We start from the raw sequence: 72,089 nt of genomic DNA on the forward strand, positions 1-72,089 counted from the left end.
TTGGGTGAAAGGACCCAATAGTGGTATGACCATCGTCACCAGGGTGTGACACGGCGCCAGATAAAAATAAGATAGTAGCCATTGTAATCGCTCTTATGCTGTAATTCATAACTAAGGTGTCGTTTTATATAACCTGAGTGACTCACCAGTATTTCCCCGCTGATAAAATATTTTTAAACATGTTTCAGGTGACTTACTGTGAATCAAGGAAAGTGCTACGGAGCACTAACAAGCTTGAAGTAGTGGCTCAATAAAACAAATAAACATGTTTTGTAAAACAAGGGATTTCCTCGTGAAATTCCCTTTACTGTAAATTATGGAGTTTGTCCCAAATTGTGAAATAAAATAATTGGGCATTTTCAGTTTAAAAGATCCTGTCAAATATTTCCGCTGCCAAATTAAATAATCAATACCACGGGTTTCTGTCCCGCAGTCTCTGGACCGGGTCACACCGGGCCGGGGGCCGTGACAGAAAAAGGTGGTATCAGAGCCACTGATTAAGCCAATTAAGTATTTAGAAATACTTAATTTTATTCTGATTGTCATTCTGTGATTTTGTGAAAACTTGATTTATAATAAATAAAACTTAAGTTTGTGTGTGTCTTCATGTGTGCTATCAGCATGAATGAACTATCGGAGGCACTCCGAAATTTCTCTATCCATACCACCGATATGGATATCTGATGTGTGCGAGGTGTTATATATATTAGGTATATATTTTAAGCTCTTTTTACACTTTTTAACCAAGTTTTAAATTTATAAAACACGATATTTACTAGCACTAAACACACATATGGACAAGTGCACCCATCGTGGACGTAGTATAGTGTTGGTAAGATACCGAGGTCGTCCAAGGACACAAGAGCTTTTAGTACCAGTTTATCCTCAACGCCTAATCAAATCAAAATGTTAGAAAAAAGGTTTTAAACTAAGAAAATAAAACTAACTAAAATGCTGAAAAATAAAATAAAAGTAAAAACAGATAGACAAGATGAATCACTTGGATCCGACTCGTGTGTAGTGTAACCTTTGATTATTTTCGCACTTTTGCACTTGTTTAAGAGATTATCTTAGTTATTGTGGTAGGCCCCTCTTTTGAAGGTGACGTTACCCTCAACCTAGTAGTTTGAGCCAACAAGGATACAATCCTAAAGGGTCGGATTATTGAAAGATAATTAATTAAGTTATTAATGCATAATGTGGTAGGCCCCTCTTTTGAAGGTGACGTTACCCTCGGCTAAGTAGTCTGAGTCAGCAGGGATATAGTCCTAAGTAGCCAGGTTAAAGTTTTAATAGTAGTTTAACTTATGAGGGGATCAAAGAGTTTGGACCCCCGCCATCCAATACCTTTGGGTATTGAAGGAGGTCCTACTAAATTTGACCCAGGTCCTTTGCAGGATCTATACACTGAACAATGGCAAGACTCTTACCAAACCATTCCCTTAACCCCCGGCCAGGTAGCCAACATACCTCCATATAGATCGTGGAGATATGAATGGTGAAAATCTTCTATTTTATATAGACAGTAAAATAATGCTAAGACACCACGTACAAACGATAAGGAAGAATCACCTTCAACATAAGAAACTAGTAATTAAAGTCATTAATACAAAACCAATTAAAAAGTGCAAAAGATTAAAAATAAAAAGTATTACACTAAACACTTGTCTTCACCAAGTGATGTAAGAGACTTAGGCAAACATGGCCTTTGATTGTCAAGAACTCTTACGATCAATCTTGGATCCCGAGACGACTCACACACTCTATGATGGACAATGGATGATGGTGGTGGATGATGGTGTTGTGATGGTGGTGGGTGGTGGGTGAAGTGTGAGAGAGGTGGTGTGCCAAGGGATGAGTTGCAAGAGCTCCAAACACTCCTATTTATAGGCTGAACAGAAGCTCGGGCACGGCCCCGTGTCCATCTGACTCTCTCTCTTCATTAATTGTAATTCGCAATTACAATAAATGCGCCTGCAGGAAGTTGACCATGCCCCCGTGTCCGCTGGGCACGACCCCGTGGTGGGCAGTAGAAGCTTCTATGGCTTTGTCTTTTCTGCTGGTACTTGGGCACGGCCCCATGCTCACTGAGCACAGCGTGTTCAGTCTTCTGTCTTCTTTGTTTTGCTTGGGAAGATACTGTCGGGGGGTCGGGCATATCACTTTTGTTCCTTTTCTTGTATTTATGTTAGATTTTGCTTCTTTTGTTATTTTGAGCTCATTTAATCCTAAAAATACAAAAGGAAGACAAAAGCACACTTTTTCAAACATTAGTACTAAAAAAGAGTTAGTTTTAAGCCACAATTGATGTAATTTATATGTTGCATTTTGTGCACATCAAATACCCCCACACTTGAATCTTTGCTTGTCCTTAAGCAAAACTCTTTATAATGTGGCTTTATTCACTCCCAAATGGAATGGGTAGAAGAGAAGGTTTTTGGGCTTGTCATAGAGTGTCGGGATTTCCAAGATTATTTAGGTTTTATTTTTATTTATTTACAATCCTATTCGTCATGATTTATTAAAAACGTTTCATAAGATAAATTATTTATTAGGGCATAACATACCTTTTTTAAAATTCCATTTATATACAAGTTCACATACCTCACGGGGGAATCACTCAACACTCGGCCGAAGGTGTATTTTTAGTGAATCACTCGAGAGCGGCATGGAACTTTCTTCTACCATAAGCTTGCCAAGCAATCAATCCTCCTCCTTTTTAACTATATACCTTTGTAAATATCAAGAGGACTTTTTGGGTGAAGGGTTAGGCTTGGGCTAAAGGTGGGTGGTTGGGTTAATGGTTAGTAAAAGGGCGAAAAGCGTACCAAACGTCGGTTTCTGAAGGACTTTTTATTTTTCTCATTTTTATTTTATTTTGATGAATTGTTCAAACAAAGTTATTTTTGATGAACTTGTTTGTTTGTTTGGTTTCATCAAAATAATTTTTTTCCAACATAAGTAATAAGAAAACCGAATGTCGTTACTAAAAGAAAAGGGTTAAAAATAAAAAGGTTTAGGTGGGTAAAAAGGGTGATTATTTTGGGTTAAGAAATGAAAAGGTTTAGGCTCAAAGGGGTTAACTAGGGGGAGTTTGGGTAGGTGGTAAAAAAAATGAAAAATAATGGTGTAGAATGAAAAAGGGGTTAGTCCTAATGCCTCCATCATTTACTTACTCGGGTTTAAGTTGGTAAGGACCGGGAATGTATTGTTGTGGCAAGTTCTAGAGTCGTATGAACCAAGCGGCTATTCACACAAGAAACGAAAAATGAGCATTTAGTGTAAAGATATATATTTGTATGCTCGTTAAAGGCTCAAAACTCACTTTTGTGGGAAAGGGCTTTTTATGTGATCAAGTATATATAATTAAATTTTAACTAAGTTTGTCATGTCTTTTCGTAATTTTCTTATGTTGGTTCTTTTTATCACGACGCTATCGGTTGTAAACTTGTAAATATATAACCTTGTTAGAACTTGAATTTCCAACTTAAACTTAGACAAGTAAAAAAAATGAAAATTTTTTTGAAAACATTTGGGGTGATTAGCGGTTCCAATAGAGTTTTGTGTAAGGCTTGTTATTAGGACTTGCAAAATTCAAGGTTTTAGCATCCCCTCCCCCCCCCCCCCCAAACTTAAATTACACATTATACTCAATGTGTCCCGAAAATAAGTTTTTATGTTGATTGAATGTGTAAAATGGTGTTAAAAGCACAATTTTATGTTACTGGCATCCTGGACACGGCCCCGTGGGGACCGGGCACGGCCCCGTGTTCAGGTGCCAGCGACAAAATTTAAAGAAAAGAAACAGAAGCCTGGACACGGGGGCGTGTTCAGCGAACACGGCCCGTGTCCAGTTACCTGAACTGGGTAATTCTCTGCAGAGTGTGCAGCACGGGGCCGTGTTGGGCGGACACGGCCCGTGCTGAGCTTACTGTAATGAAGAAATTGTTGTCGGATGGCCCTGTTTTCGTGCATGGGGCTATGTTTCTCGTTTCCCTTCTTATCCTTCACCATCATGAGTATTTATTACAACATCATCCAAACCTTAAAATCATCATTTCATTAAAAACCGTCATAGAGAGAATTACGTAGTCCTAAAATACTAGTAAGTTAGATAAGTAAGCACAAGAAGCTTAAACCAAGGAGTTCTAGCCTACAAGTTATTTAGCAAAATTTCCAAGAATATATTAGTCCCGGTTGGGTGCGGCTTCATAGAACTCCTTCCTCCGGGTATGGACTCCTCATATGTCGGCGAGCCACTCCTCTATCTCCCTCGGGAGGAGGAAGGAGGGCTCGTTGGCGTTGGTTTGAGGAGGTGCAACTTCCACCTGGACTTCTTGTAGATTTTCAAGAGGAGGTTCCGCTGGAATGTCACCCCATCCGGTAGGGTTGTTGACTCCAAGTGCTAGGTTCCAATCCTCTTGAGGGAGGATGGGTTCCATGGGAGGTGTTACAAGAATATTTAACCTCTGGTGCAAGAGGTTAATCTCTTGAAAACTATTTTCCAGCCCCACCGTAAGATAGTTTATACGGTCTATTAGGACCTCCTCTACCGAAGTCATTTCATCGAGAGCTTCCCGTAGCGCCATGACGTAGTGTACAAGGGTAGCTTCAATGGAAGGCCTTCTTCCACTTCTACTGTTTCGTGAATGCGCGGACGATGTTCCACTGTTTTCACTTGACATTCTACGAAAATAAACCGAAAACAGCTTATTTTAGTGAAACAGTACCTTGGACACGGCCCCGTGCTCAATAAGCACGGCCCCGTGTTCACCTTTCTGCAGAATTTTGAAACAAGGAATCTTGAAGTTTTAAGTTATTTTTCTAACTTGTGAAGCCTTTTTGAACAATAGCAACTTAAAACAATGTTATACAACTTATTTTAACAAGATTCTTGGAACAAAACTTAATAATCCTTGCCATAAAGCTTGAAATCTCAAGCTTTAATGGAGGTTTTTGGAGAAAGATGAAGAAGAAGGAAATGGATAAAAGAGGAAAGGACAAGATGGTTGTTGGAACCTTCTTTTAGAACATACCTAGGATGGTAGGAGAGAAGATCCCTTTAAATCTCTGTCCCTGGATGGTCCAAATGTGCAGGATTCTTGGCTACATTTTTAGAAAACGACAACATGCTGGACACGGCCCCGTGTGCAGGCAGGATCCTGACACAGTTTGTCCGTATTCTGACGTAAGGTCAGAAAGGAATCTTTTGGTGGACGCGGGGGCGTGTTGGCTGGGCACGGCCCCATGTCGAAAGGCTGATTATGAAGTTTGTCTATTTTCAAGGAACTAATCCGGATCGGGCGGTTACTTTCTGGATGGAACAACCCCAAATTGCCTAAGATACCTTAACTGATCTACATTAAGACGGGAACGCAAGAGGTTGTCGGTGAGGGTGATTCCTATGCTAAATGTAGGTGGACAAGTCCAACCCTTTCCCGGGCTCTCGTTAAAGAAGGTGTATGCCGAATCGCGCAGGTCTATGTATGCATCGAATGAAGTTGATGGGGAGTCCTTCACGGCACAATCGGAACAGGGACGACTATCGTCCAAGTCTTCGCTAGAGTTGAAGGTATTATCGGGAGCAGCGAGGTTGTTTGAATGCGACCCCAACACTTCTTCTTGGTAATTGTCTTGAGATGAATTAAGGAAATCCATCTTAAGTTCTTTTAACCAATTAAGAATTAGATCTTCTAGTTGAAATAGTTCATCAAGAAGCATTTCTCCTAGAATATCTGGTTGGGCGCTTTCGAGGGAGAGATAAGGATTATTTTTACTTTCGCTCCTCTTAAGGATACAGGAAAACGATGGGTCTAAATAGTGGGGCTTATAGTTTAGAAAATAACATTCTAGTTCTTTATGACCGCCTCCACATAATTGACACCACGTACCATAAGAGTGCCGAAAGTAAAAAAGATCATTATCACTCATTTTTGTGTCATAAATTACCAACCGTCGGGATCTTACGGTTCTGTTTTCAGTAACTGAATCTTGGGCACGGGGGCGTGTTGAGTGGGCACGGCCCCGTGTTCAGCTTACAGTCTGACTTAAAACAGGATTGCCAGTTCCAATGATTGGGCACGGGGGCGTGTTCAGCGGGCACGACCCGTGCTGAGTTCTGCAGAAGCTGAAAAATTAAGAAAATCCTTAAAAAACTATAGAAAAAATGATTAGACCGTTGATTCCTAACTTTCTTAAAATCCTTGTGTCCCCGGCAACAGCGCCAAAAACTTGATGTGTGCGAGGTGTTATATATATTAGGTATGTATTTTAAGCCCTTTTTACACTTTTTAACCAAGTTTTAAATTTATAAAACACGATATTTACTAACACTAAACACACATATGGGCAAGTGCACCCATCGTGGACGTAGTATAGTGTTGGTAAGATACCGAGGTCGTCCAAGGACACAAGAGCTTTTAGTACCGGTTTATCCTCAACGTCTAATCAAATCAAAATGTTAGAAAAAAGGTTTTAAACTAAGAAAATAAAACTAACTAAAATGCTGAAAAATAAAATAAAAGTAAAAACAGATAGACAAGATGAATCACTTGGATCCGACTCGTGTGTAGTGTAACCTTTGATTATTTTCGCACTTTTGCACTTGTTTAAGAGATTATCTTAGTTATTGTAGTAGGCCCCTCTTTTGAAGGTGACGTTACCCTCAACCCAGTAGTTTGAGTCAGCAAGGATACAATCCTAAAGGGTCAGATTATTGAAAGATAATTAATTAAGTTATTAATGCATAATGTGGTAGGCCCCTCTTTTGAAGGTGACATTACCCTCGGCTAAGTAGTCTGAGTCAGCAGGGATACAGTCCTAAGTAGTCGGGTTAAAGTTTTAATAGTAGTTTAACTTATGAGGGGATCAAAGAGTTTGGACCCCCGCCATCCAATACCTTTGGGTATTGAAGGAGGTCCTACTAAATTTGACCCAGGTCCTTTGCAGGATCTATACACTGAACAATGGCAAGACTCTTACCAAACCATTCCCTTAACCCCCGACCAGGTAGCCAACATACCTCCATATAGACCGTGGAGATATGAATGGTGAAAATCTTTTATTTTATATAGACAGTAAAATAATGCTAAGACACCACGGACAAACGATAAGGAAGAATCACCTTCAACATAAGAAACTAGTAAGTAAAGTCATTAATACAAAACCAATTAAAAAGTGCAAAAGATTAAAAATAAAAAGTATTACACTAAACACTTGTCTTCACCAAGTGATGTAAGAGACTTAGGCAAACATGGCCTTTGATTGTCAAGAACTCTTACGATCAATCTTGGATCCCGAGACGACTCACACACTCTATGATGGACAATGGATGATGGTGGTGGATGATGGTGTTATGATGGTGGTGGGTGGTGGGTGAAGTGTGAGAGAGGTGGTGTGCCAAGGGATAAGTTGCAAGAGCTCCAAACACTCCTATTTATAGGCTAACAAAAGCTCGGGCACGGCCCCGTGCTCGCTGGGCACGGCCCGTTGTCCATCTGACTCTCTCTTCATTAATTGTAATTCGCAATTACAATAAATGCGCCTGCAGGAAGTTGACTAAGCCCCCGTGTCCGCTGGGCACGGCCCCGTGGTGGGCAGTAGAAGCTTCTATGGGTTTGTCTTTTCTGCTGGTACTTGGGCACGGCCCCGTGCTCAGTTCTTTGTTTTGCTTGGGAAGATGCTGTCGGTGGGTCGGGCATATCACTTTTGTTCCTTTTCTTGTATTTATGTTAGATTTTGCTGTCTTTTTGCTTCTTTTGTTATTTTGAGCTCATTTAATCCTAAAAATACAAAAGGAAGACAAAAGCACACTTTTTCCAACATTAGTACTAAAAAGGGTTAGTTTTAAGCCACAATTGATGTAATTTATATGTTGCATTTTGTGCACATCAATATCACAGGAAACCCATCCGGCTACCAAGAAGATACTGAAGATCCAATGGTGTTCCAGGCCCAACTGCAGGAAAAACCAAAGCCGAAAAAGAGAATCTTGGACTGGAAACGTGGGCGTAGGAAGAAACCAGTTGCACAGAAGATTAAAAAGACTGAGGATCCGAAAGATAAGGGGAAAGGAAAAGAGATCGAGGAAAGTTCAGGGCAAGCTCAGGAAATGCCACCATGGGAGGAGCTGGATCGTAAACTGGCAAATAGCGACCTAATCGGACCTGCCGATGAAAACCTCTTCAATTACCCAGCCGAATCACAACTTCCAGTTAATTTGGAACCTGCTATCCCAGATCCTATTGTCAACCCCCGACCTCTACCAGGAGAGCTGGAAGAATGGTGGACAACTGACTGGCAATTTCAGAATCTCTTGAATAACCCTAACACCTATTTCCCCCAGTTTGACCCTGAGCCTGCACCAAACCCACCTATGAGCACAGAAAACTTGGCTGAACTCCGTCACTATGGCGAAGAACTGGTGGAAGCAGGAAATCGAATCCGGGAACTGGGAGAACAGATCTCATGGAAATACGACGAGAGGGAGCGTCGTTTCTGAAATGCCAGCGGACTGTGGTTACATTGTGTGGTTATGTGTTTAATAACAATAAAATAATAATAAATAATAAAAATATATAATCATGTAAAATAACTTAAAATAAAACTTTTGTAAGATAACGGGTGTGTACGGATGCATACTAAAATATATAAAATATGAAAGTCGCAAAGTCGACAATTTTGGCTATATGTGTTGACGTGATTTTGTGCGATTACTTTATTACGTTTGGTTGTTATTTATTTGTACCAATAACTTGTATATATTGTTAATTATCAGATGGAACACGCTGTTAATGAACCAGTTAATGAAGTTAATCAATCGGAACACAATAATGAGGATCACTTTCTAAATCGGCAAGATATAGAAAACATCGTCGCCCAGGGAATAGCCAATGCTATCCCGGCAATCGTCGTTGCTGTTAAAGGTCCTGTTGAGCCTTCGCAAGCTAACCACAGCAAGCGTACTCGCGACGACAATTTCAGTAATAGTGTTAATGGAGGCGGCATCATTAAGAATAATGTGGCTCAAGCCCCAGTACTCAAGAAAATGAAAGTTGCAACACCTGGTTGCCCTTACAAGGAATTTCTTGCCTCTAAACCAGCCGAATTTGCAGGAAATGAAGGGGCGACAGCCGCACTGCGTTGGTTAGAAAAAACTGAAGCAGTAATTAAAATAGTAAATGCGCAGAGGAAGACAAAGTTATGTATGCTTCTCACCTTTTCAAGGAAGAGGCATTAGAATGGTGGAATACGGTATTGCAAGCCAAGGGAAGTGACATGGCTTATGCCATGAATTGGGAAGAATTTAGACAATTGGTGGAAAGAAAATTCTATCCCGAATATGAAAAGGAACAAATGGCAAACAAGTTCCTGAGCCACCGAATGGTGGATGTTGACTGTCGAGGGTATACTTCGAAATTCTTAGAATATGCCAAAATTGTGCCAACTCTGGCTTCGCCAGAGCCGGTACTTATTTCTCGCTACATTTGGGGTTTGATTAGCGAGATTCGTGATATCGTCAAAGCTGCAAGACCCCGCATGATTGATGATGCGGTGGAGTTAGCCAATACCTTAACCAACGAATTGGTGCGCATGCGAGAAGAAACCAGAAAGAAGGAATTGGCTCAGAAGATTAACCAAGGATTTCGAGAATGTAATGCTAGTAACAACTTCAAGAAGAAAGTAACTGGGCAATCCTCCACTGTTCCATTTTGTAGTACCTGTAAAAGAAAGCACTTTGGAAAATGTAAGGGGTACTGTAACTTCTGCAAAATCCTGGGGCACCAAGAAGAAGATTGCAGAAGAAAGAAATCGACAATTTGCTTCAATTGTGGAGAAGTTGGACATTTTAGGCCAGACTGCCCTAAACTGGTTAAACCAGCTGACAACAAGGCTAAACCTACGGAGGGAACTACCAAAAAGAATGCAAGAGCCTTCCAGTTGACTACACAGGAAGCAGATCTGATTCCGAATGTGATAGCGGGTACGTTCCTAGTTCACAACATTTATGCGAAAGTATTATTTGACTCTGGGCAAACCAAAGTTTTATAAATACTTTGTTCTGCCAAGCTCTTAATCTACCTTTAACCAGGCTTAAGCAAATTTATTCGGTAGAAACAGCAGACGGGAACTCTGTTAACATAGATACGGTTTTGCAAAAAGAAAATATAGAACTTTCAGGTCATAAATTTTCTACAAACCTATTACCTATGAATTTAGCTGGATTCGATGTTGTATTAGAAATGGATTGGTTAGTAGCCAACCATGCTCGAATCCTCTGTGATAAGAATTCCATAGAAATTCATACACCATCAGGGGAAATAATCATGGTTACAGGAGATAAGCCACGTAGGCCAATGAAATTCATTTCAGTAATGAAAGTGGCCAGTTATTCAAGAAAACAAGGGATAGCATATATGGTTTCGATAGTTATTAATACCAAAAGTAAAGAACTTAAGGACATTTCAGTAGTATCAGAATGCCCGGATATATTCCCAGAAGAACTACCTGGATTACCACCCGATAGGGAAGTAGAATTTAGAATTCATCTAATTACTGGAACTACACCGATAGCCAAGGCACCTTATCGATTAGCACCCACCGAAATGTTAAAATTGAAAAAGCAGTTAGATGAATTATTAAGCAAAGGATTTATACAACCTAGTTCATCCCCTTGGGAGCACCGGTGTGGTTTGTGAAAAAGAAAGATGGTTCCATGCGAATGTGTATCGATTATAGAGAGCTAAATAAAGTTACAATTAAGAATCGATACCTATTACCTAGGATTGATGATCTTTTTGATCAACTTCAGGGAGGTAGATATTTTTCTAAGATAGATTTATGCTCCGGATACCATCATTTGAAGGTACAAGAAGAAGACATACCTAAAACCGCTTTCAGGACTAGGTATGGTCACTACGAGTTATAGTTATGCCATTTGGACTAACAAATGCTCCTGCAGCATTTATGGATATGATGAATAGGATCTGTAAACCGTATTTGGATAAATTTGTAATTGTCTTCATCGACGATATACTTATTTATTCCAAAAGCCAGGACGAGCATTGTGAACATTTACATGCAGTCTTAACTTTGTTAAGAAAAGAGAAGCTTTATGCCAAATTCTCAAAGTGTGAATTTTGGCTACAGGAGGTGCAATTTTTAGGACATATGGTGAATCACGAAGGTATTCACGTAGATCCCTCCAAAATAGAAGCAATCACCAAAGGGAAGGTTCTGCAATCAGCTACGGAAGTTAGAAGTTTTCTAGGGTTCGCCGGATACTATAAGCTATTCATTAAGGATTTTTCTAAGATAGTTGTGCCATTAACAACGCTAACCTGTAAAGCAGTGAAGTTTGAATGGGGACCTAGGCAAGAAGAGGCTTTTAAGATTTTAAAACAAAGGTTAACAAACGCCCCAATTCTTGCCTTACCAGAAGGAACAGAAGATTTTGAAGTTTACTGTGACGCTTCTAAGCTAGGATTAGGATGTGTGCTAATGCAACGCAAAAAGGTAATTACGTATGCCTCAAGGCAATTGAAAAAGCACGAGGAAAACTATACGACACATGACTTAGAATTAGGATCGATAATTTTTGCCCTTAAAATTTGGAGACATTATCTGTATGGAAGTAAGTTTACTGTCTATACGGATCATAAGAGTTTAAGATAGATATTTGGGCAAAAAGAATTAAATATGAGACAAAGAAGATGGATGGAAATTCTAAGTGACTACGAATGTGATATTCAATATCACGAAGGAAAGGCAAATGTAGTAGCAGATGCCTTAAGTCGTAAGTATCATGAAAAACAAAGACGAGTTCGTGCTCTTAGAATAAATCTTCAAATAAACTTAATGGAACAACTGAAGAACGTTCAAGAAACAGCAATCAAGGATGATACTGAAGGAATGAAAGGAAGAATAAAGGAATTAGAGCAATGAACTGATGGAATTTGGAGATTCCACAAGAAAAGGATTTGGGTACCTAAGCAAGGGGATTTAAGAAATAAGATTTTAGAAGAAGCCCATAAATCTAGGTATACCATGCACCCTGGTAATAATAAGATGTACCAAAATTTTAGAAATAATTTCTGGTGGATAGAAATGAAAAAGGACATAGCTAGATATGTATCTAAATGTCTAACTTGTTCGCAAGTTAAGGCAGAGCACCAGAAACCTTCAGGGTTACTCCAACAGTTAGAAATGCCGGTGTGGAAATTGGAACTAATAACAATGGACTTTGTTACTAAGCTACCCAAGACCAGAAAAGGTAACGACGCAATTTGGGTAATTGTGGATCGATTAACCAAATCAGCTCATTTTCTTCCCATAAAGGAAACCTTTAGCATGGAAAGATTAGCCAAGTTATACGTAGACGAGGTAGTATCTTTACATGGAGTCCCACTCTTCATTGTATAGGATAGGATAGTCGTTTCACTTCACATTTCTGGACAAGTTTCCAGGAAACAATGGGGACTAGACTAAACTTAAGTACTGCATACCATCCCCAAACAGACGGACAAAGTGAAAGGACGATCCAAACCTTGGAAGACATGCTCGGGGCATGTGTAATAGATTTCGGTGGAAACTGGGATGACCACCTACCCTTAATTGAATTCTCCTATAACAATAGTTATCATTCAAGCATCGAAGCTGCCCCGTTCGAAGCACTGTATGGACGAAAGTGTAGAACTCCAGTTTGCTGGGCAGAAATAGGAGAAAGTCAATTATCAGGACCCGAGATTGTGTAGGAAACCACCGACAAAATAACTCAAATCAAGGAAAGACTGAAAACAGCTCGAGATCGCCAAAGGAGTTATGCAGACAATCGGCGCAAGCCGTTGGAATTTCAAGTTGGAGACAAGGTACTCTTAAAAGTTTCTCCTCGGAAAGGGGTAGTCCGCTTTGGTAAGAAAGGAAAGCTAAGTCCAAGATACATAGGACCATTCCCAGTAACCCAAAGAATAGGACCAGTTGCATATCGCTTACAACTACCAGAAGAACTAGCTGGAGTACATGATGTATTTCATGTATCTAACCTCAAGAAGTGTCTATCTGACGAATCACTGGTAGTACCTCTTTAGGATATAGAGGTGAATGAAAAGCTAAAATTTGTTGAGAAACCACTCCAAATAAAAGACAGAAAGGTCAAGTTTCTCAAGCACAAAAGACTAGTACTGGTCAAGGTCAAGTGGGATTCAAAAAGAGGACCTGAGTACACCTGGGAGCTGGAATCGGAAATGAAGCGAAAGTATCCTCACTTATTTCACTAAATCTCGAGGACGAGATTTTAAATAAGGTGGGGAGGATGTAAGGACCTGCAAAAATGTCCCAAAACAACTCGTAAGTGAAAAACCCGGACCCCCAAAACCCTAATGTGCATGAAAAATCAAGAATTTAAGCACTTTGGGTTCCACGCGGGCCGCGTAAGCCATAAGAGAATGCTACGCGGGCCGCGACAACTTAAAGTTCACTGGATAAGCGAACAGGCCACGTGTCGCACACGTGGCGGGCCTACATGTGACACGGTAGCCCTAGTTGTAGACTAGGTGGCCCTCGCAGGCCGCGTAAGATCTTATTAAGGTTTACGCGGGCCGCCTAAAACCTTAAAATCAGCTATAAATTGCCTGTGCATGGGCCTTGCTTCTGTGTTCGAAAATTTCAATCAAAACGTCCATATTCTACTTAAAAACGAGTATTAGGGTGTCGAGACGCTGCTACGAGTACAGGGTATTAACTCGATCACTGCTACGATATAATGTCCGATCGATTGAAACCGATCCGATGGATGTTTAAGTGATGCCCGTATTTGGGCTATACTTTGTCATTCGTCGTGAGGGTTTTGATTTCGTGAGTTTATCGTAAATATTGTATTAAGCTACTGACCTAGTTTCGTGTGCATTGTTATTTAAACTAGGTTACAAGGCTAAATCAGTAGGCTAAACTCTGCCCAACTAAACCTGCAATGTGAGTCATTCCCTTTTTTATCAATAATATTTTACAATACTCAAATCATTTTCAAAAGTTATAATTACAGGGATTAAGTCTTGGTTATCTTGAATCACTAGCAAGTGGAGTATTGTGCACATTACTAATTTCTCACGGTTAGGTTCACCAACCTAACAGTGATAATCATCACTAGTTGGGTGAAAGGACCCAATAGTGGTATGACCATCGTCACCAGGGTGTGACACGGCGCCAGATAAAAATAAGATAGTAGCCATTGTAATCGCTCTTATGCTGTAATTCATAACTAAGGTGTCGTTTTATATAACCTGAGTGACTCGCCAGTATTTCCCCGCTGATAAAATATTTGTAAACATGTTTCAGGTGACTTACTGTGAATCAAGGAAAGTGCTACTGAGCACTAACAAGCTTGAAGTAGTGGCTCAATAAAACAAATAAACATGTTTTGTAAAACAAGGGATTTCCTCGTGAAATTCCCTTTACTGTAAATTATGGGGTTTGTCCCAAATTGTGAAATAAAATAATTGGGCATTTTCAGTTTAAAAGATCCTGTCAAATATTTCCGCTGCCAAATTAAATAATCAATACCACGGGTTTCTGTCCCGCAGTCTCTGGACCGGGTCACACCGGGCCGGGGGCCGTGACAGGAAGTACTAGCGCCCCCACATGTTTAGGCTGCGGTTCGGCAGACTCAGTTTGAGGCTATGGGTCAGGCTCTGCCTCCGCCGCCACTTTCGCCTCCGGCTGATCACGTCATTGACGACAATATCCCACCACCACCACCGCCGCCCCTGCCACCTCAGCAGCCACCGCAGTACTCACAGCACATCTATGCCGACCTGCCTGCTGCTGCGCAAGCGGTGGCTCGGGACTTCGATCGGCGCCTCCGACATTCTGAGCAATACCATATGTGGATCATTGAGACGCTCATGGAGCTCTGGGCTCACACGGGATTGCCGCCCTATCCACTGCCACCATCCCCACCACTAGAGGATCGGTAGCTTTAGTTTGTATTGTTTTTATTTTGTATTAGACATTTAATTGTACTTTTGTTTTGTATGTACAAACTGATTTTATATGTGTGTGTGTGTGTGTATATATATATATATATATATGCAATTGTCTTTTATTTACACGATGTTTGTTTGGATTGTTTGCGCTTATTTCATACGTCTCTTTCACAACTTATTGTACGATGTTTTAATTAAACATGTTTGTGTAATTTAACCAAATAAAATCGGTTAACATTAATAAAAACAATGGCATAAAGAAACATAACTTATAAACAACTATTATAAATCAACTATAACCTGACCTATATTTATAAAAACAATCGCAATACGCATCAACCATCAATACTGACGAGGTATGGTACTGGACCCGACCCGAGTGGTCGGACTTTCCTGCTACTTATTACTTTTATATTAATATTATTATTGTTATTGCGTACTAACCCGCGAAGCCCAGCGCGTTGTAGTTTATACTACACTAGGCTGTGGGCTCGTAGAGACAACCCCTAACTGGGCCTGGCCCATTGAGGTTAGGGTTTTCCCATATCTCCTATATAAGAAGGTCTCCACCTCCTTATTAGGGTATGAGATATAGGGCAACACACTTTTGTAGCTGGAAATAGGGGATTCTTCCTCTACCGGTCGTCTCTACATTGCCCACGTTTCTCTCTTCTTGTTTGCAGGTCGAAGGATGAAGCGGAGAATACGAGGTGTGGCCGTTTGTCACCGTAGAAGTACCGACCCGCTCGGGACTTGCTTCTTCAAATACCTTATCTCCAACCGTTAGATAAAACCTGCCAACTTCCAGAACTAAATACCATTTTTACCCCTTAGCAGAGGCAGTACACTCACGTTTAACGACACCAATTTCCGACGAATTGATACACAGAGGCAGTACACTCACGTTTATCGACCGTTATAAATCAACTTTAAATTATATATGTTTTATAAAAAATAAAACTCAATTCTACAACTTTTCAACAAAAAAACACAACCAAATAACAAACCAACACCCCGCTTTTTCCAGCTAAAAACAAGTCCAAAAACAAACAAAGGCCGAAGTGCTGCGCTTTGACCAAAGCGCAACGCTTAGGTGTGTCTAAAAAGCCGAGGGGATGTGTAAATAGACATGGCCTATTGGTAATAATACGCCAAGTAATGAGTGTGTGGAGCCACTATCCCATATGAAACCTATATGAATAACACCCACTGTACCAGCAAAATTGCACCTATCTCACAAGAAACCTATATCAATGTTCTTAGAAACAGAATACCGGTCCAGTTAAATACTCTTGAGTTGTCTTTATTTGGGATGACTGGTTTTGGTGCCAAGAATATGAGTCGCAAACCGTTGGTTTGACTAGATTTTTATTTGTTTCTTTTTTAAAAATCTTATTTGTTGATTCATTTACCACTTCAGGCTCGATATATTGTTTACACTAAACTCCATATTTAGTTAACATTGCAACTTCACATCAAAATACAAATAATTTCCTATGTTATTTCAAACTAGTTATATATATATATATATATATATATATATATATATATATATATATATATATATATATATATATATATATATATATATATATATAGGGTAAGGTTCATGCGAGAACCACCTTTATTGCGAGAACCGCGAGAACCAATGTGAACACAAGCTAAAATAGCTAAAAAAACCTAAAAACCCTAAAAAAAACCTAACCCCCACCCCCCCACCCCCCAAAAACCTAAACCCCCCACCCCCCCCCCCCCCAAAAAAAGACCTAACCCCCCCCCCCCCCAAAACCTAACCCCCCCCCCCCAAGCTAAATGCTAAAAACTAAAACCCTCAAAAAACCTAAAAAAAAACCTAACCCCCACCCCCCCCACCCCCCAAAACCTAAACCCCCCACCCCCCCCCCCAAAAAAAAAACCTAACCCCCCCCCCCCCCCAAAAACCTAACCCCCCCCCCCCAAGCTAAATGCTAAAAACTAAAACCCTCAAAAAACCTAAAAAAAACCTAACCCCCCCCCCCCCACCCCCCCCCCCCCCCAAAAACCTAAACCCCCCTCCCCCACCACCCAAAAACCTAAACCCCCCCCCCCCCCACCCCCCCCCCCAAGCTAAAATGCTAAAAACTAAACCCCCAAAAAACCTAAAAAATCTAAAAAAATCAAAAAAAAATAAAAAAAAAATCTAAAAATTTTTTTTTTATTTTTTTACTATTTTTTATGTTCAAATCGCTACTTTTGTAGCCAAAAAAAAAAAAATTTTTTTTTTTTTTTAAAAAAAAAAATTTTTTAAAAAAAAAAATTTTTTTTTTTTTTGGATACTAAAAGTAGCGATTTTTATATAAAAAATAGTAAAAAAATAAAAAAAAATTTTTTGGGTGTTTTTTAGATTTTTTTAGCTATTACTGTTTGTGTTCACACTGGTTCTCGCGGTTCTCGCAATAAAGGGTGGTTCCTAACGGATCTTTGTCCTATATATATATATATATATATATATATATATATATATATATATATATATATATATATATATATATATATATTGGAATTTTAGATTCTTTATGATTTATTCGGTTACTAAATCCTGATACGGTAAATTTAATAAGTTTGATAAATGGTATGATTGGCTATTGGCATCTTCTAGGCACAATGTTCTTTATAACCCACTACCTCCAACATACACTTATTAAGAAAAAATACAACTTTTTTTAGGATGCGAGTCAAAGATCCTAAACATATGCATTCAAGATTACATTCTCTCAAATGGGCCGTATCATGAAATTTAGCTGAATCAAAACGGGATAAACAAAGTGTTACATTTTGTTGAATAACCTTGTAAATCATTTTATTTATTTGGACTTCTTATAAATTGTGTTTTAGTCACAATTGGCTCCTTTTGTAAAAAAAATGACAGCAATAAGGGGCTGTTTGACAACATCTGAATTGTTAAGTGCTGAAATAGTAAGAGATCTGAACCATTAAGTGTTGAACCAGTGACAGGTCTGAACCATTAAGAGCCTGTATAATACTTAACCGTTCAGAGGCAAATGTCTGACCAATTCAGATTAGAGGTCTTAACCATTCAGACTCTGTATAAATCTTAACCATTCAGAGGCAAATGTCTGAACCATTCAGACATCTGCTCGTGAAACAAACAGTCTGAACCATTAAATGCTGAACCAGTAAAAAGTCTGAACCATTAAGAGTCTTATTAAGAGGTAAACAAACAGCCACTAAGTCTTTTGGTCATTGGGTCACATTGATATTACACAACAAGCCCTGTGGTGATTGGGTCACATTCATATTACGAGGCCCAATGCCTTTTTGGTCATTAATTTATACGATATATAGAAAGGAGTTTGTATGTCAACCCAACACAACCCAAATGGTTGTGAAACTGTTTCGAGCACTTACCTAACCCACCCATCTTGCCACATGTATAACCCAAGAAAAAACGACTCGTGTTTCGTTTTTGTGAAGTAGTCAAAGCACAATTTAAGAACAAATTCAGATGGTAATGATATAAAAGAAGAAATTGCTAATAAATTGGGCAGTGCCACCAAATTAAGCAATAATGTAGCATACCCCACATCATAAACTGAAACTCAACAACATTCTTACGGCATATAGTAACAAATTATTAAAAAAATGTCATGGAAACGGGACTAACCTTGAAAAACTAAAGGATTTTTTTTAAGTTATAAATAATTAATATGTTAATTAAAGACTAAAAAATAAAAATTATTACAGCAATAAACCAAAAGAAATTGAAAGTAAATAAACAATCTTTGTGATTTAGATAATTGATCCTGATCTGAAATGACTCAAATACCCTTTGACTTTACAGAAAAAATAACGGATGTTAGCCTTAGTACCCCCCAACATGTTTACAATATAGAACCTGAACCTGTTACTCAAAAACCTTGATACCTAAAAGTGTTATTTTTGATAAATCACAAGAATTATTTGGGTAGGTAACTCTAAATAGTTAGAAACCAAAGTAGATCATGGATTGGAAAAAACATGGTTCATTTGGTTCGATTCTCACTTGAAATTCCCTCTGTATAGATGCTCGTGAACAAAGGATATCAATATTCGCCATGTACATTATAGAATTTAACTAAAGGAAAAAAAAAAACCTGAGATCTGGTATACACCATGACAGAGCCAAAAGATTTAAAACATGTAGAAAAAAACTTGTTTATGTTGCAACTTGTGGCTCGAGCGATTGAAGAAGGAGAGTGGAAAAGTGACACTGAATAAGGTTTCTGAACACGAATTGGTAAGGGCGTTTTGTGAACCAAAGTGTTTAACTAAAGTTACATCAAAACATTCTTAAATGGCACTCGTTTCTGTCACAGCCAATGGCTTTGTTGGCCTAGTGTTATGTGTCAATATTAAGCAGAACATGCACATACGCAATTCGACCCATCCAAGTTTGAACCATATTAGACCATGTTAGTGGAAGACACCCAACCCTTGAGCGTTTTACGCCATGTGGCAGTCCAGTCAACAATATGGCATTATGGGACGTTTTTTTTCTAAAATGAGTGTAGTGGGGATGTGGGCATGGGGCATTATGTTAAAGGGGTGTAAAAAATTAAATTAAAAAAAAAACATCAGAAAAGGGTATTGGCCAACCAAAAAGTAGAATACATGTGATTGGCCAAACAATTCAAGAAGAGGCGTGGATTAAAGGACGCTCCTGGCCTTTCTTTTTGAAAACAATGCCCCGGGGGCGATCATCCGGGCGTTTTGGGGCGTTTTCCAGGGATAAACGCCTAAAACCCTTCACTACGGGTGGTCTTAGTGGGTAGTTTATTTGAGTTAGTCATAAGCTAAGTAATGAGTGGTGGGTAGTTGTTTGCTTAGTAGTTTGCTTTCCATGTAAGGTTATAAATGTATCCATCCTTTATGTTTTGGTAGGAATGAAGAAATGAATTAGTAAATTTGGTTTTCCTCTAAATTTCTATTTAGCCTCCATCTGATTTCATGGATCAATTGGTTAACGATTTGGTTCGTATCACCTAGTGGCACCAACTGTTTGGCTTCATCAAAGTGGTGCGGATTAAGTCCCACAAATGGGCAATAGATGGATTTTAAGAATAGATTTTAATGGATGGGTGGGTGTATTCGCAGTTTATAAATGAATTTGATAAGGTGAACTACAAGTAGAGATAAGAAGAAATGTGTCTAAATTCGCGATAATTTGTATTATTTATTGAGTATGGTTTAACTACATCAATAATTTGTTAGTTAGTTAGTTAGTTAGTTAATATATCTACAATACTTCATCCATGAAAAATCTTGACCACAAGAAACATGTTTGGAAGACTGGAACACAAAGTCGAAGCTCTTCAAAATGCTCCAACGTAGCTTTAGTAATAATAAGGTGCTGTTTGTTTTTTCTGCAGGAAAACCTCTTCTGCTGCAGGCCACATCTGCAGACATCTGCAGGAGAAGAGGTGGACCAAATGTCTGCAGTCTGCAAGGAGAAGAGGGTTTGTTTTTTTTTTTTATATAAAACCTCTTCTAGGTTTAAAACACACACAACATCACATACTACACTGATCTCTCTCTACTCTCTCTCTACAATCTGCACCACCTCCGCCACCACTTCACCACCGCCATCACCACCGTCACCACCGCCACCACTTCACCACCGCCACCACTGTCACCACTACACCACAGCCACCACCGTCACCACTACACCACAGCCACCACAGATCGATGATGATGATGATGATGATGATGCAGATCGATGATGATGATGATGATGTTGCAGATCGATTTGGGGGGTTTTGTTTCAGATCGATGATGATGTGAACGATTTGGGGGTTTGTTTCAGATCGATGATGTTGTGAACGATTTGGGGGTTTTGTTTCAGGGTGTCGAAGCAGGGGTGTCAGAGTGGATGGCGGAGGTGGAGGTGGTGGCGGAGCAGGTGGTTTGTTTCAAGGTGTCGGAGCAGGGGTGTCGGAGTGGATGGCGGAGGTGGAGGTGGTGGCGGAGCAGGTGGTTTGTTTCAGGGTGTCGGAGGTGGAGGTGGTGGCGGAGTGGAGGTGGTGGCGGAGCAGGGGTGTCGGAGGTGGAGGTGGTGTCGGAGGTGAAGGTGGTGGCAGAGGAGGTGGTGCCAAGAAGAGGTAAACGTCTGCTCCAAGAAGCTTATGGTTTATCTCTTCCTCAGAAAGAGGCTGGGGAGAGGTAAAAAGCACTTCTCAAAAAAAAACAAACACTCTTCTGAGGCTAAACCTCTTCCCGCGTCTGCACGGTGCAGACAGAAGAGGCCAGGAAGCTCTTCTTGAAAAAAACAAACACCACCTAAGACTCCGCCATTGAACTAATATAGAGAGGACTCCACCTTCAGGTTTAAGGATCCGCTCTCTCACTCTTTTACTCTTAACACATACTATTTCCTCAGAACAGAACTTATTCTCACGCCGGAGGGTGGTCACAAGGAGAACCCCATATTCCCCTCCTTGTGGCGAGTCACCAGTGTTCTGTTTTGCAGAAGATTCCGCTAACGACGAGTGGAGGAAGAGATTGAACCTTACCTCACGAGACAGTCAGCTGGGATACCTAGTGTTAACCAGTGTTTCATCAGCAACCAATTGCATAAAAAAATGTTGCACGAAAACAAAATACTTATTCACCTTCCATGTCCCAGGGCATTCGGACACGCTCTTGTGGCACACAAGCATGCTTGCAATGACTAGGCATGCCCAACGGCCATTCACAAAAGCTTTACGAAGTCAAGCTACGTGGCATGACATAAGTGCAAAGTCCCATAGATATTCCAACACGTACCAAAGTATGTCCCACATACATCTAACTTACATGTCAGCATATGGTCCACAAACATCAGGCCACGGACCATGACATCAAGATTAGCCCCTAGCATATCATGAGTCACTCATCCATTGAGCACTACATGTCGCTCATCACTTAGAAGGCACTACGGTTCGCTCATTCTTAAAATCTCTGTCGCTAATCCCTAGAAAGCTATACAGGTACCTCATTCATCAAAAGCACCACAGACGGTTCACACGTTAAAAGCATCACACGTCCACTTTTTTCATTACACGTTAGGACTTCGCATACATTACACAAACCAGAGTTAAAACAAAAGCCAACATAGTCAAAAGGGACATAGCTGGATAACACAGAGTGCGTTTACTGCGCCAACTTAACTAGACGAGACTAAGAGACTGAATATCTGAAACAACCATAATCGTGGAACAACACATACATTGAATCATGACACCCCGCCTGCACCAATCAAAGTGTTCTATCCGACCACACGCATTCAACAAAGGGAAAACAAGCAGAAAGAGGTGGGTGGAAGACACATAGCCAACTAGTAGTGTTATTATTCTAGCATAACATAGTCACCACCTCATATAAAGAATCTCCTGCTACAGCGGTTTCGCACACATACTACATACAGTTTATTGTATGTCATTTATATACAGTTTATAGCTTGCACATGACACTAGTTTAGCTATCAAGGGTGGTTGTTTGAAACTCCCTAAACACCCGTTTTCTAGAGGGTTTTTTCAATGTTTGCAGCACGATCCAATGCTCTTGAACTTAAGGGCGACTGAACCTGACAACCTGGACTGACCACTTGATCGTTGTCGCTATAGATCATACATATATAGCACTGTAAGCCCTAGAAATACTTTCTATTTTCCAGATCACTACAAAATTTTGCAAGTGCTACATGGCCTATCAGTAAATGTGGATAACACATCACACATGAACAATAAATTGTTGTTTTATTTTACATATATTTTTTATTTTCTAATTAAGTATTTATTAAATTCATATCAGTCATCATTTACATGTTTACACTTACATTAGTCATCGTGTCCTTATTTTTCATTTAACATTAAAAAAAAGTAAAATAGTCAGGTGAAAAAAAGTAAAATAGTCAGGTGAAAAAAAAAAGTAAAATAGTCAGGTGAAAAATAAAATAAAATAGCCAGGTGAAAAATAAAATAAAATAGCCAGGTGAAAAAAAAAAGTAAAATAGTCGGGTGAAAAAAAAAGTAAAATAGTTGGGTGAAAAAAAAAAGTAAAATAGTCGGGTGAAAAAAAAAAAGTAAAATAGTCAGGTGAAAAGTTTACACAAACAACCTTGCTTACAAGAAGTAAATAAATGTAAGATGTATATATTTTTATAAGCAAACCTCAAAGCCATTTATGTACAGCAACCGTCACAACACAACAAATGAACTATAGTGACATCAGCAAATTCAATTTGTATGCAAAGCTGATGTCAACATTTTGTTTTATCCTTCTAATGGATCAACTACTTTTCATACAGAGATACAGTCAATACACAATTGGGTGCGTGAGTGTTGTGAGGTATCATGGTTGGTTAGCCGCCAACCGCCTGACCCGCTGTCGGAGCAACAACCTATGGCAGATCCCAACCAAACACAGGATTACCACTAGTGCTATAGCACAGAGATCAAACAGCCGCCTCACCCCTAATGTCCCTGCGAAAACGTAAATGGGTCAAAACTTAATAAGATAATCTACCCATTTATATGTAAACGGGTCAAAACTCTTAAGCCTAATCTTCCCATTTTATGTAAATGGATCAAAATTTACAACACCCTGATCTGCCATTTATATGCAAATTGCAATCAGGTCAAATATCATAACCCTAATCCACCCATTTATGTGTAAGTGGGTCAAAATTCCGAACCCTAATCCACCCATTTATATTGTAACGGGTCAAAACTCATAATCTAATCTACATATTTATATGTAAACGTGTCTAAGCTCATAACCTTAATCTACCAATTTATATGTAAACAAGCCAAATTCGTAATCCTAATCTACCATATTACATGTAAACGGGTCAAAAATCATAACCCTGATCTACCCAATTATATGTATGCCGGTCAAAATTCATAACCCTAATCTACCCATGTATACATAAACGGATAAAAATTCATAACCCTATTCTACCATTTTATACGTAAATAAATGGGTGAAAATTCATAACCCTTATCTACCCAAATATATGTAAATGGGTCAAAATCGCCGCCTGTAGATCTGGCTTCAGAATAATTATGTCCTAAGATGTAACAACGCAAATGGAAAGTTGGAAGGTCGCTTCAAAAGTTTGAACATATAAAGTCGTACCAAAATCGAGTAACCATTTAGCACCTTGCTAGAGTTTCATCTCAAGTGATTAAATGATTATCATAGATTATTTTCATAAAGATCACATATAGAAGTAATCATTACAGAAAATGTATCATTCAAGATTGAAGAAGCAAAGAAACAGGATGTTGGGATATTTTTGCTTCTTATGGTTTGATGTTATCAGTGTACGTCATGTAGATGTAGAAGAAACATACCTGTTGGAATAAATTCGAAGGAACCGATGTTATATATGCAACTCATCAACAACTGCAATTAGAAAAGATTAACCTTATTAATGTTAAGCAAAGTCAATATAAACAGGTCACACTAGGATCATCATGTCATGAACTTACGGCGAAGGAACGCATTGCATAGTAGTTTCCCCTAAATCTATCTGGATCCATCAGACCACATAGCATTCTTGTAAACAAATTTGGAACCTCGAAGGCTTTCTGCCAAAGGGAAAAGAAAATATATCGAGTTAGATATACCCAGTAAAGAGTGTATTTTAAGGCAAATAACCAGTAAAAGTATGGGAATTGTAGCACAAATCAGAAATTCTCACTGTAATACTTTGTAAAAGATAGATCATGTATACCTACCCGTATGACACCATTAATACCACCCTGAAAAAGGCGGTTATACCTCTGCACGTTTTTTAGGACCTCAACAACTTCCACTTCATTCATCATGTTTAAAGATGCCTCTGGTGTCAACTTGCTAATGGGACGTGCACAAATAGGACAGTTGCATTTTTGAAGAACTGTTCTATAGGTCCAGAATTGCAATATGCAATTGGCTGTACACAGAAAAATGAAATGCTGTTATCGAAAGAAATTTCGACCCCAATGAATATACCATTATAGCAATCAGAAGTAATAACTTCAAGAATTTTCTAGCAAGAATAGTAACTTAGTAATTTACCGCATAAATCACAATATTACAAACAAAATGACTCACGTCAACGTGAAAAAGATCACTGAATGCATGAACTTTTTCCAAACATTCTCACCAGAAAACACAGATAGAAACAAATTCAATAAAATAACACAAAAGCACTAATCTAAATGGGAAACTCAAACTGGCTTAAAACTGTTCATTACTAGAGTAACTGATTAATAAAAACCATGTAGGAATCAAGAACCTGATGGGGGCCGAACCAGTATCGTTCCGTTCTTAACTTTCAATAGAATTATTAACTGGTACCGAAACAAAGTACTCCTTAGCTAATACTTTATAACCATATCAAACATAATAAGATTAACTCATTAGCACAGCCAACTAGTATTCTTAACTTCTTATGCATGAAATCAAATGAGCTTAAACCACTAATTTAGCAACTTAGTTGCTCCAACTTATTTGTTCAATCAAAATCTTAGCACCTTTAACATGTAATTAGCATATCATTCGAGATAGATGAAGCATGTAATGGGCAACCAAATCAGGCAAAACAGCATATCAGATTAATAAGGTACAATACTACAATCCAATAAACCCTTCAAAAACCACAATGACAAATATATATATAAACAATCAACAGATAAATAGAAAAAAATATTACCACAAAACCAGTGCCCACAGTTTGTTTTACAGGCAATTGAAAAACTATCAAAGCAAATCGGACAGCAATCATCATCAGGAGGCGTATCTCCCCCATCCTTCTTCCTCTCCGAAACAACCATTACCGCAGACTTCGAACTCTCATCCACCACCACCTCTTCCTCCTCCCCCTCTTCTCCTACAACATGATCTAAACCTAGCCTAGAGTTTTCCTTTCCAGAACCTTCAAATCCCCAGCCAACATCATCCTCTCTAGAGTTTTCACCTCTCTCATCAACACCAGAACAATTAGCATCATCATCATCATCAACATTATCTAAATCTAACCTAGGGCTTACCTTTCCCATACCTTCCAATTCACAATCAACATCATCTCTAGGGTTTTCACCTCTCTCATCAACACCAGAACAACAAACACCAACATCAACATCAACAACTTTATCATTATCTAAACCTGACCTAGGGTTTACCTTTCCAAAACCTTCCAATTTCCGATCAACATCATTTCTAGGGTTTACATCTCTCGCATCAACACCAGAACAATAAGCATCAACATTATCTAAACCTAACCTAGGGTTTACCTTTCCAGAACCTTCAAATATCCGATCAACATAATTCCTAGGGTTTACATCTCTCTCATCACCACCAGAACAATAAGCATCGTTACGCCGCCGTGAATCTCCGCCATGAATTCCGTTGAAAATCTCAGCACCGATCGGGTGTTTAAGATGATGATCGATGTTTCTCTTCCTCTTTCTGAGCAGAAACAAGACCGTCTTCCACTTCCTCTTCCTCACCTGAAAATTATTAGGGCTTGTGATCATCGCTTTCGTGAACAAAATCCTGATGGAATCATGAAATGATAACTGAAGCTGGGGGTTGTTGATGATATTTTATTGATGATGGAAGATTCAAAGAGATATCATCGATTCAATGACCCCCTCAGCGTTTGACACGTATTGAATCCGCATGATCCCGCCATGCTCCCCCTCCTACTTTATACCTCCTCAATTTAATATTCACCAAATCTTTTATAGGGCTGTTCACGAGCCGAGCCGAACTGAGCGGACCTTTGCTTGTGCTTGGCTCGTTTACAAACCGAACCGAGCGGAGCGGCTCATTTAAAACCGAGCCTCAAATCAAGCGAGCATTTTTCCAGCAATAAAAATTCCGAGCGAGCGTCGAGCGAAGTTCGAACGATTTGGGTCGCCCGATTTAAATTTGCTGAGAGAGGTAGTGACAATGTTGGGTCTCAAGTTTTTATGTCTTTAAAAACATGCACATTTAATGGCACAATATTTTTCTTATTAATAACAATGTTGTGGCCGACGAGGCGATGATCATATGGCATGAACAATTACGTTGAGAGCAGGAGGCGATCGACTTAGGGTAACAACATGAAACATTGAGGCGATGAACAAACTATCTTTTATCGGTTTAGGGTTTAACTTTGAGTTTTAATATTAATTTTTTTATTGGCGTGGTTGGGCTAGTACGTATAGATATAGTTGTATATCGTTGACCTAAATCTAATAGAGTGGTACATATAAAACTATAAATTTAATTTATATTTAAGTAAATATGTATGTGTAAGTGTGTATATATATAGGTGTGTGTATTATGTATAATTTATATTTGTGTGTATATATTATATATGTGTATAAACATATTAATATACGTATGTGTATAGGTATATGTATATGTATACTAATGAAAACAATAATTCGAGCCGAACCGAACCGAGCGGACCTTTGCTCATGCTTGGCTCGTTCACAAACCGAACCGAGCAGAACGGCTCGTTTACAATCGAGCGTCAAATCGAACGAGCGTTTTCCAAGCAGTTTTCGAACGAGCGTCGAGCGAGCGACGAGCGGCGAGCGATTTGAACGGCCCTAATCTTTTACACAACTTTTTTCAATTTTCTTTAGTTATTTAGGTTTTCAATTTTCTTTAGTTATTTAAGAAAGAGAAAAATGCCCGGATAGTCCCTGTGGTTTCGTCTTTTTTCATCTATAGTCCCCAACTTTCTAAAATTACCTGAATAGTCCCCAAGTTTTCAATTTTTGTTCCCGGATAGTCCCTGGCATGGATGGGGGTTAGTTTTTGGTGTTAAGTGAGTGTGAAAATGACCAACATACCCTTATCATTAAAATATAACAATTAAAACAGTATAATTAATTATTTTTAAAGATAAGTGGGCCCAAACATAACACACCTCTTCTTCTTCGGGTGTGCTGATGGTCCTTGACTGGTTACTTGTGGTGGTTGAACAGCTTCACTATAATGTTAAATAACATCCGATCATCATCCACTCCCTGTTATTCATCTCCAACTTCACTACAATGTTAAATGACAACATCTGATCATCATCCACTTCCTGTTATTCATTAATCAAATTTTAATATGTGGATACTTTCATGGAAGGGAGCTACTGACTTTTCAGCTTCATCTACCGCTGAAGAAGTTACTCGAGGAATCGAAGCCTATGGCCTCACCGCCATTATTACAGGTCAGTTGTGACGGTGGGGTGATTGTGGAGAATGATGGTGGTTGTTAATTTAGGGTTGGGTGGTTGATGGTGGTTGTTGATTTAGGGATGGGTGGTTGATGGTGGAGGCGGGTATGGGTTTGAAATACTCTCTTACCTGTGTAATTATACCAGATGAGTTAATAGTCCAGGCGTGGATCCAGAATGAAGAACAAAGTTGAAATAGTTGGTGTCTTCGTTGTTGTCGGTTCCAGTGAGCAATCGCATCACATCATATATTGATGAGAGGGAGGGCCATGGAACCACCACTCGAGGTCAGGGGCTAGGAGCTTCTGGATGGTGTCAACGTCACGGGAGCTTAGGGCATGGTAGAGCTGGAGTACCACACTCTTGATGTTGCTGGAATTGGGTTTAGGAGAGAGAGTTTTGGGACAATTGGTTGAATGTGTTGGGTGGGTGGTGGTGGTGGTGGTGGTGGTGGTGAGTGAGGAAGATGAAGTGGGTAGGGTGTGGTGGGTCCCACATAAATTGTTAAATATTAATTATATTACTTTTCAATTTTTAGTTATTAAATTGATAGTAAGGGTATTTTTGTCATTTCACACGCATCTAACACAAAAAACTAACCCCCATCCGTGTCAGGGACTATCCGAGAACAAAAATTGAAAACTTGGGGACTATTCAAGTAATTTTAGAAAGTTGGGGACTATAGGTGAAAAAAGGCGAAACCACAGGGACTATCCGGGTATTTTTCTCTTTAAGAAAAATCAAAAATCACAGGGTGGACTCTTTGGTAGGAGTGTTCAAAACTATCCGTATCCAAAAATCCGATTCGAAATATTCGATATCCGAATCCGAAATATCCGAAAAATCGGATATCTGAAATTTCGGATATCCGAAATTCGGATATCCGAATTTTTCGGATTCGGATTCGGATAGTGATTTTCAAAATTTTCGGATATTTCGGATATCCGAAATATCCGAAAATTTAGTTTTCATTTTTTTCGGATATCCGAAAATATCCGAAGTATCTGAAAATATCCGAAAAATATCCGAAATATCCGAAAACTTATATTTGGATATCCGAAACTATCCAAAATATCCGTTTCCGAATATGAAAAAAATAATAAAAAAAATAAAAATTAAATAAAAAGTTGGATTTTCGGATATCCAATTCACTATCCGAATCCGTATCCGAAATTTCGTATATCCGAATTTCGGATACGGATACGGATACGGATTCGGATAGTGAAATCTGGTATCCGAAAATTTTGGATATCCGAATTTTCGGATATCCGGTTTTGAACACCCCTACTGTTTGGGATTCCTTCTCAAAAAAAAAAGATTTATTAACTTATATAAGTCATAAGTGAGAAGTTACAAAATTGTAACTTCTCAAAAACAACTTTTCATCACACAAAGTCATTTTAAATAAGCTAATTCAAACACTATAAAAACAACTTATTAACTTTTATAAGTCAATAAGTTATAAATTGCTCCAAAATATGCTAACCCAAACATCGTTTAACATGAACTCGCATATGAAATTTAATAACGAGTTGTTATAACAGGCGGAAGTAGGATCTAAGAACAATCCAAACCTACGCATGGGTTGTTAGGCTTTAACTTGACATATTTGGTTGTTTTAGTTTTATTGTCGCCTTAACATATTTAAGGTGTAAGATTGCAAATTTAATCATATTTGGAATAAATATAAATGTGACCCCAAGCATACACTTGATAAAAATATAGAGTAAACTACGGTTTTAGTCTATGTGGTTTGACCAAAATAACCATTTTAGTCCAATAGTTCTAGTTTTGCTTTTTCAGTCAATATGGTTTATTTTCACTTCATTAAGCCCAATCCTCTTATCATTTTGTTATATATTCTATCAAATTACAAGACGTTTGAGCTTGGAGGCGATTCAAACCCATTCAATCAACTGAGATCCCTCCCCTTAGTTCTGATATGTGATTTTCCGATGAAGACGATTCAAAACCGATGGTTAACTAGAAAGTGAGTAGGAAACTAGTTTTAAATACTAGGTCTTTTTTTTAATGGTAAATTTGGATCACTGACGGACCACTTGATTATCATCGTGTCACCAGCGGAACCACCCGATCATATCCATCTCCACTAGGCATACTACCTATACATCAATTTAGGAGAAACCCCAATAAATATAGGAAAAAACCCTCTTTGAGAAATATACAAGGTCTATTGTTTAATATATATTTAACTTCAGCAGCGTTAATGTCAATTAAAGAAAATAACAAAAAAAAAATCGGTGTCAGAAGTGTAGGCTTACAAAAAAAAAAAAAAAATCGATGATAGAAGTCTAGGCTTTATTGAAACGAAAGAGTTATTTTAACTTAAAAATGTTATTTTAACACCCAAGTACTAAAAAACCAAATTAGAACTATTAGGATTAGGATCAAATACAAAGGATCCTAATTGTAAGAAGGATTTATAGAGTGACAAGTGTCCAATAACCTAAAAGAACCCACTACACAAAAAAAACACACTTAAAAAAAAAAAAAAAAAAAAAAAAAAAAAAAAAAAAAAACCTTAAACATCCACCACCACCAATAAATCCTTTCACTTGTCACTCTATAAATCCTTCTTACACTTCTTACAATTAGAAGCCTTTGTATAATAACTTGACCCAGAACTATTAAACTAAATGGGTGATGTTGTTCACCTAAGGAAAATAACTATAATTTACTCGAAACCAATACCTATGTAATGTGATGTAAATAACAAGTGTAGTAACACACATAAAAAGATATAATTATGCTTCAAATTTCGAACTGAATAGTCATTGTCATATGGAGGGCTACATAAACAAGACAAACTACCGTAAATATACACAAGTTTTTAAGTTCTTGAATCTTCGTCAAATTAAGTATCGATCGTCCAAAAGCTCATCTAACCAATGTTTTAAAATTCGGATTTTATACTGTACCGGATTTGGCTCATAAACGGTTCAACTGGGTGTACCGAGCGGTTTAACCGGTTCTACCGGACAGTTCAACCGGTACAACCGGCCGGTTTGGACTGGTTTGACATTGCATCTAACTATATATGACCATGTTTACTCCCGTTGACTTAGTCAACATATGCTCAACTACAACAGTTGACAGAACCACTAGACCGTTTAGTTGTTACCCCTTTGTATTACTTGGTTCCGTTTCCATCATAAAATGTCATTCAAAGAAGGAAACTGATTACCACTGAATTTACAACATAAATATGACCCCACCAAACCCGACCCACGACCCATTACAAGTAGAACACATTTCTTAAATAGAATGGCATGATCAACTGTACAAAATTCCTACACGAACTGATAAAACTTTTTTCTGAGGCCTTGAATGCAGGTTCACATAGTCTTCTATCATGGTTCGGGTCAACATTTGCGCAGAAACCACATGAACATTTCACCAAGAAGGTAGTACTCGTCCCCCGGTATTCTGTTCCGCCTTTTGACTTGAAACATTTGTCCCCACATTATCAAAAGAATCACAGAAGTCAAGAACTTCATCGGGTATTTCATCAAAATAGTCAACAGGGTCAGCGATCGGATTCGGATTCGGTTTCTCCACTACCCTCTTCTTTGAACGTGCAGTGCTTGCAACGAAATCATCAACAAAATCATCGTCGTCTCTTGATGCATCATATGTATTTATAACTGTGTTTCTTCTTCTCTTTGCAGAATCAGAACTATTGGCACTGCTGCCATTGCCACCTGTCAAAGAATGCCGCCCCTCGAAAGCATATGAATCGATGTTCATATACGTGTTACGTTTATTTTCTATATCATCGGGCCGGGTTACACCATAGTGTTCTTTTATGGTAGCTTCAATGACCTCCAAAACTTTATCCCCATACTTGCTTACTTTCGCCCTGTGCCATCAGAATTTGCATTTTTTTTTGTCAATTTTCTAGTTACAAGGTTTCAATTATGATTGCAAGTACAACAATAATCAAGATCTTTAAAAATCGATTTAGAAAACCGTATGTACTTTTGAGCGATTTTCATTAAGCAAGTCGACTGGTTTGGAAGATTCATGTGGTTCGGTTGGCGGTTTGATGGTTTTACAATTCAGCCAACAGTTTAAAATTTTGAACCAACTGGTTAGCCCTTTTTTGGGAATATACAAATTTGTTTATGTATTATAAACCTGAACCATCTATATTATTGTGGAATATATAAGACAAACTTTAGATTTTAAAGAAAAGTCGATTCAAATCATCAAATCGCTAAAACCGGATGATCCACCAAACCCTGCTAGTTTGGTTTGTTGTTTTCAAAACCAAGCTAGCAGTTCGACCCACAAATTACATCAAAACTAGAGATGCACAAAATGCCCTACCCGACCCGCGGGTACACTTCCAGACACGGGTTAGAAAAAGGAACCAAACCGGAACCACCAGACCCAGTTCCACCTCTACCTGGTCAAAACCCGAACCCAAACCGGCCAAAACCCGGAAAAAAAATCCGGCCAAAAACACAAATGTACCCGGAACCGGTTCCTACCCTACCCAGTTCTTGACTTTGTTGACCAAACCCGCACTCGGTTCCTACCCGGTTCCAGGGTATTATAAAAACCGGATTTGCGCATCTCTAATTAAAACTGGTCAAACCAGACTGTGAACAACCCTAAACCAAATCAAACAGCCCATATGCAAATAGGACAAAATCACCCCTTCTAATTAGAATTACAAAAAAACTTACTTGCCAATGCCGTTGACTTCAAGAAGTTCTTCTTTATTTCTGGGCATCCTTTTGCAGATATCGTGCAGTGTTGTGTCCCTAAATCAAGAACAGTTGACTATGAAGATAGTTCCTTAGTTATTAAAACTACTTTATAGTACAAAATCATGATCGAATTACGATAAAATCTAAAATCTATGCTTAGGTTGACTATGAAGATAGTTCCTTAGTTATTAAAACTACTTTATAGTACAAAATCATGATCGAATTACGATAAAATCTAAAATCTATGCTTAGGGCCACTTCTGTTAGCACATAAAGGGGATTAATAAGTATGAAATGTAAACTTACGCAAATATGTGGTGTGCGCAGACACCAGTATCTGATGCCTTAACAAGATTTCTTCGAAGAATTCGCAAAGCCGGAAATAACTTGGCTGAAAGACCCTGTAAAAACATAAACATAAAATAGTTAAAAGAGTTTTTTTTTTTAGGAAATTTACAGATAGATATAATGTTTTATAAGGAAAACTTTGGCACCAAAATCAACTTACCGAGTCTACTGTTGATTGAGGTTGAGCAGAAGCAGGAGTATATACTTGTACCGGAGTTTTCTTTGATGATGTTAGAGGGCCTTTTGCTGGGGTTGCATCGCTTGTATAAGTTTTGGATGCTTTAGCAGTAGAAGGGAATCTACATGTTAACCGAACCACAACCATGAGAAATGGTTGCATTGTTGACTGATTTTCATTGTATAACAATAGTAGAGATCGCAGTTTCGTAACATGTATCACTTAACGGGTTTAAGCTGCCTTAGAAAAATGAAATGGGTCGAAAGTCACTTAAAAAAGGTCTTAATGCATAAAACATCCTAAATTGTTTTTATTAGAAAAAAAACTAGAATATTGTTAAAATAAGAAAAGGTCTTAATGCATAAAACATCCTAAATTGTTTTTATTAGAAAAAAACTAGAATATTGTTAAAATAATATAACTTTTAGATATTTTGACACTATAAAAAAATTGATAAAAAGTGTTTTGCCAAGTACTCAAAGCCTAATCGACACAACGCATGACGTACTCAAAAATTATTACCCAATCCGCAACCCGTCTTGCCACCTGTCCAGATAAATCGTAAAGTTTTGCTTGACAGTTGCTAAAAACAGACAGAAAAGTCCACAATTTCGACGACATTGTTTTTGACTTTTGTAATTTTCACAGATGGTTAAATAAATTTAAAAACGTCGGGAGTGTGAATGAAAGAGACGGACCTTAAGGTTATGGTCTGCCGACCAGCAAGTAGAGTAAAAGCCTTTTGTTCATTTACCTATAAACAACACATAACAAAAAGCAAAAAACACAACATCATAGGCACATGAGAACCTAATGATATAGAAGCAGCTATACATATTAAATAAACATAATAGAAAACAAAACAGTGAACAGAGATGTATTGCACAGAATACAACCCATTAAAAGCTAAGCAAATATTTAATGTTACTTTTATATAAAAAAAGAACTTACTTTTAAAACTGATGATGTGGATCCATAGAGATCACTTTTCTTTACATCCTCCACAAGAATCTCTTCAACAACAAGATGACGTAGAACACGTGAGGCTTCTCCCTTAGCAATATGTTTTCCAGCACCATGTAAACTTAACAAATTGTGCTTGTTCCTTTTAACCTGCATTTTCCAAAGTATATAGTTAACAAGATGGTTATAAACACGTGAAAATAAAGTACAATACCAGTAGTGAGTATTACAATTTGGCTCATGGAACCTCTGAAGACATCCAAGATGTGAGATGATGAGAATTGTTGTTTGCATGATTTCACTAACTCAACCTGCAAATGAATAGGTTGATTCAGGTTACTTAAACTCTTACGACATCAAACAAAAAAAATAGTACAATAAAACATGTTGTAGGAAGATAAAACTACATATGATCCTGACCAGTTGTTTTGCTATCATAGTGACATCTTTGTCCACAAGGGTTCGAGTGTTCGAACAATTGTCACATGTTTTTTTGCAATTAGAACAATCGAACTTTTCGCCAAAATGAACAAGTTGTAAAAATCGTCTGCAGTCAATGTCATTTTCGCAGTAACTAACCTGTGAAAGACAGTGTTTATTTTCCATAAGTTGATGTACAAATACGATTGTAATATAATAGAAGTTAGAAGAGGAATGGCTATAACCATTCGTAAAAGGTTTTCAGAATTTGTTTCTAGCCTTCCCGAATTTGTGGAACTGGTACGAGGTTGTCCATATGTGAAGGGGGTTTGCTCTGCAGCCCCATAGCTAAGCATATACTTGACCCGTATCTTCAAAACAAAAAATTTGCCCGTTGTTAATAGAACATACAGAAATTTAAATATCCTAACCAAATAACTGAAAGCTGAATTTAGACTCTAAAACTAAATATAAAATCAACAAGCAAATGTTGTGTTCAGATATAACTTACATAATCGCTATAACTGTAATACAACACACAAGAAGCAATCTGACCATCTCTACCTGCCCGTCCACACTCCTACAATACAGTTACAGAGTATTTAGCTCATGATCAACTTAAAAAGCAACTGAAATAAAAAAAAAAAAACAGAATACCTGGTGGTAGCCCTCGATTGATTTAGGAAGAGAATGATGAATGACGAATCGAACATCCGGTTTGTTGATCCCTGAAATTTAGAGATGACATAATGACATATTTGATCCATTAAATATGAATGTGTCCGCTAAGGGTAGTTGACAAGCTAATTATTTGTAATTAACTTCAAAATGAAGCAAAAAAGATTTCTGAACAATCTGACCCTACCCGTTTACATGTACCAATGAACAGTACATATTGATCGTTTACCTAGCCCATCCATTTTTCCACCTCAATTATTCATTTGACGAGTAAGTAGTAACTAGAAGTTGAATCATACCCATTCCAAACGCCACGGTTGCACATATTACATTAATTTCATCTTTACTCCACTGCTTTTGAACTGATGCACGCAGCTCAGGGTCCATTGAAGCATGGTAAAATGCTGCTTTGTGCCCATACTCCTGCAAAAGAAAGCATCTCTCCACATGAGAAGCTACAATTGACATCCTAAAATTTCCATCAGTAAAAAAGAAATCATATAGAACACAAAACCTTCAACTTCTCAGCCACTTTTTCACAGTCCATCCTTGATAGACAATAGATGATTCCACATTGATCAAAATGAGTGCCCCTGATAAACTTGTCAATATCCTCCAGACATTTTTTCGTTTTAGGGATAACCGAAAATCTGCAATATTAGCATAATTAGAAAGTTAACACATTGTACAATAAGGGCAGAAATGGTGGGTTAACGGGCCAAAATTGCAAGGTCAGGTTGGGCCGACCCACAAGTCTTTTGTATTCTATAAATTACTATAACATTAAATAATAAATCTGACTCCAAAATCTATATTACTACAAAACAAATATATACAGTTCTTTTAGGAATTACTTTCATATATACGCTTACAAACTTGAAAATTCTCATATATACCCAACCAAAGCTAGAAATATCATATATGCCCTTACAAAATAGGTAAAATATCAAATATACCCAATTTATTAAAAACATTCTAATAAATAATCATTTTACCCTTACTTTTTAACTTCCAAGTGTTCATATATGCTCATCTTTTAACTTCATATTTTTAGATTAACACATTTTAAGCTTAAATTTTGTTTTTACTCGTTTTTATTTTTTTTTTTCGATAAACAACAGTATTCTCCATATATATAATATTTAAGCTAAATAAATTAACCTAGAAATGAGTAAATATAATATTTGAAGTTAAAGGTCATATACGAGATTCCAAAGTTTTAGAAAATAAGGGTAAAACTGTCTTTTGTTAAATTCTTTTTAATGAATTGGGTATATATGATATTTCAACTATTTTGTAAGGGTAGATATGATATTTATAATTTTGCAGGGGAATATATGATATTTTTGCAAGTTTGTAGGGGTATATATGAAATTGCCTCTTCTTTTAATAAACAGTAAAAACGACTTAGGAGGTTCTGTGCACTTTAATACCTTGTGAATGACCTGTTTGACTCGCTCAACCAATTTTCCCCATCCCTTTTTTAGTTAAATCTTTTCATTTAACTGCTTTCACCCTTTGGAAATATAACATAACAAAAATGGCCCTATAAATGGGTTAAGGTACCACCATAGTACTGGCTTCATGAGAATACAATATCTAGACTTGAATCATACCTTAGGTTTGGACGGTTAAAACTCTGCCTAAAAATAATACAATCAACGAGACCAAGAGCCTGCACAACATCTTCCTTAACGCTGGCTGTAGCAGTTGCAGTTAACGCCAAAACTGGTATTTTTGGAAATTTTTGCTTCAAGATACCAAGACCCTGTACATAGTACCCTTGTTTAAAAACCTAAAACATTCCAAAACTTGGTACAAATGTACAATGTGAGTAAAATAAAGCAGATGAAGGTGTCACCTGATAATCTGGTCTGAAATCATGCCCCCATTGGCTCACACAATGTGCTTCATCAATGACAATTCTATCTAGCAATTCTCGTGCATGTAGGTTTTCCAATTGGCGCAGCAAAAAATCACTTCTGCACTCACGTACGAGTTGATTTATTAGTTAGAAATGTAGCAGTAGGATGGTAGATATATCATAAGGAACTTTAGACTATATCTATTTTTATGCTTTTCTTTTATGTTAGACTTGCTTACAGTTGTAAGATTGTTCAGTTTATTTTGCTCTGTATAATCAATCTAAAGTAAACACCATAGAACATAATAAGAGCTCACTTTGCCACTTTCTCTGGGGTGACATATAGCAGCTTATAAATACAGTGCTCTGAGCAAAGATCTCTTAGAATCCCTTGTTGCTCGGGCCATTCCATATTTGCACTTAAGTAAGCAGCAGGAATGTTTGCCTAAATTGTAACCAAAAAGATAATAAAGTTACCCAATCCAGATGATTAGTAAATGTTTACAGAAAAAAAAAATTCAAATGCATACCTGCAAGAGATGCATTATTTGATCTTGGATCAGTGAAACAAGTGGTGAGATTACCAATGTTATACCAGGACTGATAAAAGCAGGCAACTACAATAAAGCCAGCATCGTTCAAAACAAATAAATCTAAATTCCAGAAGTAAAAAGATGAAACGATTATAGAAAATCAATTAGCAAAAATCACCTGATATGTCAAGCTTTTTCCACCTCCAGTTGGCATTAAAACAAAAACATCATGTCCACTCATTGTTGCGTTAATCACCTCTCTTTGATTAGGTCGGAATGAGTGATTACCAAACACCTTCTTGTTGTTATCCTGAGGTGAACCAAGAAACAGTTATCACCCAAAAACATAGCTATATGTCCGTAAAGAAGTAAGTGAAACTCTGGACAAAATACTAGTATGCAGTTCATATCGGTGATATATCGGTTATCAGCCCCCATGTAAAATATCGGTCAGAATATCGATATTATGATATTATCGGCGATATTGACCGATATATCACTGCTATTTATCTATACCTTTCTTCTTAGTTCTACCATTCGTCTTTCTTCTTATTGCTACTATTAGTGTTTTAAGTTTTAATTGTTAATTGTTAATGTTAAATGTTGGTGTTTTAAGTCTTAATCAGTTTTCACTTGCTAGAATTGTTAGTGTTTTGTAAGTTGCAAGAGGTTAATTTGTGAATGGTAGGAGAGTATACTGAATTGTTAGTGTTAAATTGCTTTACATATCAATTCTACATGATATTAAGATAACCGATATCCCACCACGTAACCTATATCTCAAATATCGATCCTTGACCGATATCCGATATTTTACCGCACTAATTGCTTACTTAGGACTACCAAACCCGAACCACAATGCACCAAACCAGAACGGGTAGTCTCGGTCTGGTTTGAGGTCCAATTTGGGCCCAACCGGCTGTGAGCCAATGCTATGGTCCGGTTCAGCGGTTATTAATTCAAATAATATCAAATTACGGTTCCAGATCAGGACCACATACCTCCAACTCTTTGGTCCATGGGAAATCGCGTTTACTCCACTTTTTGTCATTTGAACCTTCAATATAATTGACTTCCACATACTTTGGGATGTACGGTTCTCTCTCCACAGGAGCTGAAGATATACTAATATTATTATTACCAGCTGAGGAATATGAATATGATACTGATGGTGAATTCCATCTATTAGACCCGTCTATCTCGTTATTCGTGTAAAACTGATTATCAAGTCTGATGGGATCAACCCTAGAAGCAAGTGTTGGAGGACTTTCGTATTGAAAAGCTCTGGTGACGGTAGTTTGCGTAGAAGCAAAGTTTGATTTGGATCCTGTGTCGTTAACTGAACGAGACTGGAGATATTTCTCAAGCTGTTGAATTTGTTTATTCAACATTAACCTATGATTAAAGCATCCAAACAAATATCAGATAACAGGTCTGGTAATCTTGTAAATTCAGATGCAACTAAATATCAGGGTACCTATCTTGACGCAGCTTTTCTATTTGACCGGAATTCAGGTCAACGTTGTCAAGCAGATCATTTGATATGGAAATGAGCATGTCCTTCATTATTTGCAAATGGTCTGAAGCTTCAGGACAAAGTCCTAACTGAAACAGTTTCAGAAGTTATTCATAACGTATGCCACAAAACTAACATGATATTAAATATTCCATGGTTAGAGTAAGTAACTTGCCTTAAAACCATGAGTGCAGTCGACACACAGTTCTGGAGGCAAACTTGTGCCGTCATGTCTTGCAGTGTTATTGATTATAGCTGGAGTGACTGATGACTGCGGTGTGCCAGCTGATTGATAGTGTTGGGATACTATTTGATCCACATCAAGATTCTGAAATTTGAAGTTACGTGATGATAAAAGAAAGCTACTATAAGATAGATCAAATGTGAACAATCACTCAAAAATTCAATTTTATTTTCTGTTATTTAAGAGTGATCTGGATAGACAAGTAGACTTACAGGGGCCAATTTGAGTTAGCTATATAGTAGGTGATATAGAAGGCAATTTCGCCTCATTTACTTACATATGGGCCAATTTGAGTTGTATTTTAACTTTTACGGTTTTATCTCAAACAGATAAAACCAGAGAATTAGCCAAAACAGAACCAAACAAATGGCCTAAGAGTGTCTCAACGTTTGTTTTTAATGCATACAACCTCATAAATATGATAGCAAACAATTTTAGAGAGAGAAAACAGAGAGAGAAACTCGTCAAGTCTTAGCTATCTCATTCATTCTTTCAACTGATTACATATAGCCCTAACTAACAAAGTTTACGACTAACGGACTATTTTACAACTTGATACCACAAGAATGAGCTAATTACAGAACTAGCCCATATTACAAAAGAATCGACACTTTTACCTTTCCAGTCCCTGAACTTCTAAACTCAGCTAAAATCTATTTCGATCGTAACAAAATAGTTCTATATATCTATTCAAAGTTAAGATTATTATTGTAATAATATTTTGGATAGTCGAGGCACAAGGCGCACTCAAGGCACAAATGGTGAACCTCGAACCTAAGCACAAAACGGTTAAATGTGAGGGCTTTTTTAAACAAGACTCACAGTATAACTATACCATATTTAGAAGTTTTAAACATGTTTAGGCTGTTTTATGGCTGGTTTCATAATTAACACTTACAATATTTACAACTAAGATAGAATTGAACCAAAAAAACTGTCCAATTCTGAAATTATTAAAATAGTAGCACGCCTTACCAGGAGAATATCATCATCATCGTCATCAATACCACGAGCATCAGTCTCCTCAAATCCTTTGAAGTGACTTGCATTTGTGGTGTAACAGTGGCCTGAATTTGTGGCATTGCTGTATGAGCTGTTCATGTTTCTATAACCAGCACCACTAGAACTCGATGCATAAGTGGAAGCTGCTGCAAACCGATTGGCCATAGGCCTGGGCTCACTGTGCTGAATATTATTGATCTCATTGGAATGATCTGCTTGATTTTGCCCCATTTTTTTGTTATTTACATCAGAGAAGTATTGTTGGGTAGGTCTTCTAACATCTTGAAAAAAGGCAGTACCGCCATTATTATTAGCTACTGGCCGGCTTTTACCAGGTTTAATATAGTTTCTAGAAGACAATTTAAGGTTGGAAAATGCTTGCCACGCCTGACAAAAAAGCGTAAAGGAATTAGTATTGAAAACATGTTAATTTTGAAAATATGTGTTACCTTTTCAGCTAGTGGACTCTGTGAGTTCGTAGCATTTTGAAACTGGCAAGACAACGATCTGCAATAAAGGTATAAAAAGTAAAGTTCCGGACTCTGATAAAAACTTCGCTAGCCTGGACACATGCTAACTACTAGGAGATACCAAAGAAGTAGTTGAAATGAAAAAAGAAAAACATCCTAGAATAGATTAAATGCTCGGCTTTCTAAAGGGGTGATGAGTATATGCATTTAAATACCTCATGAAACAAACAAATATGTGAAACAGATGGATTACAGCACCAAGACGATGTGCAGATTATCAAAATAGTAAACAAAAGTTGGGTATGAAAAGACCAAAGTATTAACCGATAAGGCAATAACAAAAACCATTTGAAGCGAAATGAAGTGGGGATAAAGTGTACAAATCTACATGAAAGTGCTCAGGATAAAGCTGAGCTAGAGACATGTTTCTGTGAATATATGTAGAGCATCAAATTAAGATAGCGCAGAAGTCCCAACAAAACCTAACATATGCAACAAATATAATGCGTTAACAGCAGAAAACATACCTTAAAGATGCTGCCATTGCTCCTTCAACACACGGTTTTTGTGTTGGCAGAGAGTAAAGAAAATTGGATTTCAAAAATTTATCTTGGTTCGAAAAATTATTATGGGTTTCGGCATGTTGAGACCAATTATTTTTCGTCACCTTGTCCACATGTTTAGAACCACCACCAAAATTGCTTCCACTAAAATTCAATAAACAGGAAACAATAAAAAACGGAAAAAAGACAGATATTAAAGAAAGTATAGTTCTTACCTCATGTGCTTTGCCTGTCAGTTGCTAGCATGATCAGCTACTAACAAAAAAGTTCCACCATCTTGTCAATCAACACAAGAAGCATAAAAACAACCTTTGACGCCAATTGCGAAAGATCTCTACAAAAACACAGCATAGATGACATACATAACATTAAAGTATTAAACACAACACACATAAGCAAAAAAACAACGCAAGCATGTGTATAAATGGTGTGATTTTCCTCAAAGTCTACTTAGAGGTTAAAACTTTACACATCCAACTAGCATCAATGTAAATAGAAGTAGCCAGTTGATAGACAATCTAGATACTCAAACTGCATATAACAAGATTTAACTTCAAGAAACTAGCAATTTGAAAGCAAAAGCAGCCACAGAGATTTAACTAACTTAACATATGCGAGCATTGCCATATGGTTGCGCTCTCCATAAACTGACTGATGTTGAAAACAAATTAAGCCAGAGCCAAATACAGTTTATGATAATACATTAGTGATTTCGGCCTCCGAATTTTGATAAAACTTATTCAAATAAAACAATAAGGGGCTGTTTGTTTACCTCTTAATGAGGCTCTTAATGGTTTAGACCTCTTACTGGTTCAGCACTTAATGGTTCAGACTGTTAGTTTCACGAGCAGATGTCTGAATGGTTTAGACATTTGCCTCTGAATGGTTCAGATTTATACAGAGTCTGAATGGTTAAGACCACTAATCTGAATTGGTCAGACATTTGCCTCTGAATGATTAAGCATTATATAGGCTCTTAATGGTTCAGACCTCTTACTGGTTCAGCACTTAATGGTTCAGTCCTTTTACTGGTTCAGCACTTAACCATTCAGATGTTGTCAAACAACCCCTAACCTCAAGTACATTCATATTAAATCACCAAAACTTTAGCCCTATCAACTCCATCAATCCTAATTTCTTCATTGATAACTTACACCAATTAAAGTACCCGATTTAACATCTAAATCGATACATAACAAGTATCTATGACCTAAAACAAAGAACATTTACTGGTCAGGGATATTTTTTTAAGTTTTACACACACATTTACATATGAAGCCACAAAACCAGCATGGAAGCCCTAATTAAACATAAATTTGGGGAAATTGAAGCAACCGTACCAACCTAACATATTATATATAGGATTAGAGAGACAAACTAACCGATGTAATATCAAATTGGCCGATGAAAGGTTCAGTAAGATGACGGTAGTCCAGCGGCGGCGACGGTGGTGGTGGTGGTGGCGGTGGCTGGTGGAGATGTGTGTGTGTGTGTTTGAAATCGAAGGGGTCTGTGAAATGGCGGGATATTTGTGCGCGATATTCGCTAAATTGTGTAATTTGGAAGCTTTACCGTGGAATTTAATGAAGGTATTGTAAATTGTAGAGGTTAATTTTAATTTTAATTGGGATTTATGAATGTTTTTATTTTTACAACAATGTTCCAGTTGGAGAGGTTTGATGTCACGTTTTAATTATGATACCTCCTTTCCCCAATTCGGTTAAAAATTAAAATAGAAACATGACAATTTCATTTCAACTTATGTCATGTGAAAGGAAATCTCATAGGAATAAAATACGTTTAATTTAACTTATTACGAATATGATCCGATATATAATCGGGCTAGATGTGTAGCTATTAAAACTTTCATATAACTGATATTTATAGTTGTAACGGTAGCCTAAGAATATTTGTTGTTGCTTTGTTAGGGGCTAAGGTGGAAGAATGGTGTCGTCGGGAACACTACGTCACGGTATACAGCCCCCTTAGTGTGTCCTAATGCATGGTTGAAGCATCACTTGGTGATGCATGCAGTGAAGAACAAAGGTAGTTGCAGGTTGAAACCTTGGTATGGCACTTGCAAGGCCACGGGAACACCATCCCACACCCATAGGACGAGTGTTAGGGCACGAATGCAGACTCTATGTCCTAATCAATTTTGGTAACACATATACTTTTTTATTGCGATAAATCATTATCACAAAAACACTTTACTTTGAGGCCCGAAGTCACAGAGAAGCATCAGAGGAACCTAGTGAAATTAACCATATCGGAATAACACCACTCGCTTATAAACATAACATTGTCCACATATGATCAAACCATGATCAGGACGATGCACTCTTTTGAATAAGTTGTAAAAAGACAAATAAGCAGAGTAAAATGCCAAAATTGTTCATGAGGTTTGGGCACTTTTACCTGTTACATCCAAAATAAGAATTATTTGTAAGTGGTCCCTTGAGGTTTGACCTTTATTGTTACTTCCATTAAAATAGCTAACCCTAAAATATATCGTTAAATCAGGTACGATTTTGACAATTCACATTCTCAAGAACTATTTTGACAATTTACCCCTTTATTCTATTGTTTTTTATTTTAATTATATTTTCTTCTTTATCTTAAATTAACAAAAAACAATAAAAATAACTATAAATATAATATATACGCATATAAACAATAAAAGTAAATATAAACTACAAATATATTATATTTTATTTTTTTATTTTTATTTACATATAAAACATAAAATAAAAAAACAAAAGAAAAAATTGGTAAATTCCCAAAATCATCCCTAAGGTGGAAATTACCAAAATTGTCCTTGGTTTAACGATATATTTTAGCTGGTCTAGTCATTTGGATGGAAATGACAATAAAGTTCAAACCTTAGGGGTCAAGTTATAAAAAAATATATCTTGAATATAACAGATAAAAATGTTCAAACCTCGGGAACAATTTTGTCACTTTATTGTTAAGTTTTATATCAATATTAAAGGCATATTATTCTTCAACAGTTATTGATGGTTACTTCCAGATAATTTCATAAAAGTACATGTTTTCTTGGTATAATGCCTAAAATAATAATACTTTTATATATAATAAAGAGAATACATATGCCTTGGTAAAATTATATATTCTTTGAATGATCATATAGAAAGCATCCATATAAACTTTCATGATTCTCTAAACCTTTGGGCGAATGAAATACAAATTTCTACTTCAAAAAGCTTTACCAATTGATCCAAAACATTTCATAACGTCAAGACGAAATGATAACATCATCTTAAATTAAATTGTGCATGTATATTATGTTGAAAATACGAGTGTACACTTATCAACAAACAAAATGTGTGGATACAGTATTTTGCTATAATTGTCATTTTGCTTAATATTCAAAATCATAGTTATTTTTTATAAATTGTTGCATAAGTGATTTAGTATAATACAGAAGGGTATTGTTAAATACACTAAAAAGGTCAACTTTTTTTGCTTTTTTCCCATAAATTAGCTGTCATTTCAGTCAAGTTTTAAAGTTTATTCCAATTTTCTATAAACCAACTATCAAGTCAATGGAACAAGTTTCTATATACAACTTTTACATTCAACCCCATTGACCCATCACCATTCAAAAAAAAATTGAACAATATTTAAACCAACTTTTACAGTCAAGTCTGAAACAAGCTTTAACCCATATATTCCACCACCACCGTTCAAAAAAAAAAGATATTCCACCACCCGCCGCACACCTCCGGCCACCACCACCCACCGCACACCTCCGGTCAATGGAAGAATATGATTTTATCATAAGGACACCTGAATTTGTCACTAATCAGGTACAAAAAAAAACTCAATGGAACAAGTATTTTACAATCAGATCTATAAAAAACAAGTTTTTTACCGAAGTTCCTTTTTGCTTTGTTTTCTTGAATCATCATCGTCGGAGCCGTCGAGCGGAACCATTCACGTTCGCCAGAAGGTTCACCAGAACCGCCATTAGATCGGAGCCGTCGTCCTCTTTGATTGGAACCGTTGGATTCTTAGTTCGCCGGAAGCATTTTTATGGGAGTCGTCGTTCTCTTGGCTCTCTCTCTCTCTCTCTTTCTCTATCTGTCTAGGCTCTCTCTCTCTAAATTTTCTGTATATTTCACTCTCTCTCTAGTTGTTCTGTAAAGGAGATGCACATAAGACAGATTTTGGTTAAAGCTCCTTTTCACTTTTTATATCTTTTATATTCCGTTTGTTTATTGATAATTTATTATAACCCTTTTAATTTATTATAACATGTGTCCTTCCTATATAATAATTTATTATATATAATATGTTTATTGATTTATTCATATATTGGTCGTGCTATTTCCAAATTCCATAATCACACAAAAGTATATATATATATATATATATATATATATATAGGATCATGTACAAAGTCCATCTTTTGTAAAAAGTGTAAGAAATAATTTGGGAATGACAAGTGTCCCTCATCTTAATTAATTCAAAAGGGTATATTAGTAATTGTACATTCTTGTCAATTAATTGATTTCCAATATAACTGAAAAAAATAACTGGCGATGAGAATGTTTAGAGATTGATTCGAATTTTGTATTTTTTTTGCAAGATCCAATACGATTGTTATCTACGTATCATTCTTCATCAATTAGAAATACAAGAAGTCTTATGAAATCGCTAGAGACAATACAGTTGTTTAACTTTTGCGCCCTTCTTCGATTCTGGTGTTTTAAAGGGTTATATACATACAGCTTCGATCTTGAATTGGTGTTTTAATGTTTTTTGGATTCCAGATAAAACACCATGACTTGAATCATAGTCATGGTGTTTTAAAATCTGGGAATGTTTCATATTGATTGTCCAGATGTTAAAACACCATGGATGTAATCACAATACAATGTTTTCTGGATTCCAGGTAAAACACCATGACTTGAATCATAGTCAATGTCTCTAGATTTTTAAAACACCACGCCATGAACAATGTCTCTAGATAAAACACCATGACTTGAATCATAGTCAATTTATCCAGTTGTTTTAAAACACCACACCATGAATCTAATTATACAATGTCTCCATATAAAACACCTTGACTTGAATCATAGATGTTTAAAACACCACACCATGAACAATGTCTCCAGATAAAATACCATGACTTGAATCATAGTCATGGTGTTTTAAAATCTGGGAATGTTTTGTATTGATAAAACACTACGCCATGAACAATGTCTCCAGATAAAACACCATGACTTGAATCATATATGTTTAAAACACCACGCCATGAACAATGTCTCCAGATAAAACACCATGACTTGAATCATAGTCAATTTATCCTGTTGTTTTAGAACACCACGCCATGAATCTGATTATAGATCTCTTTATGATAACGTATGAAGAATATGCAACCAAAGACCTCCCTACAATTAAGGTGAATCATTAATTCCGATATTTAAGGAAAAAGGAATGAATGTAGGTGTTTTTGGTTGTGTAGGTTACGGTTACCATATTTCAAACATTGAAAAAGACACTATTGCCCTTCAATTTTACATAAGGTCCCTCTAATTAAAACACAATTTACATTTTTATACCCTATTGATCTCAACCATTAGATCAAATATCCAATGGTTTAAAACACTTCTTACCCTTCTCACATTTTAAACACTTTTTGGGTATTGTTAAATACACCAATGCCCACACGGTAGCGGATTTACCCCCAGACTCATGCTTGCTGGGTGGCGGTCTGCGAGGTGGGATCACCTCGGCGGTTGGGAGGACCGTGGAATATCCCTCCCCCCCCCCCCCCAACAATTTCTTGACGGTGTGTTTTATCAATTACAAGTTCATTCACAATGTGTTATAGTAGTTTATGTTTTAGGAAGGGGATGTGTTTGGGTAATTATTGACGTTGTGTTTTATCAGGTATTGGTTTCATCACGATGTGTTATACTATTCACAAATGACATGTCTTTGTATTTCCATGTCACTGTGTTTTATAATTTGCCGGGTTCTTCATGATGTGTTATATTGTATAACACACCATACGTAAAACACATCATAACTGGTCATTCAACTATAAAACATACCATCAATTATTGCAACACAATTTTTTAATATATGTAGCAATATGGTACTCATATTAAAGATAAAAAACACTTGTTATTATGGTATAAAAGAGTTATTGACATTTCAAAAAGATAGGGAAAGTTGCATGTGGGTTCCTAAAATTAAGGTACACTAAATTTATTTTTATACCTTTAATCTAAGAAATCAATCAATTTAATTAAAACAAATATTACAATTTTACCACTCATTTAATCTCATTAATCAATTACCCTAATCTAAGGGCAATGATCACTTCTTACACTTTTAGAAAAAAAAAAACACACTTTGTAAATGAATCATACCTATATATCAAAACAGTATTGTTTATATATATATATATATATATATATATATATATAAATTAACAATTACGTAAAAAAAGCTTACAACCACATAAAAAAGTGTGGCAATATGCCTTTCGCCACACTTTTATTTCTGGCTCAAGTGTGACCAAAGGTCAAGTCATCATAGGTATCATACGACCACATTCACTTATGTGTGGCCGTTGCAACTTAAAAGTGTGGCTAAAGGGCACTCAGTTTTCTTGTTGGAATAAAGCATTAGTGTGTCTAAAATGTAGCAATGGCCACATGAATTTAATTTAAGTGTGACTGTTCATGTTTTATAGTCACATATATTTACTAAAAAGTTTGGTTTAGCCACATCAATTAAAATTAAGTGTGATAAAAATGATTGTTGTAATCAAGCATTATATTCATTAAGTGTGGCTAAAGGGTAACAACGACCACAATAATTTACTATAAGTGTGACTGGTTCTATTATAAAGTTACACGAATTTGTTGTAAGTGTGACTAAAAACTATAACTAGACTCACAAGATTTTTGTAATTTTATGTGTGGCCATCTTCTAACTTTTGGTCACACATATTTGTTATTCTCATGACAATGATGGTCTCATTATCGGTCACACTGAGTGTCATTAGTGGCATAGTTTAAAGTGGTGGGTGTCTTATGACAAAAAACATATCTGCCAAGTGGGGTCCGTGGCTGCTGATGTCTAGACTAGCGCTGACAACAAATCGAGCAGTGGTGGTGATGGACAGAGATGGTGGTGCTTGGTGGCAGATTACCCTTTAAGAGCAGCATCAAGAGTCAGGACTCACTACTACACAAAAAGGCAATTGTCACCAAAATTTGTTACCAAAAAATAACGGTAGCAAAAGCGAACTTTATATTCAGTCGAAATCTTTATTTACCCTAAATCACCATTCGCACACATATCCGCCCTATCTCTTCCGCCTAAATAATTGATACGTGGTCGAATAACGGTGTTCAGTTGTGTCTAAGTTTGAGTTTTTACTTAACTTTTTATTCCAAATAGCCTACTTTTAAGTAGATTTGTGTTTTGCATGTTTAATGAAGTTTAAGGTGCTTTTTGGGAGTTTTACAGGCCACCTGGAGCAAACGGGATCAACCGGGGATGTGAAATGAACAAAACCGGGTTAATCACGAAGTTTGGATGTGTTTTGGGGGATGTTAATGGATTTAAAATGAATATATTGGAAGATGGCATGATAGAGGGCTGAATTACGAGTACGTGGGTGAAAACGATGAGTAAAACGGAGCTAAAACGAAGAAGTTATGAAGAAAACAAAAGGTGAGGTTTATAGGCACCGTCGGCGACGCCCAGGGGGCCGTCGGCGACGCCCCTTAGAAGTGTCTGTGGGCAGATTTAGTCCGTAAACAGCCGTTTAAGCCGTCAGGTGATTTTGGCACTTCCAGGGGACGCCCAGGGGCCGTCGGCGACGCCCCTCACTTCTTTGGTTCGCGAAAATTGAGTTTTGGGTTGTTGGGGACGAGTTATAACTTATAACATCAATTTTGACCAAGAAACGGGGGTTACACTTGTTTTTTAGTTTGAAACTTGTTCTTGGAGCCTAATATCATCACCATCATCACTTCCAATCCACCTCTAACATCATTATCACCCATCATCACCCGAATCATCATCAACTCCACCATCATCATCCATCACAAAACCCTAATCATCCACTCATCTTTCTTTCCACCAACATCCTTCATCCAAACATCAACCTTCATCGTTCATCTCCCACAAGCTTCAATATGATCCAATTCGAGTTCCAAGCAGCCGTTGATCAAGTCTCGTTCACCATGAGCGGCTAATTTTTTGGAGGTTTCACCCCGGTGTAGGTTATTGGAAGTCTAAGGTTTGAACAATGTTATTAGTTTGATTTTGTGACAACTTGAATTGTATTTGAATTGATTGATAATTGTCTTGCATTTGAACTATATTTGTGAATTGTCGAATGAGCTATGAAATTTGACTTTGCAAAACAAGTTTGTGCAATTATGCCTTGTCATTCAAAAGGTTTTACTTGTCCGAAGTAACGAAGTGCATTGTGGTCCGTGATATGCGTTGATAGCAATTGGCACCTAAGCTTTGATGATAGAAATCCGTTAATAACATATTCAAGTGAATAAAATTTAAAACGTGTAAGAACCCTAGGATTGCGATTATTGAACCGGGTGTGAGCCTTGTTTTCTATATCTTGTTTGAACCTTTAATTACATTCTTGCAATTGTTAATCATTAGTAGTTATCAATCCAATCACTTCAGTAATTTTATTCAACATCTTTTTAACAAACAAAAACCACAAAAACAACTTAGCAAGCTTCATAAAAGTGACAACTTCTACAAATTATTCAAAGTCCATTCGCAAACCATATACTCTTCGTGGTTCGATCCCTTGCTACCACTAGTTATCGTTAAGGGTAATTAGGGCTTATAAGTATTATCTTTGACCGGAGCGCGACACTCCGATCAATAATCACCATTCGCAAACATCTCTACCCTATCTCCTCCGCCGAAACAATCACCATTAGCCAGTGTTGTAAAATCGCGACTAGGCGGCGACTAGTCGACTTTTAATCGCTAGTCGGCCATCAACTGAGTAATTTTTCGTTAATCAGTCCATTAATCGCTAGTCGGGCCTAGTCGGCCAACCAAAAATCGGTGATTCCGGCCAGATTCCGGCAAAAAGCCTGTATATTCCGGCTAAAACCACTAAATTCTGGCCAGTTTTCAACCGAACCATATAAATTCTAACAATTAATCTTGTATACTTAAAAAAATGAGTTGAGTAAAAGTTAAAACCTAGCAACTTAAAATATTTACCTATAAAATATGTATATGTATACATAAAAGTGAAAATTACATATAAAAAACCCGGTCCGATTAATCCCGAGTAGTCGCTAGTCCCCACCTCACCGGCCGACTAGCGACTAACGAGTTCTCCAACCTTGCCATTTGCACACATCTCCGCCCTATCTCCTCGGTCCCTACTGGAACACAATCGCATACAATCTCAAACATCGTGTTCTAGTGAAGACGAATCTGATTCAATACAGTGATCAATGTGAAGATAAATCTGCATCATCCTACCGGAACCAAACCCTAGCGTTCTCGTTACATCTGATTCAATATCTGACTCACAGAGAGAATTGATCTGGTATGACGCGTTATCTAGATCAGTACCTACTTTTCTTATTACTTTGATTTCTCACAGGGAGCTTGTACTTACATGATGTGAGAAACACAACCTTTGACTAGGTTATTGGAACTGTTACATATAGTAATGAAATAGAAGTAATCATGTTAACGAATTAACAAATACAATCTTTATTATTGAGCTGATGACTGTGTTCAATTTCAGGCCAACCTTCTTTACAGAGTTCGATTTTTCAGAAGACAAATGTCAAAAAGTCAAATCATTGATCCAGGGAAACTTGTATTTGTACTACTCGATGGTCGTAGACAGTTTATAGAAGATTATTCATTTCAGACTCGGAGAAAACCAATTGATAAACTTAGTACTTCAGGTATAATGCGTTTCTTTTTTCATACAATTTCACAAATTGCAATTTCATATTTACAATAAATTGATGTAATTTGAAGCTTTTTTATTCCGCTGCAGGGAGTTTAGCTAACGACATTGAATCATACATCTATTCTCTAACTATGGAGTCAGACGAGATCTGGAACTCATTTTTCCAGCTGCAACTCGTGAGTATTCAACACTAGTTGAAGAACTGGGGATGGATAAAGCTTTTCAAGCAACTTATGTGGGGTTTTAAGACATGGTTTACAGTTAGTGAGATACTTTTATGGGTTTATTGTTCTATACAATTTAACATAAAAAATTGCAGTTAGATTTTAAAAATACAAACTAAAGGGTTGGACAACATAAAAAATTGCAGTTAGACTTTAGAAATACAACTAAAGGGTTGAACAGTAAATTTAGTGCTAGGATTTGATTATATTTAATTTGTTTATTTGATGTTTTGATTTGTGAAGGGGTATGGTCCCAGATCTCGCACCAACATGGCTGCGAGTGACCATTACCCTTATCAAAAACTGTTGGTGCATACGTCTGTCGACTTCGTCTTGTATCGAGTCTTGTATTCGTTTAGATAGATCAGGGCACGCAAAACGAGAAATTAGGATTTAGGGGTATTTCGCACGAAATAGCAAACAACCATTTCGTACAAAATCAGTTATTCATTTCGCACGAAATAGCTATTTCGTGTGAAACTGATTTCGTTCCAATGGTTTCGTGCGAAATCACACCCACTATAAATACATGGTGTGTCTTGTCATTTGTAACTTTCCGATTTCAGTGCCGAACTGCTGCCGAAGTGTCTACTCGATGTAAATCTTTGTCAAATCAATCAAATAGACAATTAAATTGAATATCAAGCAGTATCGAACTCAATACGTTAGTTTCCGCCTCTCGTATTGAGAAGAACACCTCTGAATGACTCGTTTCGGTCGTGAAAACGATCCTACAATTGGTATCAGAGCTCAGGAGGAGGAGTTCTTACCGATTTCAGCTTGATTTCATCGATTTTCTGACTTCTACACCTTCTTTTCAAAATTAAACAAGATTTAACGGTTCAAATGGTTTGAATTTCTCACATTATAAGCGAATTACTGTTTTAACAAAGCCTTGAAAGAATTGGACCAAAATTTGACCTAAAAATTGATCAAAATTGGACAAAAAACAGATCGAGATGATGACATCAGCAGCATTTCGCACGAAATAGATCCTTCATTTCGCACGAAATCACATTTGTGAGTCATTTCGCATGAAATTGTAGTTCATTTCGCACGAAATCAGTATTTCGTGTGAAAGTTGATTGTTTCTGCACGAAATCACCATTTCGTGTGAGCTATTTCGTACGAAATCACCATTTCGTGTGAGCTATTTCATACGAAATCACCTATTTCGTACCAAAGAGTGCTCATTTCGTGTGAAAATCTTTTCATTTCTCGCGAAATCAATATTTCGTTTGAGCTTGAGTTGATTTCGCACGAAATCAACATTTCACTTGGTTATTTCGCACGAAATCAGTCATTTCGTGCGAAAGTTTTTGTTTTCGTGTGAATCATTTCGTTTGAAGTCATTGTGCAGGTCATTTCGCACCAGAGGGTTATTTCGCTTGAAGGATCATAGTGTGTGAAAGTGATTTCGTTTGAAAGTGTCTGATTTTTAAAAATTTGTTAACGAAACATGGAAGAGGAATTTTATAACGCATTTGCTACAGCCCCCGACTACTCCTGCTGCCATTGCCCAAAGCATGAACATGGAAAACGAAACTGGAACTTTACAAAAACCCCCAAAGCTATTGGGCATTGAGGAGTATTATGGTTGGAGAGATTGATTCGAAAACTGGGTTCAAGCTAATCATTTAAGGTCTTGGGAATGCATTGAGAAAAAATATGTTAAGCCTCGTACAGATTTGGGAGTTATTAAAGCAATTTATGAGTTGACTGACAAAGAACGAGACATGTATAAAGCAGAAAAGATGATGATCAGTTTACTCCAGCAAGCTGTTAAAGAAGACATCTTCATTTTGCTTCAACAAGTCAATGCTTCGCGTTCGATTTGGGAAGCACTTCGTATCATGTTTGAGGGAAGTGAAAAGATGATAAGGAGTAAGAAAACATTACTAAAGAAAGAATTTGACTTATTTACTAGTTTACCGGGAGAATCTTCAAAGAAGCTGATTGAAAGATATTGTCACTTAGTACGATCTATGTCATTGTTAGAAATTGTCAAAGATCAAGAAGAATGGGTCGATAAACTAGCTGACGCTTTACCTCAGAAAGAATGGGGTACATATTTGATTATCTTGAAAAACACTGGAGAATGTGATAAATTGACAATCTCTCAGTTTATTGAAAATATTGAAGGACAAGATCTGGAGCAACAAAAGATAGCTAGAATGAATAGTCCGAGTGGTCAACAAGACATCAAGATGTATTACAAAGGAAGTGTTCATGAAGTTGAAACAAGTCCAAAGGTTCAAACAGCTTTCAGTGCAGAAAATTCATCTGGATCAGTCAATCAAAGTCCAAATAGCAGCAGTGGATTTTCTTCATATCCGAGTGTTAATCCGAAGTCAACCACAAGTCATCAGTTCCAAAGCTCAAACAACAGTAATGGTCATGTTTTAAACTGCAACATAGCGTTGCATCTTCAGAATGGTCAAAATTTCTCTGAAGAGGTTGCTAAAAGTCACATGTCATTACTTGCTACAGTGTTAGAATCATATGATTGATTGGTTGCAGGAAGGATCGGAAATCCTATGTTGACGAAAGAGGATTACGATCAGATTGATGCTGAAGAGATGGAACTTATGGACATTAAATGGTGTTTAGCTAGTGTTTTGAGAAGAGCTGAAAAATTTAAGATGATTACAGGAAGGGATGATTTTAGAGATGCTAATGTTTCTACTTTAGGTTTTGATAAATCTAAAGTTACTTGTTTTCGATGCAAGGAGAAAGGACATTTCAAGAGGTAATGTAAAAATCGAGAAGCTAGTGGAGCACAAAATCCGTTTGGAAATAATGATTATTATCGGAAATCCATATATCAACAAGTTGCTCATCAACCGTGTCAACAAAAAGAACCACAAACTACACATGCTAAAATGATCGAAGAAGCAAAAAAGAAAGCTTATTTTGGTATCATTGATCAAGATGATGAAAAAGTGGCAGAAGGTTTTAGCTGGAATAAATATATTCCACCTGGTTCAAAAGTTGTAACGTTGACTGCAAAAATAATTCAAGAGCCAGATTTGATGAAGGAATGGATGAAAAGGATTGCTGGTAATGAGAAAAATCAAGATGGAGAGTTTGTTACTTCAGATGACAGTTCAGAAAATACTCAAGTCTTTGATCAATCGTCATCTGATGACAGTGATGATGAAGAAGAGACACAGATAAACATTGGAAAATCTATGTTATCTCCTGAAAGTTTTCAATTTTATTTTGCAGATCGATTGGAGAAGCTAAAAGAGAGACGAGCAACAAAGGAACAAAAAAAGATGAAAGGTGAGAATGTTGCTCAGACAAGGAAGAATGAAAAGAATGAAGAAGTTAAAGTCGTTGAGAAGATAGTTGAAGCTGAAAAGGTGGTTGAAGTGGAAAAGATAATTGAAGTTGAAAAGATTGTTGAAGTCACTAAACCGTGTCTAAAGTGTTTGGAATCATGCAAGCAGTGTGAAGAGAAAAATGAGAAGTTGGACGAACTCAACAAGATGAAAGAAAAGTTACGGTTTGATGTCAACTATGTCAAAGAATCATATGATGTTTTGAACAGAACAGTGAACAGTTTATAAAAGACAAATTCAAAAAGAGAAGATGCGTTAATGATGATGAATGTTGTGATGATGACAAAGCAAAAAGCTATCAATTATTACATCGAAGAATGTGCAAAGCTGAAGCAAGAGTTGGAGACAGAAAAGATAGAAAATGAAAGGATCAGATGGTTGTTACAGAGTTATTCTAGTTCTGACTATCTGATTGATCGAATTTATCCAACTGTTGCATGTTTAGAAGTGTTTCAAGAAAAGAAGACTGACAAGAAGGATACTGGTAAGGAAAAAGGTGTCAGTTATAACAAGTGTCCGCCTCCGATCTGGGAAGGGTATTCTCCCAGAAAACCGAATGAGGAGCAAGTCAAAAAGGCTGTTAATATAAAGTTAAAATCCGAAACAACTGATGAGTTACTAGAAAACATTGACGTCACGTTCACATCGTCTGACACTGATCATGAGTCTGAGTTAATAAAAAGGGTGGTCGATCAGGTGTTGGATAAAGATGAGGAGTCAGAGTCAAAGTCCGAATCAAAGAGTTCGAGTTCATCAGTTGACAGTCCAAAGTCGTCGGTTAAACGAGTTTACAATAAAGAATTCCTGTTATCAAAATCTAATTTGAATGACGAACCAATCAAAGTGGCATATACTTTGAATGATTCAGATAAATTATATTCTGATAAGGAATTTCCAATAAAAAGTGATCAAATTGAAAAGATCAAAAAGGTTTTCAAACTAACAGAAATGCGCCATCAAGTACCATCCAGGCAAAGCCAATGTTGTGGCTGACGCCCTCAGTCGGAAAGACACTTTACCTCGGCGCGTGCGAGTGCTACAGCTTACGATTCAGTCTAGCCTTCCAGCACAGATACGAAATGCTCAGGTAGAAGCATTGAAACCCGAAAATGTCAAAGCTGAAGCCTTACGCGGCTCACGACAACGAATGGAACAGAAGGCAGACGGCGCCTACTATGTAACGGGGCGTATTTGGGTCCCACTTTATGGCGGTCTACGCGAACTTGTGATGGACGAAGCGCACAAGTCTCGCTACTCGGTACACCCAGGGTCGGATAAAATGTACCACGACATTAGAACTACTTATTGGTGGCCTAGCATGAAGGCCCACATCGCTACCTATGTCCGCAAGTGCTTGACCTGTGCGAGAGTCAAGGTTGAATACCAGAAACCAGCGGGCCTACTTCAACAACCTAAGATACCGCAATGGAAATGGGAAGAAATTTCCATGGATTTCGTTACAGGCCTACCTAGATCCCAGCGGGGGAATGATACCATATGGGTGATCGTGGATCGACTCACCAAGTCTGCACACTTCCTGGCTATAAAGGAAACGGATAAGTTCTCCACTCTCGCAGACATCTATCTCAAAGAAGTTGTTTCGAGGCACGGGGTGCCCACCTCCATTATTTCGGATCGGGATGCACGATTCACGTCAGAACTATGGCAAGCGATGCACAAATCTTTCGGCTCACGGTTAGACATGAGCACAGCATATCATCCTCAGACGGATGGGCAGTCTGAGCGTACGATCCAAACTCTTGAAGACATGCTTCGGGCATGCGTGATTGATTTCGGCAACGGCTGGGAAAAGCACCTCCCTTTGGTGGAGTTCTCATATAATAACAGTTATCACACCAGCATACAAGCCGCTCCATTCGAGGCATTGTACGGGCGTAAATGCCGGTCACCTCTCTGTTGGGCAGAGGTGGGGGATAGTCAGATTACGGGTCCAGAGATTGTAGTGGACGCCACGGAAAATATAGCACAAATACGACAACGCATGGCGGCAGCACGCGACCGTCAGAAAGCCTACGCGGACAAGCGTAGAAAGCCTTTGGAATTTCAGGTCGGGGACCGGGTTTTACTTAAAGTCTCACCCTGGAAGGGTGTGGTTCGTTTTGGCAAACGGGGCAAACTCAATCCGCGGTATGTCGGACCGTTCGAGATCACTGAGAAAATAGGCAAGGTAGCCTACAAGCTAAACCTACCAGCTGAACTCGGTGCAGTTCACGATGTATTCCACGTGTCGAATCTGAAGAAGTGCCTGTCAGATGAGACCCTCATAGTTCCTTTCAAGGAACTCACTATCGATGAGCGGTTGCAGTTCGTCGAGGAGCCAGTTGAAATCACGGACCGGGATGTGAAGGTCCTCAAAAACAAGAGAATCCCTCTTGTTCGAGTTCGTTGGAACTCCAAACGTGGCCCAGAGTACACCTGGGAACGCGAAGACCAGATGACAGAAAAGTACCCCCAGTTATTCAGAACCAATGCAACCACTACTGAGGCTGAAGCTACTACTGCGGAATTTCGGGACGAAATTCCAGATCAACGGGGGGAGGATGTGACACCCCAGGAAAACCAGTGAACGATACAGCTTACCTAGCTTCCTCAGTGAGTGCGTACCAAATTTCGGGACGAAATTTCTTTTTAGTTGGGGATAATGTGACAACTCGTATTTCAAACCCGTCCTTGTATTGTCTGTAACGTTTGTGAACTTGATTTAATTATTGAATGTTATGACACTATAATACGTGATTATGTGAATCTTAGTTAATGAACGTAAGTTGTTATGTGCATTGCGTAAATATGTGTATATATGTATAACCCAAACCGCACAACACTACACAATCAATCACACAAGGCCTTTGGGCCGTGCCATTGTGCTCGGATTAGGGGCAGCCCAATTAAGGGTCGGCCCACTCCCCTTAATCGTGTAAACCCCATAGTTGGGGATTGGGGTTCTCATTTGTCACGAAAACGTTTAACACAACACAACCCTAGCTCTCCTCTCTCTCTCTTTCGCGAACCGTAGGCAGCCAAGCAATCCCCCAACATTAAGAATCTTTCTTGCTCGGATCAAGCCTTATTCTTTCTTTTAATCGGTTAGTATTTCATGCTATGTACTTTGTTTGAATGATGTGTTGATACTATGATATGTGGGCTATTATGATCTTGTATGATAAACTAGGGTTTTGATGGCATGTTGATCATGATGATAATTGATTTTACTTTGTTAATCGGCTATGATATGAATTGGTTAGATTTAGATATCGATCCACTGTTTGTTGGAAGGATTGGTATTGTTAACTTATTATCGTGCTAGGGATTCGGGTTATAATGGAGTAATCGGTTGCATGTTCATATGAATTGATAGATATTGTTCATAAGTATGGTACTAGGGTTCATATGGATTAGGTGTTTGATTTCTTTGTTTGATCGATAATAGTTTTGGTTTAGAAACTGTTACTGTTGATTGATTCAAATATGGGAACTATTGAATTGATTTGCAAATATTGATTGTAACCGATAAGCATAAAAGTCGGGATTTATAAACCTATCGCATAAGACATCATAGTTGCATAAGATGTCCACACGCACAAGCAGGTCAGTCGCACAAGCTGACCTGGTCGCACAAGAGGGGTCCATTCGTACAAGACTCCTGGTCGCACAAGACCTGCTACTTGGGCCGTATTTATAGTTCAGGAAGGACAGTTATTGTTATTGGGCTGGACCGCCCAAGGCCCCCACTCGCACAAGATGGGTTGGATCGTACAACCCAATCCAATCGCACAACATAATTCCCAGTCGCACAAGAGGCATGAACCGCACAAGTACTATGTTTGTTAACTGTGGGCCGGGTGTATATTTTGGGCTGGGCTAGTCCAATCGCACAAAATCCAACGGATCGCACAAGTTATATATACTTTCTCTCTGGGCCGTATATGTTGGACTATTTGAATATATGTTTTGGGCTTCTTATGTTACTGGGCCGGGAGCTATTAAATTACATCGGGTGGACCGCACAAGGATGTTGGGCTTGTGCGAGTCCAAATATTGCATACGTTATTAACTGTTGAACGTGTTAGTGTATGTGGCCATGATCAGTGTGTGTTCTTTATCTGCTAGCCTATATGAAACATACGTGTATTATTTGAAGTCAGAACCTGACTTGTGTGGTAACCCTGTTAGGACGTGGTTGACCACCTTTAGTTCAAGAAACCCTCTTTGTGTATCTGCCGAGCAAACCAAGGTGAGTTCACACAGCCAAGGCATGGGATTCCCGGGTTGGGAATTGGGTTGGAATGTTTGATATGGAATGATTACTCGTACTTACGCAATCACTAGACTATAGACCATCGTCCTCAGGATAGTCAGGACACTTACGTAAAACCTGCGTAAACTAGTATCTACCATTGTCTCCCGGGTCGGGAGGACACTTACGTAAATCCTGCGTAACCTAATACCCACTACTGTCTTCCGGGTCGGAAGGACACTTACGTAAATCCTGCGTAAACCCCACACGTACCCCTGTCCTCGGGGAAGGGCACTCACGTAAATCCTGCGTGACCTAGTACGTATTCCTGTTCTCGGTTTAAGAAGAACACATGGTTGCAAATAGTCTAGTAAGTACCATAATGGGAAGTCCCCATTAGTAAAGATAAACGTGGGAATCCCCCACTAGTAATATATATACAAGGCTTGGGAAGCCCCATTAGATGAACTTACGCATTACTGTTATGAACTTACTTTCTGTGAACTCGCTCAACTAGTTGTTGATTATCTGCTGCATGCCTTGCAGGACCTTAGGTACATTATGGAGCTTGCACAAGGAGGAGCAGGTCGTTGTGGGCAAATGGATCGTGATTACTTATGTCATTTCATACATTAATACTTATGATTGGGTTTTTACATTAATGCTTCCGCTATACTTAACTATGTTGGTTTTGATAAACACCTTTCGTATTGATGGTTAACTCTTACTATATATATTTACATGTTCAATATGATTGGTGGCTTGATCCTGGTCAGTCACGCTCCCAAGCGGTGGTACTCCGCGTGTGGATTTTGGGGGTGTGACAGATTGGTATCAGAGCCATTGGTTATAGAGAACTTGGTTTTAATATGGGAAAACGTTTTTATTAAAAACCAGACTATAACCAGAACAGTGCTCTCAACGATCCACAACGACGCTTCGCTCCACGTGCAAGACTCGACACCCTAGGTAATAAGGTTTAGGTTTATTGCCTGTTTGCTAGAACTGCTTAGAACTTTGCTCGCATTACGCTTAGATACACATGACTTTATTACATGAGAACACCTACGTGCTTACACTTTTCTGTCATCGCCCTACTCGCGAACCATTCTCACTTACGCTACTTTTACAATGAAGATCACGTCTGGACGGATTAACATGACTCAAGCCCAGCTAGAGGCTCTCGTTCAAGCTCAAGTTGCTGCGGCACTTGCAGCTGCTCAAGCAGGTAGTATATACTGTAGTCATAACTCACACTAGGATCTTTAGATCCTACACACCTAAACTAGCCCTTGTATTTAAACTTTGCCCTATTCGTACACAATAGGTCAACCAGCGCAGCAGCAAGTTTGCACCTTTAAGAACTTCATGGACTGTCGCCCGAGTACTTTCAGCGGCACAGAGGGGGCAGTGGGACTCCTCCACTGGTTTGAGAAGCTGGAGTCAGTGTTCGAGATGTGTGAATGCCCTGAGGCTCGCAGGGTGAAATACGCCACTGGCACGCTAGAAGGAATAGCACTAACTTGGTGGAACGCCCAAGTTCAGATCTTAGGGTTGGCAGCTGCTAACGCCACACCCTGGAACGAATTCAAGGAACTTATCAAGCGTGAGTACTGCACAAGGGATGATATCCACAAGTTGGAGAATGAGTTTTATCACTTGAAGATGACGGGGTCAGAGATAGAAGCTTACACGAAGCGATCGAACGAACTGGCTATTTTGTGTCCTACCATGGTAGACCCTCCGATCAAGCGCATCGAGTTGTACCTCAAGGGTCTAGCCTCAGAAATTCAGAGCCATGTTACATCGGCTAACCTCGACAACATTCAGGATATCCAGCGTCTTGCTCATCGCCTCACGGATCAGGCGGTGGAACAGAACAAGTTGCCCAAACGCATCAGTGCTACCACTTCAGCCGCTACTCCCACTACACCCAGTGACAACAAAAGAAAGTGGGACGGGGATTCTAGCAAAGGTTCAGCAACAGTTCAATCTCAAGCTCAGCAACAAAAGACTGACCACTACCAGAGTCCTGGTCAGCAATCCTCTGGTGGTCATAGACAGAGAAGGTATCAAGGGTTTCACCCCAAGTGTCACAACTGCAACAGACATCACAGCGGCCAGTGCAACAAGGGTCGTTGTCAAAGATGTCTCAAGATGGGTCACGAGGCCAAAGACTGTAGGAGCCCACGGCCTGCAAATCAGAACCAGCAACCGCAACAACCAGCTCCACAGAACCCACAGCAGCAGCAGCCACAGCGTGGAAACCGGGGATGTTTCCAGTGTGGGGCTGAAGGTCATTACAAGCGTGATTGTCCTCAGTTGAACCAGAACCAGAATTGCAACAACAATCACCAGGGCAACGGGAACAACAACAACGGGGGAAACAACAACAACACTGGCAACGAGGCAAGGGGTCGAGCTTTCGTGCTGGGGCGAGGAGACGCAATGAACGATCCCAACGTGGTTATGGGTAAGTTTCTCCTTGACGATATTTATGTTACTGTCTTATTTGATTCGGGTGCGGATACAAGCTATATTTCTGTGAAAGCCAGTAAATTGTTAAAACATACATCAACACCCCTAAGCACCAAACACGTCGTAGAACTAGCTAATGGTAAGAGTTTAGAAGCCACGCAGATAGTCAGGGGTTGTAGTATTGTCTTAGCCGGTCAAGTTTTCTCCATCGACCTTATTCCCATAGTCTTGGGAAGTTTTGATATCGTTATTGGGATGGATTGGTTATCCCAACATCAGGCAGAGATCTTATGCAGTGAGAAGATCATTCGTATTCCACGTTCTGGTCAAGAACCCCTCGAAGTTCAAGGTGACAGGAGTGGTGCAGTGGTAGGCATCATCTCTTTCTTGAAGGCTCAGAAGTGTCTGCGGAAGGGTCACACCGCAATCTTGGCACTCGTTTCGGATGCATCAGTGAAGGAAAAGAAATTGGAAGATATTCCAATTGTACGCGACTACCCTCAGGTGTTTCCTGAAGATTTACCTGGATTACCGCCTCACCGTCAGGTCGAATTTCAAATCGAGCTCGCTCCAAGAGCAGCACCCATAGCTCGCGCACCATATCGTCTAGCTCCATCAGAATCGGAAGAATTGTCAAAGCAACTACAAGAGCTCTTGGAAAAGGGCTTCATTCGTCCAAGCTCTTCGCCATGGGGAGCTCCAGTACTTTTCGTGAAAAAGAAGGACGGTACCTTCAGGATGTGTATAGACTACAGGGAACTGAACAAGGTGACGGTGAAGAACCGTTATCCTCTTCCACGCATAGATGACTTATTCGACCAGTTGCAAGGGTCGTGTTACTATTCGAAGATAGACCTGAGGTCAGGTTATCATCAGCTGAGAGTCCGAGAGGAGGACGTCTCCAAAACCGCATTCAGAACTCGTTACGCTCACTACGAGTTTCTTGTCATGCCGTTCGGGTTAACGAACGCACCTGCCGTATTTATGGACCTTATGAACAGGGTGTGCAAACCCTATCTTGACAAGTTTGTCATTGTCTTCATCGACGACATCCTAATCTACTCCAAAAGTCAGGAGGAGCACGAGCAACACCTACGCCTTATTTTGGAACTCCTACGGAAGGAACAGCTGTACGCTAAGTTTTCGAAATTCGACTTCTGGCCTCGTGAAGTCCACTTTCTAGGCCACGTAGTGAACAAGGATGGGATCCATGTTGATCCATCCAAGGTGGACTCGATCAAGAACTGGCCTGCACCACGTACGCCAACGGAAATACGCCAATTTTTGGGTTTGGCGGGTTACTACAGACGGTTTATTAAAGACTTTTCAAAGATTGCTCAGCCGCTTACACTACTGACACAGAAGGGTGTCACCTACCGTTGGGGAGACCCCCAGGAAACTGCTTTTCAGCACCTAAAGGATAGACTTTGCAGTGCACCTATCCTCTCATTGCCAGAGGGCACGGACGACTTTGTGGTCTACTGTGATGCATCCATCCAGGGTCTTGGATGTGTGTTAATGCAGCGCGACAAGGTCATTGCTTACGCCTCGCGCCAACTTAAGATTCACGAACGGAACTACACGACGCACGATTTAGAGCTGGGAGCTGTTGTTTTCGCGCTTAAGATATGGCGACACTACCTGTACGGTACCAGGTGCACGATTTACACCGATCACAGGAGTCTCGAGCATATCCTTAAGCAAAAGGATTTGAACATGCGTCAACGACGATGGGTTGAACTTCTGAACGACTACGAATGCGCCATCAAGTACCATCCAGGCAAAGCCAATGTTGTGGCTGACGCCCTCAGTCGGAAAGACACTTTACCTCGGCGCGTGCGAGTGCTACAGCTTACGATTCAGTCTAGCCTTCCAGCACAGATACGAAATGCTCAGGTAGAAGCATTGAAACCCGAAAATGTCAAAGCTGAAGCCTTACGCGGCTCACGACAACGAATGGAACAGAAGGCAGACGGCGCCTACTATGTAACGGGGCGTATTTGGGTCCCACTTTATGGCGGTCTACGCGAACTTGTGATGGACGAAGCGCACAAGTCTCGCTACTCGGTACACCCAGGGTCGGATAAAATGTACCACGACATTAGAACTACTTATTGGTGGCCTAGCATGAAGGCCCACATCGCTACCTATGTCCGCAAGTGCTTGACCTGTGCGAGAGTCAAGGTTGAATACCAGAAACCAGCGGGCCTACTTCAACAACCTAAGATACCGCAATGGAAATGGGAAGAAATTTCCATGGATTTCGTTACAGGCCTACCTAGATCCCAGCGGGGGAATGATACCATATGGGTGATCGTGGATCGACTCACCAAGTCTGCACACTTCCTGGCTATAAAGGAAACGGATAAGTTCTCCACTCTCGCAGACATCTATCTCAAAGAAGTTGTTTCGAGGCACGGGGTGCCCACCTCCATTATTTCGGATCGGGATGCACGATTCACGTCAGAACTATGGCAAGCGATGCACAAATCTTTCGGCTCACGGTTAGACATGAGCACAGCATATCATCCTCAGACGGATGGGCAGTCTGAGCGTACGATCCAAACTCTTGAAGACATGCTTCGGGCATGCGTGATTGATTTCGGCAACGGCTGGGAAAAGCACCTCCCTTTGGTGGAGTTCTCATATAATAACAGTTATCACACCAGCATACAAGCCGCTCCATTCGAGGCATTGTACGGGCGTAAATGCCGGTCACCTCTCTGTTGGGCAGAGGTGGGGGATAGTCAGATTACGGGTCCAGAGATTGTAGTGGACGCCACGGAAAAGATAGCACAAATACGACAACGCATGGCGGCAGCACGCGACCGTCAGAAAGCCTACGCGGACAAGCGTAGAAAGCCTTTGGAATTTCAGGTCGGGGACCGGGTTTTACTTAAAGTCTCACCCTGGAAGGGTGTGGTTCGTTTTGGCAAACGGGGCAAACTCAATCCGCGGTATGTCGGACCGTTCGAGATCACTGAGAAAATAGGCAAGGTAGCCTACAAGCTAAACCTACCAGCTGAACTCGGTGCAGTTCACGATGTATTCCACGTGTCGAATCTGAAGAAGTGCCTGTCAGATGAGACCCTCATAGTTCCTTTCAAGGAACTCACTATCGATGAGCGGTTGCAGTTCGTCGAGGAGCCAGTTGAAATCACGGACCGGGATGTGAAGGTCCTCAAAAACAAGAGAATCCCTCTTGTTCGAGTTCGTTGGAACTCCAAACGTGGCCCAGAGTACACCTGGGAACGCGAAGACCAGATGACAGAAAAGTACCCCCAGTTATTCAGAACCAATGCAACCACTACTGAGGCTGAAGCTACTACTGCGGAATTTCGGGACGAAATTCCAGATCAACGGGGGGAGGATGTGACACCCCAGGAAAACCAGTGAACGATACAGCTTACCTAGCTTCCTCAGTGAGTGCGTACCAAATTTCGGGACGAAATTTCTTTTTAGTTGGGGATAATGTGACAACTCGTATTTCAAACCCGTCCTTGTATTGTCTGTAACGTTTGTGAACTTGATTTAATTATTGAATGTTATGACACTATAATACGTGATTATGTGAATCTTAGTTAATGAACGTAAGTTGTTATGTGCATTGCGTAAATATGTGTATATATGTATAACCCAAACCGCACAACACTACACAATCAATCACACAAGGCCTTTGGGCCGTGCCATTGTGCTCGGATTAGGGGCAGCCCAATTAAGGGTCAGCCCACTCCCCTTAATCGTGTAAACCCCATAGTTGGGGATTGGGGTTCTCATTTGTCACGAAAACGTTTAACACAACACAACCCTAGCTCTCCTCTCTCTCTCTTTCGCGAACCGTAGGCAGCCAAGCAATCCCCCAACATTAAGAATCTTTCTTGCTCGGATCAAGCCTTATTCTTTCTTTTAATCGGTTAGTATTTCATGCTATGTACTTTGTTTGAATGATGTGTTGATACTATGATATGTGGGCTATTATGATCTTGTATGATAAACTAGGGTTTTGATGGCATGTTGATCATGATGATAATTGATTTTACTTTGTTAATCGGCTATGATATGAATTGGTTAGATTTAGATATCGATCCACTGTTTGTTGGAAGGATTGGTATTGTTAACTTATTATCGTGCTAGGGATTCGGGTTATAATGGAGTAATCGGTTGCATGTTCATATGAATTGATAGATATTGTTCATAAGTATGGTACTAGGGTTCATATGGATTAGGTGTTTGATTTCTTTGTTTGATCGATAATAGTTTTGGTTTAGAAACTGTTACTGTTGATTGATTCAAATATGGGAACTATTGAATTGATTTGCAAATATTGATTGTAACCGATAAGCATAAAAGTCGGGATTTATAAACCTATCGCATAAGACATCATAGTTGCATAAGATGTCCACACGCACAAGCAGGTCAGTCGCACAAGCTGACCTGGTCGCACAAGAGGGGTCCATTCGTACAAGACTCCTGGTCGCACAAGACCTGCTATTTGGGCCGTATTTATAGTTCAGGAAGGACAGTTATTGTTATTGGGCCGGACCGCCCAAGGCCCCCACTCGCACAAGATGGGTTGGATCGTACAACCCAATCCAATCGCACAACATAATTCCCAGTCGCACAAGAGGCATGAACCGCACAAGTACTATGTTTGTTAACTGTGGGCCGGGTGTATATTTTGGGCTGGGCTAGTCCAATCGCACACAATCCAACGGATCGCACAAGTTATATATACTTTCTCTCTGGGCCGTATATGTTGGACTATTTGAATATATGTTTTGGGCTTCTTATGTTACTGGGCCGGGAGCTATTAAATTACATCGGGTGGACCGCACAAGGATGTTGGGCTTGTGCGAGTCCAAATATTGCATACGTTATTAACTGTTGAACGTGTTAGTGTATGTGGCCATGATCAGTGTGTGTTCTTTATCTGCTAGCCTATATGAAACATACGTGTATTATTTGAAGTCAGAACCTGACTTGTGTGGTAACCCTGTTAGGACGTGGTTGACCACCTTTAGTTCAAGAAACCCTCTTTGTGTATCTGCCGAGCAAACCAAGGTGAGTTCACACAGCCAAGGCATGGGATTCCCGGGTTGGGAATTGGGTTGGAATGTTTGATATGGAATGATTACTCGTACTTACGCAATCACTAGACTATAGACCATCGTCCTCAGGATAGTCAGGACACTTACGTAAAACCTGCGTAAACTAGTATCTACCATTGTCTCCCGGGTCGGGAGGACACTTACGTAAATCCTGCGTAACCTAATACCCACTACTGTCTTCCGGGTCGGAAGGACACTTACGTAAATCCTGCGTAAACCCCACACGTACCCCTGTCCTCGGGGAAGGGCACTCACGTAAATCCTGCGTGACCTAGTACGTATTCCTGTTCTCGGTTTAAGAAGAACACATGGTTGCAAATAGTCTAGTAAGTACCATAATGGGAAGTCCCCATTAGTAAAGATAAACGTGGGAATCCCCCACTAGTAATATATATACAAGGCTTGGGAAGCCCCATTAGATGAACTTACGCATTACTGTTATGAACTTACTTTCTGTGAACTCGCTCAACTAGTTGTTGATTATCTGCTGCATGCCTTGTAGGACCTTAGGTACATTATGGAGCTTGCACAAGGAGGAGCAGGTCGTTGTGGGCAAATGGATCGTGATTACTTATGTCATTTCATACATTAATACTTATGATTGGGTTTTTACATTAATGCTTCCGCTATACTTAACTATGTTGGTTTTGATAAACACCTTTCGTATTGATGGTTAACTCTTACTATATATTTACATGTTCAATATGATTGGTGACTTGATCCTGGTCAGTCACGCTCCCAAGCGGTGGTACTCCGCGTGTGGATTTTGGGGGTGTGACAAAAAGGGTTACAGTTCTGGTTCTGGTTTTCAAAAGAAACCAAACCATAACGGTAATTTCAAAAAGAAAGGACTTGGTTTTATTCCATCATAAAAATGAGAAAATTTATAAACCATAAACTAAATTTCTTTCAGGATCAAATTCTGAAGAAGAAGAAGCAAAAAGCTCATTCTAGAAGCAATCGAATCAAGAATTCATTGCGAAGAGGCAAGAAGGAATGAAGAATGGAGCTAATCAGAAGAAAGAGACAAGAACCAATTACAAATGTAATGAAGTGGGCCACATTGCATGGAACTGTCCTAAAGCAACAAAAACAAAACAGGGAGTCTCTTATAAACTGAAAGAAAAAGTTGTTGAGAAAACCGAACCACCAACTGAAAAGTTTAAAGTGTTTAAAAATTCAACATTTGAAGTTGGTGAATGTTCGAAGAGGTTTTACAAAAGAAGAGCAAATCTTAAAAATCAAACATGGGTTGTAAGAAATCAGATGTAAAATCTGGCAATGAATCTGATTCCACAAAATCAGAGGAGCCACAAGTTAAGGTTAAAAATGAGAAATCAGTTCCTCTAATGGATGATGAGAACTTTCCACCATTGAGGACTGAAAATTTTAAACAAAAGGCTGGAAAAGTTGAAATCTCGAATCAATTCTATTCTGAGAAGAAAGAATTCGATGTCGTGAAAGCGTTTAATGGGAAATGTTAAAAAGATTTTTGAAAAATGGTCGAGGGAAAGGCCAAAGGGGTGAAAGATTTTTATGAAGTAAAAAGAAATGTTGAAACCCCAGTTGAAACTGAAAAAGTCACATCCAAGTTTGGTCAGGCTTGGATGGCAGTATTTCATACTTAAAAATCCTGACTTGCCGGAGCTCCCAAGTTGGTAATCGTGGAGCATGAATCAACATCATTCTTAAAAATTTGTATTTGAGAAATCGAAAATTGTTAAATTCTACAGGTTGTGGACTTGCCGGAACTTCCAGGTTGGTAAGTGTGGAGTAGGAATCGTCATTTTTCCTGCAAGTGGTAGTTGTTCTTTAAATTGTCATATTTTGCTTTACAACTGGTAGAGTTGAACCTACAAGTGGTTAAAAACGAGATTTTCATCTACAAGTGGTTAATCAAGGTCATTAAGTTGAACTTGATTTAACTTTCTTTCAAATGATTGGAAAGCAAAGTGATGATGACATCCCCATTTTTGCAAAGTGGTAAAATCAACAAAATTTATTTTCCGGAAAAACCATTTTGATTAAAACAAACTTAAGTGTTTTGAAATCATAATAGGAAAATAGTTTGTTGTCAGTGGGAGTTCTGATTGTTTATGCAAATGGATGGAGAATTGAAGCTTGAAATAACAGTTGTCATTTTATTGTACAGTTTAATTTCAAATTTTCCCAGAAAATCAAAATTGAAACATATTTTGATTTTAGGGGGAGTAAAATTTTTTTTAGCAAATTTCGAAAATTTGAAAAATCCAAAAACATTGAAAAATTCAAAATGAGTTTGATTGTGATTAAGAGGAAATAATAGTACATCAGTGGACTATCACAACACGCTAAAGATTTGGAAGGTCAAAAGTAATAAACGATCTCACTGACGATATGCCAGTAAATTTTTACTCATTTAGTAGATTGTTTTCGAGATATAAACTTAAATTCATATATTTACTTATATCGTGGGGAACATCTCTCGGATATATGGGTAACCCCCGAAATCTTGTTTGAAAGATTTTCTATTTCTGACATACTAGGTCTTTGTGCGTGGTGATATCTGGTGTATTATACCAGGACTTCTGATTTTGCGGGAGCAATAGCCTAGTCCTCGTATAATACTTTACATAAGATTTAATTCTAAAGCCAGCCCTCAGCATAAAAAATGATGAACATTGAAAAATGCTAATCATGTGCTGTTGAAGAAAAGATCCCCAAACGGGACACACCAAAAGTCGAGTCGTCATCTCTTTGTCTGAACGGAAGTTCTAACCTGAGCTCTCACGGTTTCGCATTTACCCGTTTACAGATATCATTAGTGTACCTTCACCTGTAACACTGAATATAGAAATCTGGATACGTGAGGTGGTACACGCGAATAAGTTTAAGTGCTTAAGATACTAATCTCGTATCTCGAAACAGTTGAACTTTGTGTAAAAATTTAAGTGGACCAGTATACTCACAATCTACATGAATCGTTTAGAACTTAAAATGTTTAAAGCTTAACGGGGTTAGTGATTTGTCTCAAAAACTAATATGATCCTCTTACACAAACTCATAAAAATACTGTATGTAAATATTTCTTTATTGCATTTCATTAAAAACAAAAATCCAAAAAGATTTTCAGTGTGTTTTACCATAAAATCTTGAAAAATCCAAAAAGATTTTCGACAACTGATATTGAAGAGCTGATTTTCAAAATTTCAAGTGCTAAACATGATGAACATCAGGTAAGGAGGAGCTTGTTTGAAATGAAAAAGTTTATTAATGCGTCATTTTCTACACGTTGTTACGAACGTGCGTGATCTAACGTTTTTACGTCTTCTTTTTCAGTGTTGCTTGGCGTTAGCGATGATGTGTTATTAATGTTGTTGGTACGGTTGTACCCCGCCGCAATGCGGGGTGCTTCCATCTAGTTTATATTTATATATAAGGGGTAAAGTTCTTGTACAAATAATCTTAACATACTAAACATACAAATTGAAGGAAAACTCAAAAAGACAAGGTGACATTTTTGTAATTATCAATAACTATCAAAGTTACTCAACAAATATACCTAAAAACCTAAAAAAAAACCTAACCCCCCTCCCCACCCCAGAAGAAACCCTAACCCCCCCCCACCCCCAAAAACCTAAAAAAAACCTAACCCCTCCCATCCCCCAAAAACCTAAACCCCCCCCCACCCACCCAAGCTAAAATGCTAAAAACTAAACCCCAAAAAAACCTAAAAAAAAAAACACACAATTTTTTTAACATTTTTACTAGAAAATCGCTACTTTTAGTAGCAGCAATAAATTTTTTTTTTGCTAACAAAATGTAACGATTTTTTAATAAAAAATGTTAAAAAAATTGTGTTTTTTTGGTATTTTTGGTTGAGTTCACATTTGTATAGTAACTTTGATAGTTAGTGGTAATTACAAAAATGCCACCTTGTCTTTTTGAGTTTTCCTTCAATTTGTATGTTTAGTATGTTAAAATTATTTGTATTTGATCTTTTGCCTATATATAAGATAATATAAGAACACATATGATTGTTATTGCTGATAAATACACACTTAGAATTAAAGAAATATTTAAAAGATTTTTCAGATAACTTTGGTTAAGTAAGAAATAAAATATGGTGGATGAAGTAAGTGAAGCGTAAAAACTGAAAACTAACTGTGGCATTGTAAGGTAAATAATGAATTAACTGTTAGGTAGGTAGAGAGTTAAAAATTCTTTCTTTTACGGTGATAAAGATGTAAATTTAATAATTATCTTTAATTAATTGTTAAAAACTATGATATAAACTATTAAAAATCCCCAACACATTATATTATTAATATTATTAATGTTTATTATTTCATAAGTGTTTAGTTGATGTACTAATTTATTAGTAATTTATTGCATCGTAAAAAAAACACATACAAACAAACTAATCAAATCATGTATCTGACAAAACTGTATAGTATCAAATTAGTAATATGCTTTATCTAAAAAATATAGAAGTTCAAGGACTCATGATGTAATGACTGGAAATTGATGGGCTTAACCTGATGTAAGAAAAGTTGAAGGGGATTCTTGGAATATTTGCACTACATAAAGAGGGCTTTTGGACCTAATAGGTTAGAAGACGTGACTGAGTTCTTTGCCAGTTAAGGTAATTTTATGTGGTTGTATGTATAATTATTTAACCAAAAACAAAAAAAAAACAAAATTCATCACATTAATAAACGAAAAACAAAATGATAAAAGAAGAACAACATACATGTGCATAAAATTGAAGAATCGTCAAATAAGGAAGAAGCGTAACTGGCAAAGAACTCAGTCACGTCTTCTAACCTATTAGGTCCAAAAGCCCTCTTTATGTAGTGCAAATATTCCAAGAATCCCCTTCAACTTTTCTTACATCAGGTTAAGCCCATCAATTTCCAGTCGTTACATCATGAGTCCTTGAACTTCTATATTTTTTAGATAAAGCATATTACTAATTTGATACTATACAGTTTTGTCAGATACATG

General features: G+C 38.3%; 3 protein-coding genes across 3 annotated transcripts; 1 reads left to right on the forward strand and 2 right to left on the reverse strand.

The window, feature by feature from the left end:
- The first annotated feature begins 7,870 nt into the window (after window positions 1-7,870).
- On the forward strand, window positions 7,871-8,500 carry LOC110931360. The gene has a single exon (XM_022174757.1). It carries the CDS (start codon window positions 7,871-7,873, stop codon window positions 8,498-8,500), a length of 630 nt encoding a protein of 209 aa, XP_022030449.1.
- Window positions 8,501-23,126: 14,626 nt separating this feature from the next.
- LOC110928851 lies at window positions 23,127-26,709 on the reverse strand. The gene is made up of 5 exons (XM_022171896.2): window positions 25,696-26,709; window positions 24,737-24,933; window positions 24,488-24,586; window positions 24,350-24,401; window positions 23,127-23,476 (listed from the first exon to the last, which is right to left on the reverse strand). The coding sequence occupies exons 1-5, from the start codon at window positions 26,516-26,518 to the stop codon at window positions 23,346-23,348; spliced, it is 1,302 nt and encodes a 433-aa protein (XP_022027588.1). The 5' UTR covers window positions 26,519-26,709; the 3' UTR covers window positions 23,127-23,345.
- Window positions 26,710-31,343: 4,634 nt separating this feature from the next.
- On the reverse strand, window positions 31,344-43,318 carry LOC110928852 (ATP-dependent DNA helicase Q-like 4A). Its single transcript, XM_022171897.2, has 26 exons — window positions 43,107-43,318; window positions 41,940-42,058; window positions 41,689-41,868; window positions 41,141-41,198; window positions 40,665-41,078; window positions 39,621-39,773; window positions 39,407-39,534; window positions 38,931-39,324; window positions 38,108-38,239; window positions 37,927-38,013; window positions 37,714-37,841; window positions 37,394-37,514; window positions 37,149-37,300; window positions 36,047-36,182; window positions 35,832-35,955; window positions 35,512-35,582; window positions 35,366-35,434; window positions 35,100-35,225; window positions 34,855-35,013; window positions 34,665-34,745; window positions 34,423-34,584; window positions 34,170-34,225; window positions 33,454-33,592; window positions 33,252-33,346; window positions 32,922-32,999; window positions 31,344-32,089 (listed from the first exon to the last, which is right to left on the reverse strand). The coding sequence occupies exons 2-26, from the start codon at window positions 41,942-41,944 to the stop codon at window positions 31,624-31,626; spliced, it is 3,714 nt and encodes a 1,237-aa protein (XP_022027589.1). The 5' UTR covers window positions 41,945-42,058; window positions 43,107-43,318; the 3' UTR covers window positions 31,344-31,623.
- Window positions 43,319-72,089: the final 28,771 nt, after the last annotated feature.

The sequence above is a fragment of the Helianthus annuus genome, chromosome 3 (assembly GCF_002127325.2).
Source record: "Helianthus annuus cultivar XRQ/B chromosome 3, HanXRQr2.0-SUNRISE, whole genome shotgun sequence".
Classification (NCBI taxonomy): Eukaryota; Viridiplantae; Streptophyta; class Magnoliopsida; order Asterales; family Asteraceae; genus Helianthus; species Helianthus annuus.

Coding starts and splice junctions, on each gene's coding strand:
- LOC110928852 (XM_022171897.2), bottom strand. Junction 37,842..37,926: donor AAATAATGCATCTCTTGCAG/GTATGCATTTGA, acceptor GTTACAATTTAG/GCAAACATTCCTGCTGCTTA. Junction 33,000..33,251: donor TGCGCACACCACATATTTGC/GTAAGTTTACAT, acceptor TTCTTGATTTAG/GGACACAACACTGCACGATA.
- LOC110928851 (XM_022171896.2), bottom strand. CDS start 26,518: ATGATCACAAGCCCTAATAATTTTCAGGTGAGGAAGAGGAAGTGGAAG. Junction 24,934..25,695: donor CTGTGGGCACTGGTTTTGTG/GTAATATTTTTT, acceptor TTCTGTGTACAG/CCAATTGCATATTGCAATTC. Junction 23,477..24,349: donor CTTCGAATTTATTCCAACAG/GTATGTTTCTTC, acceptor ACGTTTTCGCAG/GGACATTAGGGGTGAGGCGG.
- LOC110931360 (XM_022174757.1), top strand. CDS start 7,871: ATGTTGCATTTTGTGCACATCAATATCACAGGAAACCCATCCGGCTAC.